The following is a 72,089-nucleotide window of genomic DNA, read 5'->3' on the forward strand; positions in this document are numbered from 1 at the left end:
AATGAAAGGGAACACTGTTTTCCAGATATGGCAGGGCAATTATTTAAATGAACTGACAAGGGTTGGATGGCATGGATAAGACCTATGAGAGTTCAAGGCATAACGAATCCAGGCATGACAAAGTAGGTGGCAGACAGAATTCTGGCAAAACTAAGTAGGTAGCTTGATGTCCAACTTACTGGAGAAGAGCCACTGAGCAGAGACACTTTTCACTAAGCAACATGCTCTAGTGGAGATCAAACATCCTTTGACTTACAGCTAGTACGAATTAAACCATTCATCAAATGAAAACTAATTTTCTCTGATTTTGAGTATAGATTTGTGTCCCTTCCTGATTAATCTACTCTTTATCCCCTTAAGTAAGTCCCAATACCTCACGCTGATATCGGTCACATCTTTCCATTTGACATGGTTTTCCCTCAAGCTTCATACCGCCCTGAGATCATACAACTTTTTGTCCCCTCTCCACTGCTTCCTTGACAGCCATCTTGTCCTTTATCACACCACGCATCCCCAGTCCTTTACTCTCCAAAGGGAAAAGACCATGAATCCTGCTTTGTTTTGAGGCATGTATTTCTGTGATGCCCCATCCACCAAACACAATCCATCATTGACCAAATAACACAACATGTTAACATATTTTTATTCTTGAGAAAGAATAATCCATTGGAAAAGATACCAGGATTCATAGAAGACCTGAGGTATCTCTGAAAAAACACATTCCCAAAGAGAGAATTATGTCTGCCCCTCAAAATTTGAGAATTTCACTTTAACAGATCTTCACCAAATCATAGACATAGATATGGAAGTCATTATCAAACTTGATGAAATACACAGAAGGTTTGTTGGGAACTTGGCAAATAATTTTACCTATCTCTTGGGTTCCATCTTTTTTGTTGTACTGCACTCTTTTGCCCTCCAAGGAATCCCTGCCTAATTCCAAAGTCACCTCTACTGGAGGACATTCAGGCGTGATGTGGAGGTTGCCTTCAATGGAATCATCATGATGGTGGTAAAGGTACAGGACCGGATCATTCTCGTTGACAATGTAGAAACAGGTCGTTATGGTCTGCACCTCATCTGGGACCACGCCACTCCACTCTTCCTTAGAGCCTGGCATGATGTGGAGGTTGCCTTCCAGGTAGTCATCCAGGAGGTGGTAAATGTACAAGACCGGATCTTTCTTGTAGGTAATATAAAACCAGGTCTTCATGATTGGCACCTCTTCTAGGACCATCCCGTTCCAGTCATTCTTAGAGCCATTTGTGCCCATGAATGTATGTTTCACTGCTCTGCCAACTATGGTGTTTGAGAGATGAGTGTCTGTCACCTGAGGAAATGGCACATTATTAGGCAGGATCTTCAGGTTTAAAATCCTTTCATCACTATGAAGCTCCAAGCCATAGACACAATCAATCCCATCATATTTCAACAAATAGAGAGAGGGATACGTTGGCAGTTGATCTAGAATGATGGCTTTCCAATGGGTGACTGGTTCATTGGCTTCCTTCCAGCCATGAGAAATTCTGCGGCCAACAATACTCTCCAGGGCCTCAAAAGGCTTACTAAGTTTTTGCTTCTGGAGCGATGGCCCATTCTTCTTCTGGAGATGTGGCATGCAACTCATACTAAGAGGCATCTTCATCATGGCGGGAGACTTTCTGAGATAGGCCACAGCACTTCTGTTCCACTGTCTCTTGGCTCTTTTTCTGTGCTTGGGCTTCATAGCTGCCAATCTCTGCATAGGAAGAACTCTTCAGTTTAAATCAGACACAAAGTGGTTTCCTCCACCATAAGTGCCTGCAAGGATAAGAAGGTGAGGATGTGAGGTCAAGGCTCTTTTTAGGAATAACTTTGGAGCAGGTGAAAAAGGCAGGGCTGAATAGATTTTCATACCTAAATGGAATATGTTCTTAAGAAATGATTAGGAAAATTATCAAACTCTTGTCTACAGCTCAGTATATGTGTATCATAGACATATTCCTGCTGCAAAATGCAATTGAACTCTACTGAGAAACCTACTTCCTGACTTACTATATCAATGAGAGAGGAAGCTATGCCTATACCTAAAGTGAGAAAGAAATATCTGAACAGATGGCAAAGAATTCAAAGAACAGCCACTCCTCTCCTTACCACTCAAGCTACTGGTTAGTTGGCTGATCTATAACCACCTGCCCAAGGTCATGGCACTCCAGTCCACTGGCTCTCTCTATTGTGTCTCCTGAGCCAGATCCAGGTTGATTACATAAAGATATTCTGTATCTTCATTAGAGAAGTGAGTACTGTGAGTCAAACTGCCAAAAGAAAGAAACATTAATCTGTGCAACAGCACCTATTAGAAATAATTATCTTTTAAAACACATATGGACAAAGAGGATATTTGCCATTTAAATGGACTGAGGAATTGGACATTTTTAGCAAAGGTAGAGTGGGGAGAATACCTGACATTAACCGTCCCCCAGCTATCAAATATAGGAGCTGTTAACGACATAAATTTTGGACCCAGAGCAGTTTTGAAAGAAACCTTTCTTTGACTACAGAGGTCCTAGTTGCTTCCTAAACATATTTACCAAAAGAAAATATCTTGGCTCTCTAGATTCCAACTTCTGGAAATTCGGTTGAACAGTTGTGGAGCCCAAGAGCTGAACTGACCTCCTCAGCCACCGTGAAGATAGTAAGCCCACCTTCACAGAAGACTAGTGCTTCATGTGGAACAGAGTTGCCACCCCCAACCAAAGCTTTGTGACATCATCAAGGCTCTACTTATGTCATAAAACTCCTCCTAGCCAGGTTTCTTCCCTACAAACCCCCAGAAATATCCAGCATACAGGTCCTAAAATGCTGCTCATACAGCCCCATGAAGATCCAAAATAAAAACCCCAATCTTCTTCCCAATTACTTGAGTCATATTTTCCAAGTAACTCAACCCCTTTATGTGTTTTTTTTTTTCTGTAAAATAATTTTTGGTCTGAGTCAACAACTCACATGAATGTTTTTTTTCCTAGCTCCAATGTCCTCATTGGTTATTTTCTATTGATTTTTCCATTACTTCATAATAATAATTATCAAACTTTCCACTTCTCTTCCTCCTCCCACATTATTCTTGCTCTGCAAATAAACCTCTCCACTCAAACACCAGTCCAAATAGAGGGCAGGGTACTTTGAGCTGTGGGAAGTCCAAGCCCACCCTTCATCAATCCAGATTTAGCAAGGTATGCATCCACAAAAAATATGATCACAAAAAGCCAGTGTATGATATGCGGACAATTGCAAGTGCCATTATCTTTGGCTTCTCCGTCTGCCCCAATTGTCAGCCACATTCAGAGCTTCCAGTTTGATCCCATGTTCTTTCATTCCCAGGTCACTGAATTAGTTGAAATCCCGTTAGTTCAGGCACAGTGTCTCATAGTGTGGACCAAGCCCTTATATTCCTGACATCCTTGCTCTTTTTCTCCATCCATCTGCTCTTCCACTGGAGCTTGGAAGCTCCATCTAGTTTTCTGATTTTGACCCTGACTTGATCTCCATCATTTGCCAAACAAAAGTTCCATGGTGGTTTTCAAGATAGTCAGTCATCAGTCTGACTATGGGACAAGGCACACATAGTTCCTAGGGACATGTCACAGTGCGGTAAACTTCTCCTCCCTGCTTAAGTACCTAGAGAGGGTCACCCTATGGCCTTCTGAGAACCACTCGAGAGATATCGATCTTGACATCCCCAGAATGGCCCCATAAATTGAGATATCATCAGTGTATGTGCATTAACTTGTGTGTGTGTGTGTGTGTGTGTATGTATTTAAATCACAATAACAAATGGATTGTAATATTGAAGATTCTTCTCATCTTGAGAAGAGTATTTGCTACAGGAACACTCTCACAGTAATAGTGAGAGTGTAAACTATCTAAGAAAGGAGAAATAATTGGAGGAATCCCCCAGGAGCTAGGCTCAGTGTCCCAGGAATTAAGCCCAAGGAAAGTCAATGAACTCAGTGATGGAAGATAAAACCCAGCCTAAATAAAACCCTAAATCATTTAGGTGGAACATGAGATACTCTTACAACAGTTACAAGAGGTCTAAAATGCCTGGACTGGAACATAAGGGGAACACAATGACATGGAGCTGAGAGTGCATGGCAAAACTGATTGGATCTTGCAATAATTATGTATGCATACCAAGGAAACCACCAGTGGGACAAAACCCTAAGAAATCTGTATGACAACATATCATGTTGAACATAATGAGATTTATAAACAAAGGAAAGATCTTAAATATGTCACTGTCACACAGGTGATGATGAACCAGTTCCATCGTAGAGTGACTCCCTGCTGTGTTTAAGATAACCTGTCAATTCTGTCTAGTCAGTTACAAGGAAATTTGCATTAATTGCACAGATTAACTATCAGCATCATTTACTGCACAATCAAAGGCAAGGCAAAGAAATCATAGACATGTTGTTGAATGCTGATGATGTTATTGGGAGTTTTGATGGGTTTTTTTCTTAAAGGGAAATCATCGGTGACTCTCATGCATGAAGCAGATCCTTTCTCTGTGATGTTTCCTGAATAGCCACTGAGATACCAACCCATTGAGTTGTGGTCTCTCTCTCTTTTAAAAAGCAACTTCTACCTTCAGCTTGATCTCTTGCTTGAGCTTCCCTTCCGGCTACTAGGCTCCTTTTCTGATCCTGCAGAGGGCTTTTGTAAGGGATTGTGATCTCTAAGTTTTTCCCCTTTCAAGAACTAATCATTCTATTAATCACAATTCTAAACTGCTGTGGGAGTTTGTTTGTGACTTATGCCTTCACATGTGATACAAGCGACCTGTGTGTTTAGGGTCTTCTCTCTGTTCATGTGGGGAAGGCATGGCAGCAGGAGTAGATGGCTGCTCATTCTCTGTGAGGAAATCAGTAAACAGTGGGCACCAAGTACAAGGATGTCCTGAAATATTAAGTCTTGTCCTTTCAAGGCCCCAAAGCCTCCAACTAGGTTCAGGGTCACAACAATCTCCAAAACCCACCGAGCATGAAGTATTCAAAACCAGAAGCCTGTGTGTGCCATATCACATATTCATCGTGAGTACACCAATCTGTTTTTTTTAATGCTACATTATTTTTTCCCATCGGAACGATCTATATTACCAATTAACCAAATTTGCTGCATCTTTGGTGTCCTAGAATTGCTTTAAATTGTTGCTGGGACAGTCTTACAAACCTTCCTGTGCTGTTATGAGACCTTAAGGGGACAGCACTTATTTCAGAAATCAAAGCAGTTGGGTTCAATCCTATGGCTAGCTGTTAGCTAGACACTGGGAGGATGGATTTGACTAAGAAAGGGAGACAGCATACATGGAGGCAGGTAACCTTTCCTTTGCAAAATGACCCATTTTGAGGCCTTACTTCAAGCTCTGATCTTCTCCTAATCTTGGTTTTTTTATTAGTTTAGGAGAAGAATTAAAACTCCATTTACAGTATCTGCGAACCCGAATGAGTTAAGTATGTGTGACCAACGTGATATCTGCCTGTCTGTCAACAGGGCCAGAGTTCAGGGGCATCTGATGCATAGCACAGGAATGTCAGCCATCAATCTCTGGTCCACCTAACTCTACAGCATTAGAGTTGTCATGGTTGCTCATCTGATCTTCCTCATATGATCTCCATCCACAGAGATGTCAGAAAAATCCTCCCCTGAGAGTGCAAGTTCTTTACAAATGAAAGATTATACAACAGAAGACACATGGGAGATTTATATGGGCAAGCTGTTGAAAGGATAAAGTGACAGAAGAAGTTTATTGATTAATTAAAGAAAGAATCCGCTTCAGCTGATAGGTTAGAACATAGGTAGGTGAAGTAAACAAAATAGAATGCCGGGAGGAAGAGGTAGTGAGCTCAGAGAAGCCATGCTCCCCTCTCCGTGGCAGATGCCATAGCTCTGCTCTCTGAGGCAGTTGTCGATGCAGCCAGCCACCATGTCAGACATGCTGAATTTTTCCTGGTATGTGCACCTCGTTATACTACACTGATTATTAGAAATGGATTAGAATGCTGAATCTAATGGGCCAGCACTGTTTAAAAGAATACAGTTTTTGTGTATTTATTTCAGGCATAACCTTCATGCGGCCGTGGTGCTGGGGACACAGCCTCGCTGCTCAAATAACTACAGAATGTCTTGCAGCCTTGTGGACAACTGAGTCCCCTGAAAGCCTGAGAAAGCTTGGGAAAGAGTAAAGCATGTTTTCTTGGTAGCAGCGATTTCTCGGTCTGCTCTGCTTGCTAGAAGAAAGCAAGGGCTCTCATCTAAAAGAGGCTTGCTGACTCAGCTTCAGCTGCAAAACCCTGCAGCCCTTAAGAGGTCCTGCCACAAAACATTTAAATGATGTTGATAAAAGCCAACTGAATGCTTGTATGTTTTCAGCAGTAGCAGGAAAAATTAAAACTGTGTTGTTTTAAAATGCCGGCTTTCTGGGCCATCCTGCCTGGGCAAACTCTGACTGTTTGAGGAAGGAGGGCCAGCTACAGAAAGAGGGCTTGAGGGTTGTCTGTTGCAGGCTCTTTGACGGCAAGGACCTTGAAACACTGTAGACTTGTGGCACTGAATGCGGCTCTGTTCGGTACCTCAGCCACAAGGTTGGAATGGCAGAAAGCTAAGGAATGGGCTACATCTGCCCAGCAAAGCCACGGCTTTAGTCCTACTGAGATTGCTTGGTAAATGAAAGACTCATGTGGTCAGAAAAACAGAGAGAGAAATAGAGTAAAGAGAGATTCAAAGACAAAGAAAAATTTTAAATGATTTACAGTGTGTTAAAAATATGTGCAGGCTAAAATTTGAAGTTCTTAAAGTTAAAAAAAGGAAGAGAGTTGTTGGGGGTGGCTAGTAGACACCTGTAAACCCAACACATGGGAGGCAGAGGGAGATTGACCTCTGTACCTTCAAGGTGAGGTACCACACGCCTTTAATCCCAGTGCCTTGAAGGCAGAGACAAACAGATCTTTGTGAGTTCAATGTGTAGTAGCATACACCTTTAATCCCAATGCCTGAAAGGCAGAGAGAGGCAGATCTCTGAGACTTCAAGGACAGACAGGTATACAGAGTTATTCCAGGTCAAAGATACAGAGAACCTGTCTCAAAAGGCAAAAAATAAAAAGGAAAAATAAACAAAATAGAGGTTAAATTGAAGCGCACAAAGATGGAAAATTCACAGCGAATTTTGATATTGTATGCTATTATGCTCTTTTTGAATCATTTGAATTTTGAGGCAGTAGCAATAGCTGCTAAAAGATGTTTCTTTATAAAAGCTGCTGAAATAATCCAACATAGATATTTTGAAAATGCCTTGACTTTGAAATTTGGATCTAAGGACATGATGCTTTGGAAAGGAGTTTCTATTTTGTTTTCACAGAGGGTGATAGTCTGTGGATGCCTCTATCCTAATATGGTAGGATGGACCACGCCCTACTTAAAGGTTGCTGTGAACACCTTTAAAAAATTGCTTCGCTCAACTGCCAACTGAGACAAATCAATAATGATGCCACCATTCAGCAGGAAGCATTTTGGAGAGAAAAACCTGCACCCACATTCCCAAATATGGCTTATAAACGTTCTTTTACATTTAAAGTGGGATGTGATATAGATATGAATATTTGCATTAGTATAGATTTTGCTTTACGGATAGAGATTTTAGGTCAATTTTGTTATATGTGTATGCATTTTTGATCTTGATTAAGGTATTGTGATTGTGTAGTTCATTTAAAAATATAATGTATATAGGTTATTAATGGATAATCATTAATAATAGTCAAGTTTGTAGTCATGTTAGTTAGATTTTCTAGCTACATAGATATATATATTTCAGTTAGATAGGCATTATTCATGTCTCTCTAGACTACAAAATAGGCTATTTAATGTTTTAACACCTTAGGGTTTTTCATGACAGTGAGACACTCTACTCTTGGCAGCACATATCTACTTCAGGAAGAAGATGGGCATCAAAGAGGATCCTTATGGAGTTTGATAGCCATTTGGGGAAGAAACTGCTCTTGCCTGGATTGTTGCATAAACTGTACACAGAAAACACTCAGAGAGAGGACTACTGAACTTGCCTAAATGTGAGATGATCTTTTCATGTTCCTGATTCAGGAAATGGTCAGCAAAACATTCTTCAAGACAAGCTGATAGTGACTGCCTTTGAAATTTCCTGCTTCTTGGAAATGTCTGCTGGAAACTATGGGCCTGTAGGCTGAGGATGGAAACACCAACGGTACAGAGGAACTTTGGGTGACTGTCCAGGCAGCGAGATGTCTCTGTCATTTCTAGAGTTTGAAAACGGCTTACTTTTTGTTTGCTTAGGTAATACTGTATTTTTCTGGAGTCTCTGATGGAGTTGAAGAATAGATAGATAGTTATAGTTTTCCATTGTTATGATAAAAGATAAAATAGATATACATATTGTAACTGTAATTCTTGCTTGATAACTGTTTTGTTATATGTAATTTTGCTATGTTAAAGTTAAAGATTCCGTTCTTGTTTAAACAGAAATAGGAGTAATGATGGAGTATAGGTCATTGGTTAATTAAATAAAGAAACTGTTTGGCCTGCAAGGTTAGAACATAGGTGGGTGGAATAAACATAAGAGAATGCTGGGAGGAATAGGAATTGAGCTTAGAGATGCCATGCACCTCTCCCATGGGCAGAAATGGTAACTCTGCACTCTGAGGCAGATGGCGATACAGCCAGCCACCAGGTCAGACATGCTAAATCTTTCCTTCTAAGCGCACCTTGTGCTGCAACATACATTATTAGACATGGGTTAAGAGGCTGAAAATAATGGGGCAGGCAGTGTTTAAATGAATAGTTTTGTGTTGTTATTTCGGAGCATAACCTTACAAGTCGGCCCCATGGGGATGCAGCCCTGCTGCTCAAATTTCTACAATCAAGGGGGAAATGGAAGAAGGGAAGAAAGAAGAGAGAGAGACAAGGAAGAATGGATGAATTCAATCATTCATTGGAAAAATGAGTGAACCAATGAATGAGAAGACCTAGTAGGAAAAAATGTGCTGCATTCCCTCAGAGAGTCAGGTCAAATTAAGGATTGACAAGGTTTTCCACTAAGGAGGAGGCTTATTTCATTTTACCTTCTTTGTGCTCCAGGCCCACCCACAAGAGTGATGATGAGGACAGGGAGAAGAAGAGGAGAGGGTGTACCAGAATTCCCTGGTACAATTTCTCACCCAAATTGTAGCCAAATCACCTGACCTGGGACAGCTGATCTACATGCTGGACCCTAACTCCCAGTTTGACAACTCTAACATTTTAACCAAGTTTGTGAAGATGAAGGAAACAAAAATAGCCCAGTTAGAGGACGGCAGGTTCCTTACAGGATGGAAGTCAGACATCAGTACCATACTGGTATTTGGCGGTTTGATGGGTGTGTGGGGTCTTTGCAAGACTCCACCTAGCATCATGGATTCCCTACTTTACTGATATTATGGAGTTCGGTGCATTCATCATATGTGTGCATGTCACACACTAGTGGGCATCATATGTACATGTTTATCCTGTGTGTGGGTGAGTGTGTTCATGAGTTTTATAGCCCAAGTACTACAGAACATGATCAATGAAAGGGAACACTGTTTTCCAGATATGGCAGGGCAATTATTTAAATGAACTGACAAGGGTTGGATGGCATAGATAAGACCTATGAGAGTTCAAGGCATACCGAATCCAGGCATGACAAATTAGGTGGCAGACAGAATTCTGGCAAAACTAAGTAGGTAGCTTGATGTCCAACTTACTGGAGAAGAGCAACTGAGCGGAGACACTTTTCACTAAGCAACATGCTCTAGTGGAGATCAAACATCCTTTGACTTACATCCAGTACGAATTAAACCATTCATCAAATGAAACCAAATTTTCTCTGATATTGAGTAGACATTTGTGTCCCTTCCTGATTAATCTACTCTTTATCCTCTTAAGTCCCAATACCTCACGCTGATATCGGTCACATCATTCCATTTGACATGGTTTTCCCTCAAGCTTCATACCGCCTCGAGATCATACAACTTTTGTGCCCTCTCCACTGCTTCCTTGACAGCCATCTTGTCCTTTACCACACCACGCATGCCCAGTCCTTTACTCTCCAAGGGGAAAAGACCATAAATCCTGCTTTGTTTTGAGGCATGTATTTCTGTGATGCCCCATCCATCAAACACAATCCATCATTGACCAAATAACACAACATGTTAACAAATTTTTATTCTTTGAGAAAGAATAATCCATTGGAAAAGATACCAGGATTCATAGAAAACCTGAGGTATCTCTGAAAAAACACATTCCCAAAGAGAGAATTAAGTCTGCCCCTCAAAATTTGAGAATTTCACTTTAACAGATCTTCACCAAATCATAGACATAGATATGGAAGTCAATATCAAACTTGATGAAATACACAGAAGGTTTGTTGGGAACTTGGCAAATAATTTTACCTATCTCTTGGGTTCCATCTTTTTTGTTGTACTGCACTCTTTTCCCCTCCAAGGAATCCCTGCCTAATTCCAAAGTCACCTCTACTGGAGGACATTCAGGCGTGATGTGGAGGTTGCCTTCAATGGAATCATCATGATGGTGGTAAAGGTACAGGACCGGATCATTCTCGTTGACAATGTAGAAACAGGTCGTTATGGTCTGCACCTCATCTGGGACCACGCCACTCCACTCTTCCTTAGAGCCTGGCATGATGTGGAGGTTGCCTTCAAGGTAGTCATCCAGGAGGTGGTAAATGTACAAGACCGGATCTTTCTTGTAGGTAATATAAAACCAGGTCTTCATGATTGGCACCTCTTCTAGGACCATCCCGTTCCAGTCATTCTTAGAGCCATTTGTGCCCATGAATGTATGTTTCACTGCTCTGCCAACTATGGTGTTTGAGAGATGAGTGTCTGTCACCTGAGGAAATGGCACATTATTAGGCAGGATCTTCAGGTTTAAAATCCTTTCATCACTATGAAGCTCCAAGCCATAGACACAATCAATCCCATCATATTTCAACAAATAGAGAGAGGGATATGTTGGCAGTTGATCAAGAATGATGGCTTTCCAATGGGTGACTGGTTCATTGGCTTCCTTCCAGCCATGAGAAATTCTGCGGCCAACAATATTCTCCAGGGCCTCAAAAGGCTTACTAAGTTTTTGCTTCTGGAGAGGTGGCATGCAACTCATACTAAGAGGCATCTTCATCATGGCGGGAGACTTTCTGAGATAGGCCACAGCACTCCTGTTCCACTGTCTCTTGGCTCTGTTTCTGTGCTTGGGCTTCATAGCTGCCAATCTCTGCATAGGAAGAACTCTTCAGTTTAAATCAGACACAAAGTGGTTTCCTCCACCATAAGTGCTTGCAAGTATAAGAAGGTGAGGATGTGAGGTCAAGGCTCTTTTTAAGAATAACTTTGGAGCAGGTGAAAAAGGCAGGGCTGAATAGATTTGGATACCTAAATGGAATATGTTCTTAAGAAATTAATAGGAAAATTATCAAACTCTTGTCTACAGCTCAGTATATGTGTATCAGAGACATATTCCTGCTGCAAAATGCAATTGACCTCTACTGAGAATCCTACTTCCTGACTTACTATATCAATGAGAGAGGAAGCTATGCCTATACCTAAAGTGAGAAAGAAATATCTGAACAGATGGCAAAGAATTCAAAGAACACCCACTCCTCTCCTTACCACTCAAGCTACTGGTTAGTTGGCTGATCTATAAACACCTGCCCAAGGTCATGGCACTCCAGTCCACTGGCTCTCTCTATTGTGTCTCCTGATCCAGATCCAGGTTGATTACATAAAGATATTCTGTATCTTCATTAGAGAAGTGAGTACTGTGAATCAAACTGCCAAAAGAAAGAAACATTAATCTGTGCAACAGCACCTCTTAGAATAATTATCTTTTAAAACACATATGGACAAAGAGGATATTTGCCATTTAAGTGGACTGAGGAATTGGACATTTTTAGCAAAGATAGAGTGGGGAGAATACCTGACATTAACCGTCCCCCAGCTATCAAATATAGGAGCTGTTAACGACATAAATTTTGGACCCAGAGCAGATTTGAAAGAAACCTTTCTTTGACTACAGAGGTCCTAGTTGCTTCCTAAACATATTTACCAAAAGAAAATATCTTGGCTCTCTAGATTCCAACTTCTGGTAATTCGGTTGACCAGTTGTGGAGCCCAAGAGCTGAACTGACCTCCTCAGCCACCGTGAAGATAGTAAGCCCACCTTCACAGAAGACTAGTGCTTCAAGTGGAACAGAGTTGCCACCACCAACCAAAGCTTTCTGACATCATCAAGGCTCTACTTATGTCATAAAACTCCTCCTAGCCAGGTTTCTTCCCTACTAACCCCCAGAAATATCCAGCATACAGGTCCTAAAATGCTGCTCATACAGCCCCATGAAGACCCAAAATAAAAACCCGAAACTTCTTCCCCATTACTTGAGTCATATTTTCCAAGTAACTCAACACCTTTATGTGTTTTTTTTTTCTGTAAAATAATTATTTGTCTGAGACAACAACTCATATGAATGTTTTTTTTCCTAGCTCCAATGTCCTCATTGGTTATTTTCTATTGATTTTTCCATTACTTCATAATAATAATTATCAAACTTTCCACTTCTCTTCCTCCTCCCACAGTCTTCTTGCTCCGCAAATAAACCTCTACTCAAACACCAGTCCAAATAGAGGGCAGGGTACTTTGAGCTGTGGGAAGTCCAAGCCCACCCTTCATCCATCCAGATTTAGCAAGGTATGCATCCACAGATAATATGATCACAAAAAGCCAGTGTATGATATGCAGACAATTGCAAGTGCCATTATCTTTGGCTTCTCCGTCTGCCCCAATTGTCAGCCACATTCAGAGCTTCCAGTTTGATCCCATGTTCTTTCATTCACAGGTCACTGGATTAGTTGAAATCCCCTTAGTTCAGGCACAGTGTCTCATAGTGTGGACCAAGCCCTTATATTCCTGACATCCTTGCTCTTTTCTCCATCCATCTGCTCTTCCACTGGAGCTTGGAAGCTCCATCTAGTTTTCTGATTTTGACCCTGACTTGATCTCCATCATTTGCCAAACTAAAGTTCCATGGTGGTTTTCAAGATAGTCAGTCATCAGTCTGACTATGGGACAAGGCACACATAGTTCCTAGGGACATGTCACAGTGCGGTCAACTTCTCCTCCCTGCTTAAGTACCTAGAGAGGGTCACCCTATGGCCTTCTGAGAACCACTCAAGAGATATCGATCTTGACATCCCCAGAATGGCCCCATAAATTGAGATATCATCAGTGTATTTGCATTAACTTGTGTGTGTTTGTGTGTGTGTATTTGAATCACAATAACAAATGGATTGTAATATTGAAGTTTCTTCTCATCTTGAGAAGAATATTTGCTACAGAAACACTCTCACAGTAATAGTGAGAGTGTAAACTATCTAAGAAAGGAGAAATAACTGGAGGAATCCCCCAGGAGTTAGGCTGTGTCCCCAGCACCATAGCCGCATGAAGGTTATGCCTGAAATAAATACACAAAAACTGCATTCTTTTAAACACTGCTGGCCCATTAGATTCAGCATTTTAACCCATTTCTAATAATCAGTGTAGTATAACGAGTTGCACTTACCAGGAAAAATTCAGCATGTCTGACATGGTGGCTGGCTGCATCGACATCTGCCTCAGAGAGCAGAGCTATGGCATCTGCCGGGGAGAGGGGAGCATGCTTGATAACTGTTTTGTTATATGTAATTTTGCTATGTTAAAGTTAAAGATTCCGTTCTTGTTTAAACAGAAATAGGAGTAATGATGGAGTATAGGTCATTGGTTAATTAAATAAAGAAACTGTTTGGCCTGAAAGGTTAGAACATAGGTGGGTGGAATAAACATAAGAGAATGCTGGGAGGAATAGGAATTGAGCTTAGAGCTGCCATGCACCTCTCCCATGGGCAGAAATGGTAGCTCTGCACTCTGAGGCAGATGGCGATACAGCCAGCCACCAGGTCAGACATGCTAAATCTTTCCTTCTAAGCGCACCTCGTGCTGCAACATACATTATTAGACATGGGTTAAGAGGCTGAAAATAATGGGGCAGGTAGTGCTGAAATGAATAGTTTTGTGTTGTTATTTCGAGCATAACCTTACAAGGCGGCCCCATGGGGATGCAGCCCTGCTGCTCAAATTTCTACAATCAAGGGGGAAATGGAAGAAGGGAAGAAAGAAGAGAGAGAGACAAGGAAGAATGGATGAATTCAATCATTCCTTGGAAAAATGGGTGAACCAATGAATGAGGAGACCTAGTAGGAAAAAATTTGCTGCATTCCCTCAGAGAGTCAGGTCAAATTAAGGATTGACAAGGTTTTCCACTAAGGAGGAGGCTTATTCCATTTTACCTTCTTTGTGCTCCAGGCCCACCCACAAGAGTGATGATGAGGACAGGGAGAAGAAGAGGAGAGGGTGTACCAGAATTCCCTGGTACAATTTCTCAACCAAATTGTAGCCAAATCACCTGACCTGGGACAGCTGATCTACATGCTGGACCCTAACTCCCAGTTTGACAACTCTAACATTTTAACCAAGTTTGTGAAGATGAAGGAACCAAAAATAGCCCAGTTACAGGATGGCAGGTTCCTTACAGGATGGGAATCAGACATCAGTACCATACTGGTGTTTGGCGGTTTGATGGGTGTGTGGGGTCTTTGCCAGACTCCACCTACCATCATGGATTCTCTACTTTACTGATATTATGGAGTTCGGTGCATTCATCATATGTGTGCATGTCACACACTAGTGGGCATCATATGTACATGTTTATCCTGTGTGTGGGTGAGTGTGTTCATGAGTTTTATAGCCCACGTACTACAGAACATGATCAATGAAAGGGAAAACTGTTTTCCAGATATGGCAGGGAAATTATTTAAATGAACTGACAAGGGTTGGATGGCATGGATAAGACCTATGAGAGTTCAAGGCATACCGAATCCAGGCATGACAAAGTAGGTGGCAGACAGAATTCTGGCAAAACTAAGTAGGTAGCTTGATGTCCAACTTACTGGAGAAGAGCAACTGAGCGGAGACACTTTTCACTAAGCAACATGCTCTAGTGGAGATCCAACATCCTTTGACTTACAGCCAGTACGAATTAAACCATTCATCAAATGAAACCTAATTTTCTCTGATTTTGAGTATACATTTGTGTCCCTTCCTGATTAATCTACTCTTTATCCTCTTAAGTCCCAATACCTCACGCTGATATTGGTCACATCTTTCCATTTGACATGGTTTTCCCTCAAGCTTCATACCGCCCCGAGATCATACAACTTTTTGTCCCCTCTCCACTGCTTCCTTGACAGCCATCTTGTCCTTTACCACACCACGCATCCCCAGTCCTTTACTCTCCAAGGGGAAAAGACCATAAATCCTGCTTTGTTTGGAGGCATGTATTTCTGTGATGCCCCATCCACCAAACACAATCCATCATTGACCAAATAACACAACATGTTAACAAATTTTTATTCTTTGAGAAAGAATAATCCATTGGAAAAGATACCAGGATTCATAGAAGACCTGAGGTATCTCTGAAAAAAACACATTCCCAAAGAGAGCATTAAGTCTGCCCCTCAAAATTTGAGAATTTCACTTTAACAGATCTTCAACAAATCATAGTCATAGATATGGAAGTCATTATCAAACTTGATGAAATACACAGAAGGTTTGTTGGGAACTTGGCAAATAATTTTACCTATCTCTTGGGTTCCATCTTTTTTGTTGTACTGCACTCTTTTGCCCTCCAAGGAATCCCTGCCTAATTCCAAAGTCACCTCTACTGGAGGACATTCAGGCGTGATGTGGAGGTTGCCTTCAATGGAATCATCATGATGGTGGTAAAGGTACAGGACTGGATCATTCTCGTTGACAATGTAGAAACAGGTCATTATGGTCTGCACCTCATCTGTGACCACGCCACTCCATTCTTCCTTAGAGCCTGGCATGATGTGGAGGTTGCCTTCCAGGTAGTCATCCAGGAGATGGTAAATGTACAAGACCAGATCTTTCTTGTAGGTAATATAAAACCAGGTCTTCATGATTGGCACCTCTTCGAGGACCATCCCGTTCCAGTCATTCTTAGAGCCATTTGTGCCCATGAATGTATGTTTCACTGCTCTGCCAACTATGGTGTTTGAGAGATGAGTGTCTGCCACCTGAGGAAATGGCACATTATTAGGCAGGATCATCAGGTTTAATATCCTTTCATCACTATGAAGCTCCAAGCCATAGACACAATCAATCCCGTCATATTTCAACAAATAGAGAGAGGGATATATTGGCAGTTGATCTAGAATGATGGCTTTCCAATGGGTGACTGTTTCATTGGCTTCCTTCCAGCCATGAGAAATTCTGCGGCCAACAATATTCTCCAGAGCCTCAAAAGGCTTACTACGTTTTTGCTTCTGGAGCGATGGCCCATTCTTCTTCTGGAGAGGTGGCATGCAACTCATACTAAGAGGCATCTTCATCATGGCGGGAGACTTTCTGAGATAGGCCACAGCACTCCTGTTCCACTGTCTCTTGGCTCTGTTTCTGTGCTTGGGCTTCATAGCTGCCAATCTCTGCATAGGAAGAACTCTTCAGTTTAAATCAGACACAAAGTGGTTTCCTCCACCATAAGTGCCTGCAAGGATAAGAAGGTGAGGATGTGAGGTCAAGGCTCTTTTTAGGAATAACTTTGGAGCAGGTGAAAAAGGCAGGGCTGAATAGATTTGCATACCTAAATGGAATATGTTCTTAAGAAATTAATAGGAAAATTATCAAACTCTTGTCTACAGCTCAGTATATGTGTATCAGAGACATATTCCTGATGCAAAATGCAATTGACCTCTACTGAGAAACCTACTTCCTGACTTACTATATCAATGAGAGAGGAAGCTATGCCTATACCTAAAGTGAGAAAGAAATATCTGAACAGATGGCAAAGAATTCAAAGAACAGCCACTCCTCTCCTTACCACTCAAGCTACTGGTTAGTTGGCTCATCTATAACCACCTGCCCAAGGTCATGGCACTCCAGTCCACTGGCTCTCTCTATTGTGTCTCCTGATCCAGATCCAGGTTGATTACATAAAGATATTCTGTATCTTCATTAGAGAAGTGAGTACTGTGAGTCAAACTGCCAAAAGAAAGAAACATTAATCTGTGCAACAGCACCTATTAGAAATAATTATCTCTTAAAACACATATGGACAAAGAGGATCTTTGCCATTTAAGTGGACTGAGGAATTGGACATTTTTAGCAAAGATAGAGTGGGGAGAATACCCGACATTAACCGTCCCCCAGCTATCAAATATAGGAGCTGTTAACGACATAAATTTTGGACCCAGAGCAGATTTGAAAGAAACCTTTCTTTGACTACAGAGGTCCTAGTTGCTTCCTAAACATATTTACCAAAAGAAAATATCTTGGCTTTCTAGATTCCAACTTCTGGAAATTCGGTTAAACAGTTGTGGAGCCCATGAACTGAACTGACCTCCTCAGCCACTGTGAACATAGTAAGCCCACCTTCACAGAAGACTAGTGCTTCATGTGGAACAGAGTTGCCACCCCCAACCAAAGCTTTGTGACATCATCAAGGCTCTACTTATGTCAAAAAACTCCTCCTAGCCAGGTTTCTTCCCTACAAACCCCCAGAAATATCCAGCATACAGGTCCTAAAATGCTGTTCATACAGCCCCATGAAGACCCAAAATAAAAACCCCAATCTTCTTTTCAATTACTTGAGTAATATTTTCCAAGCAACTCAACCGCTTTATATGTTTTTTTTTTCTGTAAAATAATTTTTGGTCTGCGTCAACAACTCACATGAATGTTTTTTTTTTTTTAGCTCCAATGTCCTCATTGGTTATTTTCTATTGATTTTTCCATTACTTCATAATAATAATTATCAAACGTTCCACTTCTCTTCCTCCTCCCACATTCTTCTTGCTCTGCAAATAAACCTCTCCACTCAAACACCAGTCCAAATAGAGGGCAGGGTACTTTGAGCTGTGGGAAGTCCAAGCCCACCCTTCATCCATCCAGATTTAACAAGGTATGCATCCACAAAAAATATGATCACAAAAAGCAAGTGTATGATATGCAGACAATTGCAAGTGCCATTATTTTTGGCTTCTCCATCTGCCCCAATTGTCAGCCACATTCAGAGCTTCCAGTTTGAGCCCATGTTCTTTCATTCCCAGGTCACTGGATTAGTTGAAATCCCCTTAGTTCAGGCACAGTGTCTCATAGTGTGGACCAAGCCCTTATATTCCTGACATCCTTGCTCTTTTTCTCCATCCATCTGCTCTTCCACTGGAGCTTGGAAGCTCCATCTAGTTTTCTGATTTTGACCCTGACTTGATCTCCATCATTTGCCAAACAAAAGTTCCATGGTGGTTTTCAAGATAGTCAGTCATCAGTCTGACTATGGGACAAGGCACACATAGTTCCTAGGGACATGTCACAGTGCGGTCAACTTCTCCTCCCTGCTTAAGTACCTACAGAGGGTCACCCTATGGCCTTCTGAGAACCACTCGAGAGATATCGATCTTGACATCCCCAGAATGGCCCCATAAATTGAGATATCATCAGTGTATGTGCATTAACTTGTGTGTGTTTGTGTGTGTGTATTTAAATCACAATAACAAATGGATTGTAATATTGAAGTTTCTTCTCATCTTGAGAAGAATATTTGCTACAGAAACACTCTCACAGTAATAGTGAGAGTGTAAACTATCTAAGAAAGGAGAAATAACTGGAGGAATCCCCCAGGAGTTAGGCTCAGTGTCCCAGGAATTACGCCCAAGGAAAGTCAATGAACTCAGTGATGGAAGATAAAACCCAGCCTAAATAAAACCCTAAATCTTTTAGGTGGAACATGAGATACTCTTACAACAGTTACAAGAGGTCTAAAATGCCTGGACTGGAACATAAGGGGAACACAATGACGTGGAGCTGAGAGTGCATGGCAAAACTGATTGGATCTGGAAAAAATTATGTAAGCATACCAAGGAAACCACCAGTGGGACAAAACCCTAAGAAATCTGTATGACAACATATCATGTTGAACATAATGAGATTTATAGACAAAGGAAAGATCTTAATTATGTCACTTTCACACAGGTGATGATAAACCAGTTCCATCGTAGAGTGACTCCCTGCTGTGTTTAAGATAACCTGTCAATTCTGTCTAGTCAGTTACAAGGAAATTTGCATTAATTGCACAGATTAACTATCAGCATCATTTACTGCACAATCAAAGGCAAGGCAAAGAAATCATAGACATGTTGTTGAATGCTGATGATGTTATTGGGAGTTTTGATGCGTTTTTTTCTTAAAGGGAAATCATCGGTGACTCTCATGCATGAAGCAGATCCTTTCTCTGTGATGTTTCCTGAATAGCCACTGAGATACCAGCCCATTGAGTTGTGGTCTCTCTCTCTTTTAAAAAGCAACTTCTACCTTCAGCTTGATCTCTTGCTTGAGCTTCCTTTCCGGCTACTAGGCTCCTTTTCTGATCCTGCAGACGGCTTTTGTTAGGGATTATGATCTCTAAGTATTCCCCCTTTCAAGAACTAATCATTCTATTAATCACAATTCTAAACTGCTGTGGGAGATTGTTTGTGACTTATGCCTTCACATGTGATACAAGCGACCTGTGTGTATAGGGTCTTCTCTCTGTTCATGTGGGGAAGGCATGGCAGCAGGAGTAGATGGCTGCTCATTCTCTGTAAGGAAATCAGTAAACAGTGGGCACCAAGTACAAGGATGTCCTGAAATATTAAGTCTTGTCCATTCAAGGCCCCAAAGCCTCCAGCTAGGTTCAGGGTCACAATAATCTCCAAAACACACCGAGCAGAAGAATTCAGAACCAGAAGCCTGTGTGTGCCATATCACATAAATTTATCGTGAGTACACCAATCTGTTTTTTTTAATTCTAAATTATTTTGTCCCATCAGAACGACCTATATTACAATAAACCAAATTTGCTGCATCTTTGGTGTCCTAGAATTGCTTTAAATTGTTGCTGGGACAGTCTTACAAACCTTCCTGTGCTGTTATGAGACCTTAATGGGACAGCACTTATTTCAGAAATCAAAGGCAGTTGGGTTCAATCCTATGGTTAGCTGTTAGCTAGACACTGGAAGGATGGATTTGACTAAGAAAGGGAGACAGCATACATGGAGGCAGGTAACCTTTCCTTTGCAAAATGACCCATTTTGAGGCCTTACTTCAGGCTCTTCTCTTCTCCTAATCTTGGTTTTTTTATTAGTTTAGGAGAAGAATTAAAACTCCATTTACAGTATCTGTGAACCTGAATGAGTTAAGTATGTGTGACCAACCTGATGTCTGCCTGTTGGTCAGGAGGGCCAGAGTTCAGGGGCATCTGATGCATAGCACAGGAATGTCAGCCATCAATCTCTGGTCCACCTAACTCTACAGCATTAGAGTTGTCATGGTTGCTCATCTGATCTTCCTCATATGATCTCCATCCACAGAAATGTCAGAAAAATCCTCCCCTGAGAGTGCAAGTTCTTTACAAATGAAAGATTATACAACAGAAGACACATGGGAGATTTATATGGGCAAGCTGTTGAAAGGATAAAGTGACAGAAGAAGTTTATTGATTAATTAAAGAAAGAATCTGCTTCAGCTGATAGGTTAGAACATAGGTAGGTGGAGTAAACAAAATAGAATGCCGGGAGGAAGAGGTAGTGAGCACAGAGAAGCCATGCTCCCCTCTCCTATGCAGATGCCATAGCTCTGCTCTCTGAGGCAGATGTCGATGCAGCCAGCCACCATGTCAGACATGCTGAATTTTTCCTGGTAAGTGCACCTCGTTATACTACACTGATTATTAGAAATGGGTTAAAATGCTGAATCTAATGGGCCAGCAGTGTTTAAAAGAATACAGTTTTTGTGTATTTATTTCAGGCATAACCTTCATGCGGCCATGGTGCTGGGGACACAGCCTCGCTGCTCAAATAACTACAGAATGGCTTGCAGCCTTGTGGACAACTGAATCCACTGAAAGCCTGAGAAAGCTTGGGAAAGAGTAAAGCATGTTTTCTTGGTAGCAGCGATTTCTCGGTCTGCTCTGCTTGCTAGAAGAAAGCAAGGGCTCTCATCTAAAAGAGGCTTGCTGACTCAGCTTCAGCTGCAAAACCCTGCAGCCCTTAAGAGGTCCTGCCACAAAACAGTTAAATGTTGTTGATAAAAGCCAACTGAATGCTTGTATGTTTTCAGCAGTAGCAGGAAAAAAAAACTGTGTTGTTTTAAAATGCCGGCTTTCTGGGCCATCCTGCCTGGGCAAACTCTGACTGTTTGAGGAAGGAGGGCCAGCTACAGAAAGAGGGCTTGAGTGTTGTCTGTTGCAGCCTCTTTGATGGCAAGGACCTTGAAACACTGTAGACTTGTGGCACTGAATGCGGCTCTGTTCGGTACCTCAGCAACAAGGTTGGAATGGCAGAAAGCTAAGGAATGGGCTACATCTGGCCAGCAAAGCCACGGCTTTAGTCCTACTGAGATTGCTTGGTAAATGAAAGACTCATGTGGTCAGAAAAACAGAGAGAGAAATAGAGTAAAGAGAGATTCAAGACAAAGAAAATTTTTAAATGATTTACAGTGTGTTAAAAATATGTGCAGGCTAAAATTTGAAGTTCTTAAAGTTAAAAAAAGGAAGAGAGTTGTTGGGTGTGGTAGTACACACCTGTAAACCCAACACATGGGAGGCAGAGGGAGATTGACCTCTGTACCTTCAAGGTGAGGTAGCACATGCCTTTAATCCCAGTGCCTTGAAGGCAGAGACAAACAGATCTTTGTGAGTTCAATGTGTAGTAGCATACACCTTTAATCCCAATGCCTGAAAGGCAGAGAGAGGCAGATCTCTGAGACTTCAAGGACAGACAGGTATACAGAGTTATTCCAGGTCAAAGATACAGAGAACCTGTCTCAAAAGGCAAAAAATAAAAAGGAAAAATAAACAAAATAGAGGTTAAATTGAAGCGCACTAAGATGGAAAACTCACAGCGAATTTTGATATTGTATGCTATTATGCTCTTTTTGAATCATTTGAATTTTGAGGCAGTAGCAATAGCTGCTAAAAGATGTTTCTTTATAAAAGCTGCTGAAATAATCCAACATAGATATTTTGAAAATGCCTTGACTTTGAAATTTGGATCTAAGGACATGATGCTTTGGAAAGGAGTTTCTATTTTGTTTTCACAGAGGGTGATAGTCTGTGGATGCCTCTATCCTAATATGGTAGGATGGACCACGCGCTACTTAAAGGTTGCTGTGACCACCTTTAAAAATTGCATCGCTCAACTGCCAACTGAGATAAATAAATAATGATGCCACCATTCAGCAGGAAGCATTTTGGAGAGAAAAAACTGCACCCACGTTCCCAAATATGGCTTATAAACGTTCTTTTACATTTAAAGTGGGATGTGATATAGATATGAATATTTGCATTAGTATAGATTTTGCTTTACTGATAGAGATTTTAGGTCAATTTTGTTATATGTATATGCATTTTTCATCTTCATTAAGGTATTGTGATTGTGTAGTTCATTTAAAAATATAATGTATATAGGTTATTAATGGATAATCATTAATAATAGTCAAGTTTGTAGTCATGTTAGTTAGATTTTCTAGCTACATAGATATATATATTTCAGTTAGATAGGCATTATTAATATCTCTCAAGACTACAAAATAGGCTATTTAATGTTTTAGTACCTTAGGGTTTTTCATGACAGTGAGACACTCTAATCTTGGCAGCACATATCTACTTCAGGAAGAAGATGGGCATCAAAGAGGATCCTTATGGAGTTTGATATCCATTTGGTGAAGAAACTGCTCTTGCCTGGATTGTTGCATAAACTGTACACAGAAAACACTCAGAGAGAGGACTACTGAACTTGCCTAAAGGTGAGGTGATCTTTTCGTGTTCCTGATTCAGGAAAGGGTCAGCAAAACATTCTTCAAGACAAGCAGATAGTGACTGCCTTTGAAATTTCCTGCTTCATGGAAATGTCTGCTGGAAACTATGGGCCTGTAGGCTGAGGATGGAAACACCAACGGTACAGAGGAACTTTGGGTGACTGTCCAGGCAGCGAGATGTCTCTGTCATTTCTAGAGTTTGAAAATGGCTTACTTTTTGTTTGCTTAGGTAATACTGTATTATTCTGGAGTCTCTGATGGAGTTGAAGAAGAGATAGATAGTTATAGTTTTCCATTGTTATCATAAAAGATAAAATAGATATAAATATTTAACTGTAATTCTTGCTTGATAACTGTTTTGTTATATGTAATTTTGCTATGTTAAAGTTAAAGATTCCATTCTTGTTTAAACAGAAATAGGAGTAATGATGGAGTATAGGTCATTGGTTAATTAAATAAAGAAACTGTTTGGCCTGAAAGGTTAGAACATAGGTGGGTGAAATAAACATAAGAGAATGCTGGGAGGAATAGGAATTGAGCTTAGAGATGCCATGCACCTCTCCCATGGGCAGAAATGGTAGCTCTGCACTCTGAGGCAGATGGCGATACAGCCAGCCACCAGGTCAGACATGCTAAATCTTTCCTTCTAAGCGCACCTCGTGCTGCAACATACATTATTAGACATGGGTTAAGAGGCTGAAAATAATGGGGCAGGCAGTGTTTAAATGAATAGTTTTGTGTTGTTATTTCGAGCATAACCTTACAGGCGGCCCCATGGGGATGCAGCCCTGCTGCACAAATTTCTACAATCAATGGGGAAATGGAAGAAGGGAAGAAAGAAGAGAGAGAGACAAGGAAGAATGGATGAATTCAATCATTCATTGGAAAAATGAGTGAACCAATGAATGAGGAGACCTAGTAGAAAAAAAATGTGCTGCATTCCCTCAGAGAGTCAGGTCAAATTAAGGATTGACAAGGTTTTCCACTAAGGAGGAGGCTTATTCCATTTTACCTTCTTTGTGCTCCAGGCCCACCCACAAGAGTGATGATGAGGACAGGGTGAAGAAGAGGAGAGGGTGTACCAGAATTCCCTGGTACAATTTCTCACCCAAATTGTAGCCAAATCACCTGACCTGGGACAGCTTATCTACATGCTGGACCCTAACTCCCAGTTTGACAACTCTTACATTTTAACCTAGTTTGTGAAGATGAAGGAACCAAAAATAGCCCAGTTACAGGATGGCAGGGTCCTTTCAGGATGGGAGTCAGACATCAGTACCATACTGGTATTTGGCGGTTTGATGGGTGTGTGGGGTCTTTGCCAGACTCCACCTAGCATCATGGATTCCCTACTTTACTGATATTATGGAGTTCGGTGCATTCATCATATATGTGCATGTCACACATTAGTGGGCATCATATGTACATGCTTATCCTGTGTGGGTGAGTGTGTTCATGAGTTTTATAGCCCAAGTACTACAGAACATGATCAATGAAAGGGAACACTGTTTTCCAGATATGGCAGGGCAATTATTTAAATGAACTGACAAGGGTTGGATGGCATGGATAAGACCTATGAGAGTTCAAGGCATACCGAATCCAGGCATGACAAAGTAGGTGGCAGACAGAATTTTGGCAAAACTAAGTAGGTAGCTTGATGTCCAAATTACTGGAGAAGAGCAACTGAGCGGTGACACTTTTCACTAAGCAACATGCTCTAGTGGAGATCAAACATCCTTTGACTTACAGCCAGTACGAATTAAACCATTCATCAAATGAAACCTAATTTTCTCTGATTTTGAGTATACATTTGTGTCCCTTCCTGATTAATCTACTCTTTATCCTCTTAAGTCCCAATACCTCACGCTGATATCTGTCACATCTTTCCATTTGACATGGTTTTCTCTCAAGCTTAATACCGCCCCGAGATCATACAACTTTTTGTTTCCTCTCCACTGCTTCCTTGACAGCCATCTTGTCCTTTACCACACCACGCATCCCCAGTCCTTTACTCTCCAAGGGGAAAAGACCATAAATCCTGCTTTGTTTTGAGGCATGTATTTCTGTGATGCCCCATCCACCAAACACAATCCATCATTGACCAAATAACACAACATGTTAACAAATTTTTATTCTTTGAGAAAGAATAATCCATTGGAAAAGATACCAGGATTCATAGAAGACCTGAGGTATCTCTGAAAAAACACATTCCCAAAGAGAGAATTAAGTCTGCCCCTCAAAATTTGAGAATTTCACTTTAACAGATCTTCACCAAATCATAGACATAGATATGGAAGTCATTATCAAACTTGATGAAATACACAGAAGGTTTGTTGGGAACTTGGCAAATAATTTTACCTATCTCTTGGGTTCCATCTTTTTTGTTGTACTGCACTCTTTTGCCCTCCAAGGAATCCCTGCCTAATTCCAAAGTCACGTCTACTGTAGTAAAGGGGTTAAATCAGCTCCCTTTAGAGGGCGGGGTTTGCCTCAGGCGAATCCATACCAATAAAGGGTGCGTGGAGAGGCGGCTCGTCCCTTTTGTTCCTCGCTACCTGTGCTATGCTGGAACTTTGGTTCAGTAAGTTTAACAATAAACTGGTAAATATTCTTTGATATCTGCATTGCCTTTATTTTGTGCCAGTACATCTGGCGCCTCCCCCGTGGGGCTTTGCCGAGAACTGGCCCCGAACGGAGTCTCTTGCACCCCGGGGTCGCTGCGGCGGTCTCTCTGGGCGCGCGCGGAAGAAGTAGAGGTTCTGAGCAGTCTCTCTGGGCGCGCGCTGAAACAGCTGAGATTCTGAGCAACTCGATTTTCCCTGCTGCTTGTTAGAGTATCAAGCAGTGAGTTTGATATCCACAGAGCCTTTTTAACAGCGCCTAAGCCTCTGTTCCGAGCCGCCCCGGCCAGATTTCCCGTGCGCAACTGCCCACCGGCGCGCGCGCTGCCTGTGTCTGCTCCCCCTCCCACCACCCCCACCGCCGCCAGCGCTCAGGTCACGTGACAGCGGCCTGAGAGCCCCGGCAAAAAATACTTATCAGCTTGGTGTCTGTTTCAATTTTGTTTTTGAGTCCTTTTATTTCAAATTTAGGACACGTGGATTCAACTGGGCTCTTTCGCCACCACTGGCAGGAACCAGTTATTACAGGTAAGAGAACTTTTTCTTTTCTAAATAATGTCTGACAATGTGACCGCAGCCTATTTCAATAGTTCTTTTGAATGCACCATTTGGGAGATCTTACAAGAGGTGTCTACCACACCACATATATGGATATTCCTGGGATTCTTAATTTTCCTTAGCACTATTTGGTTTGATAATAGGAAAATGATCAAATCTCTTAAGGCAGAGGTTGAACGTTTAAAAACTATTGAGAGTGACAACAATCTTCTCAAGAATCAGTTTGAAGTTCTCCAGGAAGAAAACAAATCTTTGTTTAACATGACTCGGTTAACTGAGCAAAATCTAAAAAAAGTACAGGTTGATGTTAAGGAGAAATTCATTACTATGGAAGAAGGAACAGCTGAATTGGATCGTAAGTTTCAGCAGTCCCTTTCTGATGTTAAGGAGAAATTCATTACTATGGAAGAAGGAACAGCTGAATTAGATCGTAAGTTTCAGCAGTCCCTTTCTGTAGGAACTGAAACGTTAACTGAGAGATTCAAAACTGCTGAATGTGACAATCGAATTTTGTCTAAAGCTTATGACAGATTGGCGGAAAGATTGTCAATACAAGAAGGCACGGTTTATGCCATAAAAATTATGTCCAAAGATGACAAGTTATCTCTACTGGACAAATTTCATACTCTAGAATCCTCAATGAAGGCGTTAGAACATAATTCTGGGATGGAGATTCAGACATTACAAAAAGCAATGGTGAATAGAATTGAAAAGATTGAGGAATTTCTAAATTCTGATGAAGAAGAGCAAAGGGTAGAGAGGCAAATTTTAACTACATCTGTGGATAAATCCCTCCGGGAAAATTTTCACAAAGCTCTACCTACAGCTCTACATGCCTTTCCTGTAATAACAACAGAAAAGGTGGTTGGTTCCAGAAACCCTAGGGTCATCAAGGAAGATACATGGGAGCCTGTCCGTATGAATGATCTCAAAGAAATTAAACAGGCCATCATGTCTTTTGGGATGCACTCCCCTTTTGTTAAAGAGATGCTAAAATCTTGGGCCACAACAAGCAAAGCAACCCCCTTGGACTGGCTCCAGCTGAGCTCCGCGGTCCTTGAGAGTGGACCGCACTTAAAATGGAAATGCTTATTCAGGCAAGAGGCTAGACTTTTAGAACAGCAGGAAAAGGCGAAGGGAATTGACGTTTCCCTAGATAAAATTCTAGGTGAAGGGCTCTTTTCAGACCCTCAGGAACAAGCTAATTTGGATGAAACCATACTCTCCATGTGTACTACAGCAGCCTTAAGGGCTTGGGACAGAGTACAAGACCCAGGACAGAGAATGGAATCATTTGTCACAGTTAAACAGGGTCAGAGAGAACCCTTCAGTGACTTTTTACAAAGATTAACTAAGGCTGTACAAATGGGGATACCTGACCCAGAAGCAAGACGTATAATAATTGAGTCTTTGGCTTACGAAAATGCTAATGTGGAATGCAAAAGGATCTTGAGGCCTTTAATGTTCAGATCAGCGTCCTTGGAAGAATGGGTCTTGCATACACTAGATGTTGACACATTTGACTATGGCACTGAAGCATGGGTAGAAGAAGCAATTTCCAATGGTAAAAGGAGACACCAGAATACCAAATGTTTTAATTGTGGCAAAATGGGTCATATGAAAAGGAATTGTAAACAACGGGTTTTCAGAAATAATAATAATGCGTCTTCTAGAAATAACAGGAATAGAAGGAATCAGCCTTCAGGTTTATGTAGAAGATGTGGGAAGGGCAGACATTGGACGAATGAATGCAGGTCTACAAGAGATAGACAAGGCAACCTGATACAGACGGTAAACGTGAGAGGGGGTGCCTCTCAGGCCCCCATGGCAAACATGGTTCAGACATTCCCAGTTTCTGCAGAGAACATGCCTCGTCAGGACAATTAGAAAGCCACATGCCTACTGTTACAAGCAATAGTAATCAGAAAGATGAGTTACGTGTGTTTTGGCAAACTTCTATAAATGATCAAAGACCTAAGCTGAGAGTGTGTGTAAATGGCATTTTTATTACTGGCCTACTGGACACAGGTGCTGATGTAAGTATCATTACCCCAGAATCTTGGCATCCATATTGGCCTCTTCAGAATGTAAATGTTCAGCTCCTGGGAATTGGAACCCTATCTCGAGTAAGACAGAGCACGAGATGGGTTGAATGTATAGGGCCTGAGGGACAAATAGGAAAATTAAGGCCTTATGTAGCCAATATTGCAATGAATTTATGGGGTCGTGACCTATTACAACAATGGAATACTCAAATTAACATTCCTGCTACTTCTAGAGCCCATATTTCTGAAAGGAATATTAAAAGTTATTACAAAAGGACAAAACCGGCCATTAGGGCTGTGCAGGAACAAGCAATTGATGTCCCTTCAGAAATACCAACAGCCTTGCCTCTAAAATGGTTGACTGAGAAACCAATATGGACAAAGCAATGGCCTTTAGCTGAGGAAAAGCTACAGGCTTTAGAACAGCTGGTACAAGAGCAACTAGATGCTGGACATATAGAAGAATCTACCAGCCCTTGGAATTCTCCTGTATTTGTGGTTAAGAAAAAATCAGGTAAATGGAGAATGGTGACAGATCTCAGGGCCATCAACAAGGTTATTCAACCTATGGGCCCTCTGCAATCTGGAATTCCGTTGCCCTCTTTATTACCAAAAGGATGGCCTCTCATAGTTATTGATTTGAAGGATTGTTTTTTCACTATACCTTTGCAAAAAGAAGATAGAGAAAAATTTGCCTTCACAGTGCCTACTTATAACAATTCTCAACCTTCGAGGAGGTACCACTGGACCGTCCTCCCCCAGGGTATGTTAAATAGCCCCTCCCTGTGCCAATATTTTGTGAACCAACCATTGCAAATAATACGCAAGAAATTTCCCAAATCTATTGTATACCATTACATGGACGACATATTGTTATCTGATTCAAACATAGATACCTTGAACAGGCTGTTTGAAGAAATACAGATACTGTTACCTAAATGGGGATTGCAAATTGCTCCTGAAAAGATTCAGAAGGGAGATTCTGTTAATTATTTAGGTTATAGAATAGGTTTGCAAAAAATTAAGACACAGAAGGCACAAATTTGGAGAGATCGCTTACGGACTCTTAATGACTTTCAAAGACTGTTAGGAGACATTTCCAGTTTACGACCAACTATTGGGATAACACCTGATCTAATAATTCATTTGAACAAGACCTTGGATGGTGATAAAGATTTAAACAGTCCCAGAGAATTAACAGCTGAAGCAGAAAAGGAACTGACAATGATTGAGGAGAAATTACAACAGGCACATGTGGACAGAGTGAATCCAGAGCTCGATTGTATTCTCGTCATATTACCATCGAAAATTTCTCCTACAGGAATTTTAATGCAGAGAGATGATATTATCTTGGAATGGATCTTTTTACCACATAAACCAAGTAAGAAACTGAAAACTTATGTGGAAAAAGTCTCTGAGTTAATTATAAAAGGCAAGCTGAGACTTCGTCAACTAGCAGGCATAGACCCAGCAGAAATTATAGTGCCTTTCACTGCTGATGAACTAAAGAAATTATGGGAAGATAATGAACCATGGCAAAGAGCTTGTGCTAATTTTTTGGGAGACATTAATAACAACTATCCAAAAAGCAAGCGTCTCAACTTCATAAAGAGAACTTCTTGGATCCTTCCTCGAATAGTCCGTGATGCTCCAATAACTGGAGCCCGTACATTCTATACTGATGCCAATAAATCAGGGAAGGCAGGTTACAAATCAGAAGACTTGGGTAAGGTGGAACAAAGTCCTTATGATTCTGGTCAGAAGGCAGAATTATATGCCATTCTTATGGTACTAAGAGATTTTAAAGAACCTATTAATATAGTTACTGATTCACAATATGCAGAAAGAGTTATTTTACATATTGAAACTGCTGAATTTATACCTGATGATACAGAACTAACCTCATTGTTTATCCAGGTTCAAGATTTGATCAGGAACAGGCTTTGCCCTATGTACATAACACACATCCGATCCCATACGGGTCTGCCAGGTCCTCTAGCACAAGGTAATGCAGAAATTGATCAATTATTGATTGGTAGTGTGCTTCAAGCCTCTGAATTTCATAAAAAACATCATGTTAATAGCAAAGGTTTGAAGAAAGAGTTTTCTATTACATGGCAACAAGCTAAGGAGATTGTGAAGAAATGCCCTACCTGCTCTTTCTATAACCAAACGACACTGCCAGCAGGAGTTAATCCAAAGGGCACTCATAGAAATGAAATCTGGCAGATGGATGTGTTCCACTTTGCAGAATTTGGCAAATTGAAATATGTTCATCACACCATCGACACTTATTCAGGCTTTCAGTGGGCAACTGCTTTAAGTTCAGAAAAAGCTGATTCAGTAATCACTCATTTATTAGAAGTCATGGCTATCATGGATATACCTACACAAATAAAGACAGATAATGGTCCTGCTTATGTCTCTAGGAAGATGAAACGGTTTTTTGATCATTACAATATCAAGCATGTTACAGGTATACCATACAATCCTACAGGTCAAGCAGTCATAGAAAGATCAAATCGAACTATAAAGGATATGTTGAACAAACAGAAAGGGGTGGAAAACACCCCTAGAAATAGGTTACATAATGCTTTGTTAACCTTGAATTTTCTCAACGCTAACGAGAAGGGAACGACGGCTGCAGAAAGACATTGGATAATGGAAAAGTCTGCTGAACTAAATCAACCAGTTTATTTCAAGGATGTACTAACCTCCCAATTGAAGCCAGGAGATGTGCTGCGTTGGGGAAGGGGTTTTGCTCTTATCTCCACAGGTGAGGAAAAATTATGGATACCGTCAAAATTAATAAAGGTTCGGTTTGAGGAAGAGAAGTCACTTGGAAAAGATAAATAACAATTCATTCACAAGGATGACCGACATACAGATGGTAAGGATTACTAATAGGATGGGGGCAGGGTTCTTTTCTTATCTCCACAGGAAAATATTCATCTCCAAAGAATTTGAGGGACCCTGAATATTTAATTATTGATGGATGGAAAATAGATACGACCCATTAAACATCAACAATAAAATTCTATACGTATCGTAAGTATTGGTTTTATATATATTTATGTATATTTATATGTTTTATTGAACACTTCTTTATAAATGTGTAGAGCTGGTTTTGGAGTTGGACTATGGCTCAGTCCTTCTTCAATTCCAAGCCTGTTGATAAGAGGTATTTCAAAGTTTCTGTCTCAGGTCAGGAGCCATGAAATGGGACAGAATAAGAATAATTTTATACTTGATAAACTTTCTTTGCCTTCCCTCACATCTGTGTCTTTCTTTATATGTCAGTATAAGTCCTTGTTGTTAATGTTTAAATTTCCCATAACAAGCAACATATTTTCCTACAGTAATTGTTGAAGTTTCCAGGATGAAGATGGGGCCCCACAACATCAACTCAATCTGGTTTTTATGACGTCATGAATTTTTTTTTTTTAAGCACTAATTTTGGATCTGTTTTTTGGTACCAATTGCAAGAGACAATTTCATATGATGCACATTTTTGACAACGCTCTGGCCGGACCTTCTCGAAACACACAGAGACTAGTTATAGTCTTCTTAAGTCAAAGGTTAATTTGGGAATTTTACCATCGTTTGCTTTCACAGGGGCCCCTAAGAAGAACGTCGCCCCCATGTCAGCTAGAAGCAATCTAAGAGGACGACGTCCCCTCTCCCAACAGAGTTTGCCCACAGGGTTAGGGACATCTTTTAGTGGTTGGTTTAGGGGTGAGGGGATGGGGAGATATTGTATGGAATTAGGGATATATATATATAAAATAAAAAAATAAAAAAAAAGAGGGGGATTAACTGGGTTGATGGGATGATTGGTATTTGTGACTTACTGTTTTTAGAAAATTATGTTGGTACTGTTTCTTGTATATTGATATATTGAATATTGAATGTGAGTGTTCCTACCTCTATTTTGGTATGCTTATATTGTATGGATACATCTATCATATCACAATGTACATTTCTACCTCTGGTCCTATTTATGTAATAACATTGTTTACATTTGATAAGTAATGACATTGTTTACAAGTGAAGATCATTGTCTTCATACATTGCACAATTGTTTATTCCCTTAGTTTTCAAATTAGATAGGTATTGAGAATTACATGTTTGTCATATTATTTTTAGGTTAATTAGGTTTTTTAGATACATAGAGATTATTTTCAGTATAGATAGTATAATCTTCAGCCTCTTTGAAGAGCTGTAGAAAATGGCCTTTAATCTAACCTAGAATTATGTGCCATTGAGACACAATTTACTCCTGGCAACACCACTCTACTCCCGAGAGAACGTTGAGCACCAAAGACACTCCACTGGGAGCTTGTCTTCCTGGCAGAACTGGCCTTTGGGTTAAGAAAAACCCATACCTCAACTACTGACTAAGATATAAACAGGATTGTCTTATCTTGCCAAGACAGGGTAGGATAATCCTAAGAAAGTTCCTTGCATGTGAATGGTATGTCAGTTATGTTAGGCCTTAGCCAAAGTTGGTTGACTCAACATTACAAACGAGATTTTGGGTGATTGCCCAGGCAGTCAATTGTCTCTGTCATTTGTTGCACATTTTGGATATCTCTTTTTTGTTAAGTAATATTTACTCCCTTCTCAGATCTTTGATGGAGTTGAAGATTATTTAATTGTAGTTACTCTTTAGCAAAACTTTTGCTCTCAATATTGTTTGTTATATTTATCATTTGTTATTATTGTTATAGTTATATTTGGTTTAGTTGTGTCTTATTTAGACAAAAGGGGGAGATGAAGGGGTTAAATCAGCTCCCTTTAGAGGGCGGGGTTTGCCTCAGGCGAATCCATGCCAATAAAGGGTGCGCGGAGAGGCAGCTCGTCCCTTTTGTTCCTTGCTACCTGTGCTACGCTGGAACTTTGGTTCAGTAAGTTTAACAATAAACTGGTAAATATTCTTTCATATCTCCATTGCCTTTATTTTGTGCCGGTACATTGCCTTCCAGGTAGTCATCCAGGAGGTGGTAAATGTACAAGACCGGATCTTTCTTGTAGGTAATATAAAACCAGGTCTTCATGATTGGCACCTCTTCTAGGACCATCCCGTTCCAGTCATTCTTAGAGCCATTTGTGCCCATGAATGTATGTTTCACTGCTCTGCCAACTATGGTGTTTGAGAGATGAGTGTCTGTCACCTGAGGAAATGGCACATTATTAGGCAGGATCTTCAGGTTTAAAATCCTTGCATCACTATGAAGCTCCAAGCCATAGACACAATCAATCCCATCATATTTCAACAAATAGAGAGAGGGATATGTTGGCAGTTGATCTACAATGATGGCTTTCCAATGGGTGACTGGTTCATTGGCTTCCTTCCAGCCATGAGAAATTCTGCGGCCAACAATATTCTCTAGGGCCTCAAAAGGCTTACTAAGTTTTTGCTTCTGGAGCGATGGCCCATTCTTCTTCTGGACAGGTGGCATGCAACTCATACTAAGAGGCATCTTCATCATGGCGGGAGACTTTCTGAGATAGGCCACAGCACTCTTGTTCCACTGTCTCTTGGCTCTGTTTCTGTGCTTGGGCTTCATAGCTGCCAATCTCTGCATAGGAAGAACTCTTCAGTTTAAATCAGACACAAAGTGGTTTCCTCCACCATAAGTGCCTGCAAGGATAAGAAGGTGAGCATGTGAGGTCAAGGCTCTTTTTAGGAATAACTTTGGAGCAGGTAAAAAAGGCAGGGCTGAATAGATTTGGATACCTAAATGGAATATGTTCTTAAGAAATTAATAGGAAAATTATCAAACTCTTGTCTACAGCTCAGTATATGTGTATCAGAGACATATTCCTGCTGCAAAATGCAATTGACCTTTACTGAGAAACCTACTTCCTGACTTACTATATCAATGAGAGAGGAAGCTATGCCTATACCTAAAGTGAGAAAGAAATATCTGAATAGATGGCAAAGAATTCAAAGAACAGCCACTCCTCTCCTTACCACTCAAGCTACTGGTTAGTTGGCTGATCTATAACCACCTGCCCAAGGTCATGGCACTCCAGTCCACTGGCTCTCTCTATTGTGTCTCCTGAGCCAGATCCAGGTTGATTACATAAAGATATTCTGTATCTTCATTAGAGAAGTGAGTACTGTGAGTCAAACTGCCAAAAGAAAGAAACATTAATCTGTGCAACAGCACCTATTAGAAATAATTATCTTTTAAAACACATATGGACAAAGAGGATCTTTGCCATTTAAGTGGACTGAGGAATTGGACATTTTTAGCAAACATAGAGTGGGGAGAATACCTGACATTAACCGTCCCCCAGCTCTCAAATATAGGAGCTGTTAACGACATAAATTTTGGACCCAGAGCAGATTTGAAAGAAACCTTTCTTTGACTACAGAGGTCCTAGTTGCTTCCTAAACATATTTACCAAAAGAAAATATCTTGGCTCTATAGATTCCAACTTCTGGAAATTCGGTTGAACAGTTGTGGAGCCCAAGGGCTGAACTGACCTCCTCAGCCACCGTGAACATAGTAAGCCCACCTACACAGAAGACTAGTGCTTCATGTGGAACAGAGTTGCCACCCCCAACCAAAGCTTTGTGACATCATCAAGGCTCTACTTATGTCATAAAACTCCTCCTAGCCAGGTTTCTTCCCTACTAACCCCCAGAAATATCCAGCATACAGGTCCTAAAATGCTGCTCATACAGCCCCATGAAGACCCAAAATAAAAACCCCAATCTTCTTCCCAATTACTTGAGTCATATTTTACAAGTAACTCAACCCCTTTATGTGTTTTTTTTTTCTTCTGTAAAATAATTTTTGGTCTGAGTCAACAACTCACATGAATGTTTTTTTTTCCTAGCTCCATGTCCTCATTGGTTATTTTCTATTGATTTTTCCATTACTTCATAATAATAATTATCAAACTTTCCACTTCTCTTCCTCCTCCCATATTTTTCTTGCTCCACAAGTAAACCTCTCCACTCAAACACCAGTCCAAATAGAGGGCAGGGTACTTTGAGCTGTGGGAAGTCCAAGCCCACCCTTCATCCATCCAGATTTAGCAAGATATGCATCCACAAAATTTATGATCACAAAAAGCCAGTGTATGATATGCAGACAATTGCAAGTGCCATTATCTTTGGCTTCTCCGTCTGCCCCAATTGTCAGCCACATTCAGAGCTTCCAGATTGATCCCATGTTCTTTCATGCCCAGGTCGCTGGATTAGTTGTAATCCCCTAAGTACAGGCACAGTGTCTCATAGTGTGGACCAAGCCCTTATATTCCTGACATCCTTGCTCTTTTTCTCCATCCATCTGCTCTTCCACTGGAGCTTGGAAGCTCCATCTAGGTTTCTGATTTTGACCCTGACTTGATCTCCATCATTTGCCAAACAAAAGTTCCATGGGAATCCCCCATGAGTTAGGCTCAGTGTCCCATTAATTACGCTCAAGGAAAGTCAATGAACTCAGTGATGTAAGATAAAACCCAGCCTAAATAAAACCCTAAATCATTTAGGTGGAACATGAGATACTCTTACAACAGTTACAAGAGGTCTAAAATGCCTGGACTGGAACATAAGGGGAACACAATGACGTGGAGCTGAGAGTGCATGGCAAAACTGATTGGATCTGGCAAAAATTATGTAAGCATACCAAGGAAACCACCAGTGGGACAAAACCCTAAGAAATCTGTATGACAACATATCATGTTGAACATAATGAGATTTATAGACAAAGGAAAGATCTCAATTATGTCACTGTCACACAGGTGATGATGAACCAGTTCCATCGTAGAGTGACTCCCTGCTGTGTTTAAGATAACCTGTCAATTCTGTCTAGTCAGTTACAAGGAAATTTGCATTAATTGCACAGATTATCTATCAGCATCATTTACTGCACAATCAATGGCAAGGCAAAGAAATCATAGACATGTTGTTGAATGCTGATGATGTTATTGGGAGTTTTGATGGGTTTTTTTCTTAAAGGGAAATCATCGGTGACTCTCATGCATGAAGCAGATCCTTTCTCTGTGATGTTTCCTGAATAGCCACTGAGATACCAGCCCATTGAGTTGTGGTCTCTCTCTCTTTTAAAAAGCAACTTCTACCTTCCGCTTGATCTCTTGCTTGAGCTTCCCTTCCGGCTACTAGGCTCCTTTTCTGATCCTGCAGAGGGCTTTTGTTAGGGATTGTGATCTCTAAGTTTTTCCCCTTTCAAGAACTAATCATTCTATTAATCACAATTCTAAACTGTTGTGGGAGTTTGTTTGTGACTTATGCCTTCACATGTGATACAAGCGACCTGTGTGTATAGGGTCTTCTCTCTGTTCATGTGGGGAAGGCATGGCAGCAGGAGTAGATGGCTGCTCATTCTCTGTAAGGAAATCAGTAAACAGTGGGGACCAAGTACAAGGATGTCCTGAAATATTAAGTCTTGTCCTTTCAAGGCCCCAAAGCCTCCAGCTAGGTTCAGGGTCATGACAATCTCCAAAACCCACCGAGCATGAAGTATTCAGAACCAGAAGCCTGTGTGTGCCATATCACATAAATTCATCATGAGTACAACAATCTGTTTTTTTTTTAATTCTAAATTATTTTGTCCCATCAGAACGATCTATATTACCAGTTAACCAAATTTGCTGCATCTTTGGTGTCCTCGAATTGCTTTAAATTGTTGCTGGGACAGTCTTACAAACCTTCCTGTGCTGTTATGAGACCTTAAGGGGACAGCACTTATTTCAGAAATCAAAGGCAGTGGGGTTCAATCCTATGGTTAGCTGTTAGCTAGACACTGGAAGGATGGATTTGACTAAGAAAGGGAGACAGCATACATGGAGGCAGGTAACCATTCCTTTGCAAAATGACCCATTTTGAGGCCTTACTTCAGGCTCTTCTCTTCTCCTAATCTTGGTTTTTTTATTAGTTTAGGAGAAGAATTAAAACTCCATTTACAGTATCTGTGAACCCGAATGAGTTAAGTATGTGTGACCAACTTGATGTCTGCCTGTCTGTCAACAGGGCCAGAGTTCAGGGGCAACTGATGCATAGCACAGGAATGTCAGCCATCAGTCTCTGGTCCACCTAACTCTACAGCATTTGAGTTGTCATGGTTGCTCATCTGATCTTCCTCATATGATCTCCATCCACAGAGATGTCAGAAAAATCCTCCCCTGAGAGTGCAAGTTCTTTACAAATGAAAGATTATACAACAGAAGACACATGGGAGATTTATATGGGCAAGCTGTTGAAAGGATAAAGTGACAGAAGAAGTTTATTGATTAATTAAAGAAAGAATCCGCTTCAGCTGATAGGTTAGAACATAGGTAGGTGGAGTAAACAAAATAGAATGCCGGGAGGAAGAGGTAGTGAGCTCAGAGAAGCCATGCTCCCCTCTCCCCGGCAGATGCCATAGCTCTGCTCTCTGAGGCAGATGTCGATGCAGCCAGCCACCATGTCAGACATGCTGAATTTTTCCTGGTAAGTGCACCTCGTTATACTACACTGATTATTAGAAATGGGTTAAAATGCTGAATCTAATGGGCCAGCAGTGTTTAAAAGAATACAGTTTTTGTGTATTTATTTCAGGCATAACCTTCATGTGGCCGTGGTGCTGGGGACACAGCCTCGCTGCTCAAATAACTACAGAATGGCTTGCAGCCTTGTGGACAACTGAATCCACTGAAAGCCTGAGAAAGCTTGGGAAAGAGTAAAGCATGTTTTCTTGGTAGCAGCGATTTCTCGGTCTGCTCTGCTTGCTAGAAGAAAGCAAGGGCTCTCATCTAAAAGAGGCTTGCTGACTCAGCTTCAGCTGCAAAACCCTGCAGCCCTTAAGAGGTCCTGCCACAAAACATTGAAATGGTGTTGATAAAAGCCAACTGAATGCTTGCATGTTTTCAGCAGTAGCAGGAAAAAAAAACTGTGTTGTTTTAAAATGCCGGCTTTCTGGGCCATCCTGCCTGGGCAAACTCTGACTGTTTGAGGAAGGAGGGCCAGCTACAGAAAGAGGGCTTGAGTGTTGTCTGTTGCAGCCTCTTTGATGACAAGGACCTTGAAACACTGTAGACTTGTGGCACTGAATGCGGCTCTGTTCGGTACCTCAGCCACAAGGTTGGAATGGCAGAAAGCTAAGGAATGGGCTACATCTGGCCAGCAAAGCCACGGCTTTAGTCCTACTGAGATTGCTTGGTAAATGAAAGACTCATGTGGTCAGAAAAACAGAGAGAGAAATAGAGTAAAGAGAGATTCAAAGACAAAGGAAATTTTTAAATGATTTACAGTGTGTTAAAAATATGTGCAGGCTAAAATTTGAAGTTCTTAAAGTTAAAAAAAGGAAGAGAGTTGTTGGGTGTGGTAGTACACACCTGTAAACCCAACACATGGGAGGCAGATGGAGGTTGACCTCTGTACCTTCAAGGTGAGGTAGCACACGCCTTTAATCCCAGTGCCTTGAAGGCAGAGACAAACAGATCTTTGTGAGTTCAATGTGTAGTAGCATACACCTTTAATCCCAATGCCTGAAAGGCAGAGAGAGGCAGATCTCTGAGACTTCAAGGACAGACAGGTATACAGAGTTATTCCAGGTCAAAGATACAGAGAACCTGTCTCAAAAGGCAAAAAATAAAAAGGAAAAATAAACAAAATAGAGGTTAAATTGAAGCGCACAAAGATGGAAAATTCACAGCGAATTTTGATATTGTATGCTATTATGCTCTTTTTGAATCATTTGAATTTTGATTAAGTAGCAATAGCTGCTAAAAGATGTTTCTTCATAAAATCTGCTGAAATAATCCAACATAGATATTTTGAAAATGCCTTGACTTTGAAATTTGGATCTAAGGACATGATGCTTTGGAAAGGAGTTTCTATTTTGTTTTCACAGAGGGTGATAGTCTGTGGATGCCTCTATCCTAATATGGTAGGATGGACCACGCCCTACTTAAAGGTTGCTGTGAACACCTTTAAAAATTTGCTTCGCTCAACTGCCAACTGAGATAAATCAATAATGATGCCACCATTCAGCAGGAAGCATTTTGGAGAGTAGAAACTGCACCCACGTTCCCAAATATGGCTTATAAAGGTTCTTTTACATTTAAAGTGGGATGTGATATAGATATGAATATTTGCATTAGTATAGATTTTGCTTTACTGATAGAGATTTTAGGTCATTTTGTTATATGTATATGCATTTTTGATCTTCATTAAGGTACTGTGATTGTGTAGTTCATTTAAAAATATAATGTATATAGGTTATTAATGGATAATCATTAATAATAGTCAAGTTTGTAGTCATGTTAGTTAGATTTTCTAGCTACATAGATATATATATTTCAGTTAGATAGGCATTATTCATATCTCTCTAGACTACAAAATAGGCTATTTAATGTTTTAGTACCTTAGGGTTTTTCATGACAGTGAGACACTCTACTCTTGGCAGCACATATCTACTTCAGGAAGAAGATGGGCATCACAGAGGATCCTTATGGAGTTTGATAGCCATTTTGGGAAGAAACTGCTCTTGCCTGGATTGTTGCATAAACTGTACACAGAAAACACTCAGAGAGAGGACTACTGAACTTGCCTAAAGGTGAGGTGATCTTTTCGTGTTCCTGATTCAGGAAAGGGTCAGCAAAACATTCTTCAAGACAAGCAGATAGTGACTGCCTTTGAAATTTCCTGCTTCATGGAAATGTCTGCTGGAAACTATGGGCCTGTAGGCTGAGGATGGAAACACCAACGGTACAGAGGAACTTTGGGTGACTGTCCAGGCAGTGAGATGTCTCTGTCATTTCTAGAGTTTGAAAACGGCTTACTTTTTGTTTGCTTAGGTAATACTGTATTATCCTGGAGTCTCTGATGGAGTTGAAGATTAGATAGATAGTTATAGTTTTCCATTGTTATGATAAAAGATAAAATAGATATAAATATTGTAACTGTAATTCTTGCTTGATAACTGTTTTGTTATATGTAATTTTGCTATGTTAGAGTTAAAGATTCCGTTCTTGTTTAAACAGAAATAGGAGTAATGATGGAGTATAGGTCATTGGTTAATTAAATAAAGAAACTGTTTGGCCTGCAAGGTTAGAACATAGTTGGGTGGAATAAACATAAGAGAATGCTGGGAGGAATAGGAATTGAGCTTAGAGATGCCATCCACCTCTCCCATGGGCAGAAATGGTAGCTCTGAACTCTGAGGCAGATGGCGATACAGCCAGCCACCAGGTCAGACATGCTAAATCTTTCCTTCTAAGCGCACCTCGTGCTGCAACATACATTATTAGACATGGGTTAAGAGGCTGAAAATAATGGGGCAGGCAGTGTTGAAATGAATAGTTTTGTGTTGTTATTTCGGAGCATAACCTTACAAGGCGGCCCCATGGGGATGCAGCCCTGCTGCTCAAATTTCTACAATCAAGGGGGAAATGGAAGAAGGGAAGAAAGAAGAGAGAGAGACAAGGAAGAATGGATGAATTCAATCATTCATTGGAAAAATGAGTGAACCAATGAATGAGGAGACCTAGTAGGAAAAAATGTGCTGCATTCCCTCAGAGAGTCAGGTCAAATTAAGGATTGACAAGGTTTTCCACTAAGGAGGAGGCTTATTCCATTTTACCTTCTTTGTGCTCCAGGCCCACCCACAAGATTGATGATGAGGACAGGGAGAAGAAGAGGAGAGGATGTACCAGAAATCCCTGGTACAATTTTTCACCCAAATTGTAGCCAAATCACCTGACCTGGGACAGCTGATCTACATGCTGGAACCTAACTCCCAGTTTGACAATTCTAACATTTTAACCAAGTTTGTGAAGATGAAGGAACCAAAAATAGCCCAGTTCCAGGATGGCAGGTTCCTTACAGGATGGGAGTCAGACATCAGTACCATACTGGTATTTGGCGGTTTGATGGGTGTGAGGGTTCTTTGCCAGACTCCACCTAGCATCATGGATTCCCTACTTTACTGATATTATGGAGTTCGGTGCATTCATCATATGTGTGCATGTCACACACTAGTGGGCATCATATGTACATGTTTCTCCTGTGTGTGGGTGAGTGTGTTCATGAGTTTTATAGCCCAAGTACTACAGAACATGATCAATGAATGGGAACGCTGTTTTCCAGATATGGCAGGGCAATTATTTAAATGAACTGACAAGGATTGGATGACATGGATAAGACCTATGAGAGTTGAAGGCATACCGAATCCAGGCATGACAAAGTAGGTGGCAGACAGAATTCTGGCAAAACTAAGTAGGTAGCTTGATGTCCAACTTACTGGAGAAGAGCAACTGAGCGGAGACACTTTTCACTAAGCAACATGCTCTAGTGGAGATCAAACATCCTTTGACTTACAGCCAGTACGAATTAAACCATTCATCAAATGAAACCTAATTTTCTCTGATTTTGAGTATACATTTGTGTCCCTTCCTGATTAATCTACTCTTTTTCCTCTTCAGTCCCAATACCTCACGCTGATATCAGTCACATCTTTCCATTTGACATGGTTTTCCCTCAAGCTTAATACCGCCCCGAGATCATACAACTTTTTGTCCCCTCTCCACTGCTTCCTTGACAGCCATCTAGTCCTTTACCACACCACGCATCCCCAGTCCTTTACTCTCCAAGGGGAAAAGACCATAAATCCTGCTTTGTTTTGAGGCATGTATTTCTGTGATGCCCCATCCACCAAACACAATCCATCATTGACCAAATAACACAACATGTTAACAAATTTTTATTCTTTGAGAAAGAATAATCCATTGGAAAAGATACCAGGATTCATAGAAGACCTGAGGTATCTCTAAAAAAACACGTTCCCAAAGAGAGAATTAATTAAGTCTGCCCCTCAAAATTTGAGAATTTCACTTTAACAGATCTTCACCAAATCATAGACATAGATATGGAAGTCATTATCAAACTTGATGAAATACACAGAAGGTTTGTTGGGAACTTGGCAAATAATTTTACCTATCTCTTGGGTTCCATCTTTTTTGTTGTACTGCACTCTTTTGCCCTCCAAGGAATCCCTGCCTAATTCCAAAGTCACCTCTACTGGAGGACATTCAGGCGTGATGTGGAGGTTGCCTTCAATGGAATCATCATGATGGTGGTAAAGGTACAGGACCGGATCATTCTCGTTGACAATGTAGAAACAGGTCGTTATGGTCTTCACCTCATCTGGGACCACGCCACTCCACGCTTCCTTAGAGCCTGGCATGATGTGGAGGTTGCCTTCCAGGTAGTCATCCAGGAGGTGGTAAATGTACAAGACCGGATCTTTCTTGTAGGTAATATAAAACCAGGTCTTCATGATTGGCACCTCTTCTAGGACCATCCCGTTCCAGTCATTCTTAGAGCCATTTGTGCCCATGAATGTATGTTTCACTGCTCTGCCAACTATGGTGTTTGAGAGATGAGTGTCTGTCACCTGAGGAAATGGCACATTATTAGGCAGGATCTTCAGGTTTAAAATCCTTTCATCATTATGAAGCTCCAAGCCATAGACACAATCAATCCCATCATATTTCAACAAATAGAGAGAGGGATATGTTGGCAGTTGATCTAGAATGATGGCTTTCCAATGGGTGACTGGTTCATTGGCTTCCTTCCAGCCATGAGAAATTCTGCGGCCAACAATATTCTCCAGGGCCTCAAAAGGCTTACTAAGTTTTTGCTTCTGGAGCGATGGCCCATTCTTCTTCTGGAGATGTGGCATGCCACTCATACTAAGAGGCATCTTCATCATGGCGGGAGACTTTCTGAGATAGGCCACAGCACTCCTGTTCCATTGTCTCTTGGCTCTGTTTCTGTGCTTGGGCTTCATAGCTGCCAATCTCTGCATAGGAAGAACTCTTCAGTTTAAATCAGACACAAAGTGGTTTCCTCCACCATAAGTGCCTGCAAGGATAAGAAGGTGAGGATGTGAGGTCAAGGCTCTTTTAAGGAATAACTTTGGAGCAGGTGAAAAAGGCAGGGCTGAATAGATTTGCATACCTAAATGTAATATGTTCTTAAGAAATTAATAGTAAAATTATCAGACACTTGTCTACAGCTCAGTATATGTGTATCAGAGACATATTCCTGCTGCAAAAGGCAATTGACCTCTACTGAGAAACCTACTTCCTGACTTACTATATCAATGAGAGAGGAAGCTATGCCTATACCTAAAGTGAGAAAGAAATATCTGAACAGATGGCAAAGAATTCAAAGAACAGCCACTCCACTCCTTACCACTCAAGCTACTGGTTAGTTGGCTGATCTATAACCACCTGCCCAAGGTCATGGCACTCCAGTCCACTGGCTCTCTCTATTGTGTCTCCTGATCCAGATCCAGGTTGATTACATAAAGATATTCTGTATCTTCATTAGATAAGGGAGTACTGTGAGTCAAACTGCCAAAAGAAAGAAACATTAATCTGTGCAACAGCACCTATTAGAAATAATTATGTTTTAAAACACATATGGACAAAGAGGATCTTTGCCATTTCAGTGGACTGAGGAATTGGACATTTTTAGCAAAGATAGAGTGGGGAGAAGACCTGACATTAACCGTCCCCCAGCTATCAAATATAGGAGCTGTTAACGACATAAATTTTGGACCCAGAGCAGATTTGAAAGAAACCTTTCTTTGACTATAGAGGTCCTAGTTGCTTCCTAAACATATTTACCAAAAGAAAATATCTTGGCTCTCTAGATTCCAATTTCTGGAAATTCGGTTGAACAGTTGTGGAGCCCAAGAGCTGAACTGACCTCCTCAGCCACCGTGAACATAGTAAGCCCACCTTCACAGAAGACCAGTGCTTCATGTGGAACAGAGTTGCCACCCCCAACCAAAGCTTTGTGACATCATCAAGGCTCTACTTATGTCATAAAACTCCTCCTAGCCAGGTTTCTTCCCTACTAACCCCCAGAAATATCCAGCATACAGGTCCTAAAATGCTGCTCATACAGCCCCATGAAGACCCAAAATAAAAACCCCAATCTTCTTCCCAATTACTTGAGTCATATTTTCCAAGTAACTCAACCCCTTTATATGTTTTTTTTTTCTGTAAAATAATTTTTGGTCTGAGTCAACAACTCACATGAATGTTTTTTTTCCTAGCTCCAATGTCCTCATTGGTTATTTTCTATTGATTTTTCCATTACTTCATAATAATAATTATCAAACTTTCCACTTCTCTTCTTCCTCCCACATTCTTCTTGCTCCGCAAATAAACCTCTCCACTCAAACACCAGTCCAAATAGAGGGCAGGGTACTTTGAGCTGTGGGAAGTCCAAGCCCACCCTTCATCCATCCACATTTAGCAAGGTATGCATCCACAAGAAATATGATCACAAAAAGCCAGTGTATGATATGCAGACAATTGCAAGTGCCATTATCTTTGGCTTCTCCGTCTGCCCCAATTGTCAGCCACATTCAGAGCTTCCAGATTGATCCCATGTTCTTTCATTCCCAGGTCACTGGTTTAGTTGAAATCCCCTTAGTTCAGGCACAGTGTCTCATAGTGTGGACCAAGCCCTTATATTCCTGACATCCTTGCTCTTTTCCTCCATCCATCTGCTCTTCCACTGGAGCTTGGAAGCTCCATCTAGTTTTCTGATTTTGACCCTGACTTGATCTCCATCATTTGCAAAACAAAAGTTCCATGGGGGTTTTCAAGATAGTCAGTCATCAGTCTGACTATGGGACAAGTCACACATAGTTCCTAGGGACATGTCACAGTGCGGTCAACTTCTCCTCCCTGCTTAAGTACCTAGAGAGGGTCACCCTATGGCCTTCTGAGAACCACTCGAGAGATATCGATCTTGACATCCCCAGAATGGCCCCATAAATTGAGATATCATCAGTGTATGTGCATTAACTTGTGTGTGTTTGTGTGTGTGTATTTAAATCACAATAACAAATGGATTGTAATATTGAAGTTTCTTCTCATCTTGAGAAGAATATTTGCTACAGAAACACTCTCACAGTAATAGTGAGAGTGTAAACTATCTACGAAAGGAGAAATAACTGGAGGAATCCCCCAGGAGTTAGGCTCAGTGTCCCAGGAATTACGCCCAAGGAAAGTCAATGAACTCAGATATAGAAGATAAAACCCAGCCTAAATAAAACCCTAAATCATTTAGGTGGAACATGAGATACTCTTACAACAGTTACAAGAGGTCTAAAATGCCTGGACTGGAACATAAGGGGAACACAATGACGTGGAGCTGAGAGTGCATGGCAAAACTGATTGGATCTGGCAAAAATTATGTAAGCATACCAAGGAAACCACCAGTGAGACAAAACCCTAAGAAATCTGTATGACAACATATCATGTTGAACATAATGAGATTTATAGACAAAGGAAAGATCTTAATTATGTCACTGTCACACAGGTGATGATGAAGCAGTTCCATCGTAGAATGACTCCCTGCTGTGTTTAAGATAACCTGTCAATTCTGTCTAGTCAGTTACAAGGTAATTTGCATTAATTGCACAGATTAACTATCAGCATCATTTACTGCACAATCAAAGGCAAGGCAAAGAAATCATAGACATGTCGTTGAATGCTGATGATGTTATTTGGAGTTTTGATGGGTTTTTTTCTTAAAGGGAAATCATCGGTGACTCTCATGCATGAAGCAGATCCTTTCTCTGTTATGTTTCCTGAATAGCCACTGAGATACCAGCCCATTGAGTTGTGGTCTCTCTCTCTTTTAAAAAGCAACTTCTACCTTCAGCTTGATCTCTTGCTTGAGCTTCCCTTCCAGCTACTAGGCTCCTTTTCTGATCCTGCAGAGGGCTTTTGTCAGGGATTGTGATCTCTAAGTTTTTCCCCTTTCAAGAACTAATCATTCTATTAATCACAATTCTAAACTGCTGTGGGAGTTTGTTTGTGACTTATGCCTTCACATGTGATACAAGCGACCTGTGTGTATAGGGTCTTCTCTCTGTTCATGTGGGGAAGGCATGGCAGCAGGAGTAGATGGCTGCTCATTCTCTGTAAGGAAATCAGTAAACAGTGGGCACCAAGTACAGGGATGTCCTGAAATATTAAGTCTTGTCCTTTCAAGGCCCCAAAGCCTCCAGCTAGGTTCAGGGTCACGACAATCTCCAAAACCCACCGAGCATGAAGTATTCAGAACCAGAAGCCTGTGTGTGCCATATCACATAAATTCATCGTGAGTACAACAATCTGTTTTTTTTTTTTTAATTCTAAATTATTTTGTCCCATCAGAACGATCTATATTACCAATTAACCAAATTTGCTGCATCTTTGGTGTCCTAGAATTGCTTTAAATTGTTTCCGGGACAGTCTTACAAACCTTCCTGTGCTGTTATGAGACCTTAAGGGGACAGCACTTATTTCAGAAATCAAAGGCAGTTGGGTTCAATCCTATGGTTAGCTGTTAGCTAGACACTGGAAGGATGGATTTGACTAAGAAAGGGAGACAGCATACATGGAGGCAGGTAACCTTTCCTTTGCAAAATGACCCATTTTGAGGCCTTACTTCAGGCTCTTCTCTTCTCCTAATCTTGGTTTTTTTATTAGTTTAGGAGAAGAATTAAAACTGCATTTACAGTATCTGTGAACCTGAATGAGTTAAGTTTGTGTGACCAACTTGATGTCTGCCTGTCTGTCAACAGGGCCAGAGTTCAGGGGCATCTGATGCATAGCACAGGAATGTCAGCCATCAATCTCTGGTCCACCTAACTCTACAGCATTAGAGTTGTCATGGTTGCTCATCTGATCTTCCTCATATGATCTCCATCCACAGAGATGTCAGAAAAAACCTACCCTGAGAGTGCAAGTTCTTTACAAATGAAAGATTATACAACAGAAGACACATGGGAGATTTATATGGGCAAGCTGTTGAAAGGATAAAGTGACAGAAGAAGTTTATTGATTAATTAAAGAAAGAATCCGCTTCAGCTGATAGGTTAGAACATAGGTAGGTGGAGTAAACAAAATAGAATGCCGGGAGGAAGAGGTAGTGAGCTCAGAGAAGCCATGCTCCCCTCTCCGTGGCAGATGCCATAGCTCTGCTCTCTGAGGCAGATGTCGATGCAGCCAGCCACCATGTCAGACATGCTGAATTTTTCCTGGTAAGTGCACCTCGTTATACTACACTGATTATTAGAAATGGGTTAAAATGCTGAATCTAATGTGCCAGCAGTGTTTAAAAGAATACAGTTTTGGTGTATTTATTTCAGGCATAACCTTCATGCGGCTATGGTGCTGGGGACACAGCCTCGCTGCTCTAATAACAACAGAATGGCTTGCAGCCTTGTGGACAACTGAATCCTCTGAAAGCCTGAGAAAGCTTGGGAAAGAGTAAAGCATGTTTTCTTGGTAGCAGTGATTTCTCGGTCTGCTCTGCTTGCTAGAAGAAAGCAAGGGCTCTCATCTAAAAGAGGCTTGCTGACTCAGCTTCAGCTGCAAAACCCTGCAGCCCTTAAGAGGTCCTGCCACAAAACATTGAAATGGTGTTGATAAAAGCCAACTGAATGCTTGCATGTTTTCAGCAGTAGCAGGAAAAAAAAACTGTGTTGTTTTAAAATGCCGGCTTTCTGGGCCATCCTGCCTGGGCAAACTCTGACTGTTTGAGGAAGGAGGGCCAGCTACAGAAAGAGGGCTTGAGTGTTGTCTGTTGCAGCCTCTTTGATGACAAGGACCTTGAAACACTGTAGACTTGTGGCACTGAATGCGGCTCTGTTCGGTACCTCAGCCACAAGGTTGGAATGGCAGAAAGCTAAGGAATGGGCTACATCTGGCCAGCAAAGCCACGGCTTTAGTCCTACTGAGATTGCTTGGTAAATGAAAGACTCATGTGGTCAGAAAAACAGAGAGAGAAATAGAGTAAAGAGAGATTCAAAGACAAAGGAAATTTTTAAATGATTTACAGTGTGTTAAAAATATGTGCAGGCTAAAATTTGAAGTTCTTAAAGTTAAAAAAAGGAAGAGAGTTGTTGGGTGTGGTAGTACACACCTGTAAACCCAACACATGGGAGGCAGATGGAGGTTGACCTCTGTACCTTCAAGGTGAGGTAGCACACGCCTTTAATCCCAGTGCCTTGAAGGCAGAGACAAACAGATCTTTGTGAGTTCAATGTGTAGTAGCATACACCTTTAATCCCAATGCCTGAAAGGCAGAGAGAGGCAGATCTCTGAGACTTCAAGGACAGACAGGTATACAGAGTTATTCCAGGTCAAAGATACAGAGAACCTGTCTCAAAAGGCAAAAAATAAAAAGGAAAAATAAACAAAATAGAGGTTAAATTGAAGCGCACAAAGATGGAAAATTCACAGCGAATTTTGATATTGTATGCTATTATGCTCTTTTTGAATCATTTGAATTTTGATTAAGTAGCAATAGCTGCTAAAAGATGTTTCTTCATAAAATCTGCTGAAATAATCCAACATAGATATTTTGAAAATGCCTTGACTTTGAAATTTGGATCTAAGGACATGATGCTTTGGAAAGGAGTTTCTATTTTGTTTTCACAGAGGGTGATAGTCTGTGGATGCCTCTATCCTAATATGGTAGGATGGACCACGCCCTACTTAAAGGTTGCTGTGAACACCTTTAAAAATTTGCTTCGCTCAACTGCCAACTGAGATAAATCAATAATGATGCCACCATTCAGCAGGAAGCATTTTGGAGAGTAGAAACTGCACCCACGTTCCCAAATATGGCTTATAAAGGTTCTTTTACATTTAAAGTGGGATGTGATATAGATATGAATATTTGCATTAGTATAGATTTTGCTTTACTGATAGAGATTTTAGGTCATTTTGTTATATGTATATGCATTTTTGATCTTCATTAAGGTACTGTGATTGTGTAGTTCATTTAAAAATATAATGTATATAGGTTATTAATGGATAATCATTAATAATAGTCAAGTTTGTAGTCATGTTAGTTAGATTTTCTAGCTACATAGATATATATATTTCAGTTAGATAGGCATTATTCATATCTCTCTAGACTACAAAATAGGCTATTTAATGTTTTAGTACCTTAGGGTTTTTCATGACAGTGAGACACTCTACTCTTGGCAGCACATATCTACTTCAGGAAGAAGATGGGCATCACAGAGGATCCTTATGGAGTTTGATAGCCATTTTGGGAAGAAACTGCTCTTGCCTGGATTGTTGCATAAACTGTACACAGAAAACACTCAGAGAGAGGACTACTGAACTTGCCTAAAGGTGAGGTGATCTTTTCGTGTTCCTGATTCAGGAAAGGGTCAGCAAAACATTCTTCAAGACAAGCAGATAGTGACTGCCTTTGAAATTTCCTGCTTCATGGAAATGTCTGCTGGAAACTATGGGCCTGTAGGCTGAGGATGGAAACACCAACGGTACAGAGGAACTTTGGGTGACTGTCCAGGCAGTGAGATGTCTCTGTCATTTCTAGAGTTTGAAAACGGCTTACTTTTTGTTTGCTTAGGTAATACTGTATTATCCTGGAGTCTCTGATGGAGTTGAAGATTAGATAGATAGTTATAGTTTTCCATTGTTATGATAAAAGATAAAATAGATATAAATATTGTAACTGTAATTCTTGCTTGATAACTGTTTTGTTATATGTAATTTTGCTATGTTAGAGTTAAAGATTCCGTTCTTGTTTAAACAGAAATAGGAGTAATGATGGAGTATAGGTCATTGGTTAATTAAATAAAGAAACTGTTTGGCCTGCAAGGTTAGAACATAGTTGGGTGGAATAAACATAAGAGAATGCTGGGAGGAATAGGAATTGAGCTTAGAGATGCCATCCACCTCTCCCATGGGCAGAAATGGTAGCTCTGAACTCTGAGGCAGATGGCGATACAGCCAGCCACCAGGTCAGACATGCTAAATCTTTCCTTCTAAGCGCACCTCGTGCTGCAACATACATTATTAGACATGGGTTAAGAGGCTGAAAATAATGGGGCAGGCAGTGTTGAAATGAATAGTTTTGTGTTGTTATTTCGGAGCATAACCTTACAAGGCGGCCCCATGGGGATGCAGCCCTGCTGCTCAAATTTCTACAATCAAGGGGGAAATGGAAGAAGGGAAGAAAGAAGAGAGAGAGACAAGGAAGAATGGATGAATTCAATCATTCATTGGAAAAATGAGTGAACCAATGAATGAGGAGACCTAGTAGGAAAAAATGTGCTGCATTCCCTCAGAGAGTCAGGTCAAATTAAGGATTGACAAGGTTTTCCACTAAGGAGGAGGCTTATTCCATTTTACCTTCTTTGTGCTCCAGGCCCACCCACAAGATTGATGATGAGGACAGGGAGAAGAAGAGGAGAGGATGTACCAGAAATCCCTGGTACAATTTTTCACCCAAATTGTAGCCAAATCACCTGACCTGGGACAGCTGATCTACATGCTGGAACCTAACTCCCAGTTTGACAATTCTAACATTTTAACCAAGTTTGTGAAGATGAAGGAACCAAAAATAGCCCAGTTCCAGGATGGCAGGTTCCTTACAGGATGGGAGTCAGACATCAGTACCATACTGGTATTTGGCGGTTTGATGGGTGTGAGGGTTCTTTGCCAGACTCCACCTAGCATCATGGATTCCCTACTTTACTGATATTATGGAGTTCGGTGCATTCATCATATGTGTGCATGTCACACACTAGTGGGCATCATATGTACATGTTTCTCCTGTGTGTGGGTGAGTGTGTTCATGAGTTTTATAGCCCAAGTACTACAGAACATGATCAATGAATGGGAACGCTGTTTTCCAGATATGGCAGGGCAATTATTTAAATGAACTGACAAGGATTGGATGACATGGATAAGACCTATGAGAGTTGAAGGCATACCGAATCCAGGCATGACAAATTAGGTGGCAGACAGAATTCTGGCAAAACTAAGTAGGTAGCTTGATGTCCAACTTACTGGAGAAGAGCAACTGAGCGGAGACACTTTTCACTAAGCAACATGCTCTAGTGGAGATCAAACATCCTTTGACTTACAGCCAGTACGAATTAAACCATTCATCAAATGAAACCTAATTTTCTCTGATTTTGAGTATACATTTGTGTCCCTTCCTGATTAATCTACTCTTTTTCCTCTTCAGTCCCAATACCTCACGCTGATATCAGTCACATCTTTCCATTTGACATGGTTTTCCCTCAAGCTTAATACCGCCCCGAGATCATACAACTTTTTGTCCCCTCTCCACTGCTTCCTTGACAGCCATCTAGTCCTTTACCACACCACGCATCCCCAGTCCTTTACTCTCCAAGGGGAAAAGACCATAAATCCTGCTTTGTTTTGAGGCATGTATTTCTGTGATGCCCCATCCACCAAACACAATCCATCATTGACCAAATAACACAACATGTTAACAAATTTTTATTCTTTGAGAAAGAATAATCCATTGGAAAAGATACCAGGATTCATAGAAGACCTGAGGTATCTCTAAAAAAACACATTCCCAAAGAGAGAATTAATTAAGTCTGCCCCTCAAAATTTGAGAATTTCACTTTAACAGATCTTCACCAAATCATAGACATAGATATGGAAGTCATTATCAAACTTGATGAAATACACAGAAGGTTTGTTGGGAACTTGGCAAATAATTTTACCTATCTCTTGGGTTCCATCTTTTTTGTTGTACTGCACTCTTTTGCCCTCCAAGGAATCCCTGCCTAATTCCAAAGTCACCTCTACTGGAGGACATTCAGGCGTGATGTGGAGGTTGCCTTCAATGGAATCATCATGATGGTGGTAAAGGTACAGGACCGGATCATTCTCGTTGACAATGTAGAAACAGGTCGTTATGGTCTTCACCTCATCTGGGACCACGCCACTCCACGCTTCCTTAGAGCCTGGCATGATGTGGAGGTTGCCTTCCAGGTAGTCATCCAGGAGGTGGTAAATGTACAAGACCGGATCTTTCTTGTAGGTAATATAAAACCAGGTCTTCATGATTGGCACCTCTTCTAGGACCATCCCGTTCCAGTCATTCTTAGAGCCATTTGTGCCCATGAATGTATGTTTCACTGCTCTGCCAACTATGGTGTTTGAGAGATGAGTGTCTGTCACCTGAGGAAATGGCACATTATTAGGCAGGATCTTCAGGTTTAAAATCCTTTCATCATTATGAAGCTCCAAGCCATAGACACAATCAATCCCATCATATTTCAACAAATAGAGAGAGGGATATGTTGGCAGTTGATCTAGAATGATGGCTTTCCAATGGGTGACTGGTTCATTGGCTTCCTTCCAGCCATGAGAAATTCTGCGGCCAACAATATTCTCCAGGGCCTCAAAAGGCTTACTAAGTTTTTGCTTCTGGAGCGATGGCCCATTCTTCTTCTGGAGATGTGGCATGCCACTCATACTAAGAGGCATCTTCATCATGGCGGGAGACTTTCTGAGATAGGCCACAGCACTCCTGTTCCATTGTCTCTTGGCTCTGTTTCTGTGCTTGGGCTTCATAGCTGCCAATCTCTGCATAGGAAGAACTCTTCAGTTTAAATCAGACACAAAGTGGTTTCCTCCACCATAAGTGCCTGCAAGGATAAGAAGGTGAGGATGTGAGGTCAAGGCTCTTTTAAGGAATAACTTTGGAGCAGGTGAAAAAGGCAGGGCTGAATAGATTTGCATACCTAAATGTAATATGTTCTTAAGAAATTAATAGTAAAATTATCAGACACTTGTCTACAGCTCAGTATATGTGTATCAGAGACATATTCCTGCTGCAAAAGGCAATTGACCTCTACTGAGAAACCTACTTCCTGACTTACTATATCAATGAGAGAGGAAGCTATGCCTATACCTAAAGTGAGAAAGAAATATCTGAACAGATGGCAAAGAATTCAAAGAACAGCCACTCCACTCCTTACCACTCAAGCTACTGGTTAGTTGGCTGATCTATAACCACCTGCCCAAGGTCATGGCACTCCAGTCCACTGGCTCTCTCTATTGTGTCTCCTGATCCAGATCCAGGTTGATTACATAAAGATATTCTGTATCTTCATTAGATAAGGGAGTACTGTGAGTCAAACTGCCAAAAGAAAGAAACATTAATCTGTGCAACAGCACCTATTAGAAATAATTATGTTTTAAAACACATATGGACAAAGAGGATCTTTGCCATTTAAGTGGACTGAGGAATTGGACATTTTTAGCAAAGATAGAGTGGGGAGAAGACCTGACATTAACCGTCCCCCAGCTATCAAATATAGGAGCTGTTAACGACATAAATTTTGGACCCAGAGCAGATTTGAAAGAAACCTTTCTTTGACTATAGAGGTCCTAGTTGCTTCCTAAACATATTTACCAAAAGAAAATATCTTGGCTCTCTAGATTCCAATTTCTGGAAATTCGGTTGAACAGTTGTGGAGCCCAAGAGCTGAACTGACCTCCTCAGCCACCGTGAACATAGTAAGCCCACCTTCACAGAAGACCAGTGCTTCATGTGGAACAGAGTTGCCACCCCCAACCAAAGCTTTGTGACATCATCAAGGCTCTACTTATGTCATAAAACTCCTCCTAGCCAGGTTTCTTCCCTACTAACCCCCAGAAATATCCAGCATACAGGTCCTAAAATGCTGCTCATACAGCCCCATGAAGACCCAAAATAAAAACCCCAATCTTCTTCCCAATTACTTGAGTCATATTTTCCAAGTAACTCAACCCCTTTATATGTTTTTTTTTTCTGTAAAATAATTTTTGGTCTGAGTCAACAACTCACATGAATGTTTTTTTTCCTAGCTCCAATGTCCTCATTGGTTATTTTCTATTGATTTTTCCATTACTTCATAATAATAATTATCAAACTTTCCACTTCTCTTCTTCCTCCCACATTCTTCTTGCTCCGCAAATAAACCTCTCCACTCAAACACCAGTCCAAATAGAGGGCAGGGTACTTTGAGCTGTGGGAAGTCCAAGCCCACCCTTCATCCATCCACATTTAGCAAGGTATGCATCCACAAGAAATATGATCACAAAAAGCCAGTGTATGATATGCAGACAATTGCAAGTGCCATTATCTTTGGCTTCTCCGTCTGCCCCAATTGTCAGCCACATTCAGAGCTTCCAGATTGATCCCATGTTCTTTCATTCCCAGGTCACTGGTTTAGTTGAAATCCCCTTAGTTCAGGCACAGTGTCTCATAGTGTGGACCAAGCCCTTATATTCCTGACATCCTTGCTCTTTTCCTCCATCCATCTGCTCTTCCACTGGAGCTTGGAAGCTCCATCTAGTTTTCTGATTTTGACCCTGACTTGATCTCCATCATTTGCAAAACAAAAGTTCCATGGGGGTTTTCAAGATAGTCAGTCATCAGTCTGACTATGGGACAAGTCACACATAGTTCCTAGGGACATGTCACAGTGCGGTCAACTTCTCCTCCCTGCTTAAGTACCTAGAGAGGGTCACCCTATGGCCTTCTGAGAACCACTCGAGAGATATCGATCTTGACATCCCCAGAATGGCCCCATAAATTGAGATATCATCAGTGTATGTGCATTAACTTGTGTGTGTTTGTGTGTGTGTATTTAAATCACAATAACAAATGGATTGTAATATTGAAGTTTCTTCTCATCTTGAGAAGAATATTTGCTACAGAAACACTCTCACAGTAATAGTGAGAGTGTAAACTATCTACGAAAGGAGAAATAACTGGAGGAATCCCCCAGGAGTTAGGCTCAGTGTCCCAGGAATTACGCCCAAGGAAAGTCAATGAACTCAGATATAGAAGATAAAACCCAGCCTAAATAAAACCCTAAATCATTTAGGTGGAACATGAGATACTCTTACAACAGTTACAAGAGGTCTAAAATGCCTGGACTGGAACATAAGGGGAACACAATGACGTGGAGCTGAGAGTGCATGGCAAAACTGATTGGATCTGGCAAAAATTATGTAAGCATACCAAGGAAACCACCAGTGAGACAAAACCCTAAGAAATCTGTATGACAACATATCATGTTGAACATAATGAGATTTATAGACAAAGGAAAGATCTTAATTATGTCACTGTCACACAGGTGATGATGAAGCAGTTCCATCGTAGAATGACTCCCTGCTGTGTTTAAGATAACCTGTCAATTCTGTCTAGTCAGTTACAAGGTAATTTGCATTAATTGCACAGATTAACTATCAGCATCATTTACTGCACAATCAAAGGCAAGGCAAAGAAATCATAGACATGTCGTTGAATGCTGATGATGTTATTTGGAGTTTTGATGGGTTTTTTTCTTAAAGGGAAATCATCGGTGACTCTCATGCATGAAGCAGATCCTTTCTCTGTTATGTTTCCTGAATAGCCACTGAGATACCAGCCCATTGAGTTGTGGTCTCTCTCTCTTTTAAAAAGCAACTTCTACCTTCAGCTTGATCTCTTGCTTGAGCTTCCCTTCCAGCTACTAGGCTCCTTTTCTGATCCTGCAGAGGGCTTTTGTCAGGGATTGTGATCTCTAAGTTTTTCCCCTTTCAAGAACTAATCATTCTATTAATCACAATTCTAAACTGCTGTGGGAGTTTGTTTGTGACTTATGCCTTCACATGTGATACAAGCGACCTGTGTGTATAGGGTCTTCTCTCTGTTCATGTGGGGAAGGCATGGCAGCAGGAGTAGATGGCTGCTCATTCTCTGTAAGGAAATCAGTAAACAGTGGGCACCAAGTACAGGGATGTCCTGAAATATTAAGTCTTGTCCTTTCAAGGCCCCAAAGCCTCCAGCTAGGTTCAGGGTCACGACAATCTCCAAAACCCACCGAGCATGAAGTATTCAGAACCAGAAGCCTGTGGGTGCCATATCACATAAATTCATCGTGAGTACAACAATCTGTTTTTTTTTTTTAATTCTAAATTATTTTGTCCCATCAGAACGATCTATATTACCAATTAACCAAATTTGCTGCATCTTTGGTGTCCTAGAATTGCTTTAAATTGTTTCCGGGACAGTCTTACAAACCTTCCTGTGCTGTTATGAGACCTTAAGGGGACAGCACTTATTTCAGAAATCAAAGGCAGTTGGGTTCAATCCTATGGTTAGCTGTTAGCTAGACACTGGAAGGATGGATTTGACTAAGAAAGGGAGACAGCATACATGGAGGCAGGTAACCTTTCCTTTGCAAAATGACCCATTTTGAGGCCTTACTTCAGGCTCTTCTCTTCTCCTAATCTTGGTTTTTTTATTAGTTTAGGAGAAGAATTAAAACTGCATTTACAGTATCTGTGAACCTGAATGAGTTAAGTTTGTGTGACCAACTTGATGTCTGCCTGTCTGTCAACAGGGCCAGAGTTCAGGGGCATCTGATGCATAGCACAGGAATGTCAGCCATCAATCTCTGGTCCACCTAACTCTACAGCATTAGAGTTGTCATGGTTGCTCATCTGATCTTCCTCATATGATCTCCATCCACAGAGATGTCAGAAAAAACCTACCCTGAGAGTGCAAGTTCTTTACAAATGAAAGATTATACAACAGAAGACACATGGGAGATTTATATGGGCAAGCTGTTGAAAGGATAAAGTGACAGAAGAAGTTTATTGATTAATTAAAGAAAGAATCCGCTTCAGCTGATAGGTTAGAACATAGGTAGGTGGAGTAAACAAAATAGAATGCCGGGAGGAAGAGGTAGTGAGCTCAGAGAAGCCATGCTCCCCTCTCCGTGGCAGATGCCATAGCTCTGCTCTCTGAGGCAGATGTCGATGCAGCCAGCCACCATGTCAGACATGCTGAATTTTTCCTGGTAAGTGCACCTCGTTATACTACACTGATTATTAGAAATGGGTTAAAATGCTGAATCTAATGTGCCAGCAGTGTTTAAAAGAATACAGTTTTGGTGTATTTATTTCAGGCATAACCTTCATGCGGCTATGGTGCTGGGGACACAGCCTCGCTGCTCTAATAACAACAGAATGGCTTGCAGCCTTGTGGACAACTGAATCCTCTGAAAGCCTGAGAAAGCTTGGGAAAGAGTAAAGCATGTTTTCTTGGTAGCAGTGATTTCTCGGTCTGCTCTGCTTGCTAGAAGAAAGCAAGGGCTCTCATCTAAAAGAGGCTTGCTGACTCAGCTTCAGCTGCAAAACCCTGCAGCCCTTAAGAGGTCCTGCAACAAAACATTTAAATGGTGTTGATAAAAGCCAACTGAATGCTTGCATGTTTTCAGCAGTAGCAGGAAAAAAAAAACTGTGTTGTTTTAAAATGCCGGCTTTCTGGGCCATCCTGCCTGGGCAAACTCTGACTGTTTGAGGAAGGAGGGCCAGCTACATAAAGAGGGCTTGAGTGTTGTCTGTTGCAGCCTCTTTGATGGCAAGGACCTTGAAACACTGTAGACTTGTGGCACTGAATGCGGCTCTGTTCGGTACCTCAGCCACAAGGTTGGAATGGCAGAAAGCTAAGGAATGGGCTACATCTGGCCAGCAAAGCCACGGCTTTAGTCCTACTGAGATTGCTTGGTAAATGAAAGACTCATGTGGTCAGAAAAACAGAGAGAGAAATAGAGTAAAGAGAGATTCAAAGACAAAGAAAATTTTTAAATGATTTACAGTGTGTTAAAAATATGTGCAGGCTAAAATTTGAAGTTCTTAAAGTTAAAAAAAGGAAGAGAGTTGTTGGGTGTGGTAGTACACACCTGTAAACCCAACACATGGGAGGCAGAGGGAGATTGACCTCTGTACCTTCAAGGTGAGGTAGCACACGCCTTTAATCCCAGTGCCTTGAAGGCAGAGACAAACAGATCTTTGTGAGTTCAATGTGTAGTAGCATACACCTTTAATCTCAATGCCTGAAAGGCAGAGAGAGGCAGATCTCTGAGACTTCAAGGACAGACAGGTATACAGAGTTATTCCAGGTCAAAGATACAGAGAACCTGTCTCAAAAGGCAAAAAAATAAAAAGGAAAATATCAAAATAGAGGTTAAATTGAAGCGCACAAAGATGGGAAATTCACAGCGAATTTTGATATTGTATGCTATTATGCTCTTTTTGAATCATTTGAATTTTGAGGCAGTAGCAATAGCTGCTAAAAGATGTTTCTTTATAAAAGCTGCTGAAATAATCCAACATAGATATTTTGAAAATGCCTTGACTTTGAAATTTGGATCTAAGGACATGATGCTTTGGAAAGGAGTTTCTATTTTCTTTTCACAGAGGGTGATAGTCTGTGGATGCCTCTATCCTAATATGGTAGGATGGACCACGCCCTACTTAAAGGTTGCTGTGAACACCTTTAAAAATTTGCTTCGCTCAACTGCCAACTGAGATAAATCAATAATGATGCCACCATTCCGCAGGAAGCATTTTGTAGAGAAAAAACTGCACCCACGTTCCCAAATATGGCTTATAAATGTTCTTTTACATTTAAAGTGGGATGTGATATAGATATGAATATGCATTAGTATAGATTTTCTTTACTGATAGAGATTTTAGGTCAATTTTGTTATATGTATATGCATTTTTGATCTTCATTAAGGTATTGTGATTGTGTAGTTCATTTAAAAATATAATGTATATAGGTTATTAATGGATAATCATTAATAATAGTCAAGTTTGTAGTCATGTTAGTTAGATTTTCTAGCTCCATAGATATATATATTTCAGTTAGATAGGCATTATTCATATCTCTGTAGACTACAAAATAGGCTATTTAATGTTTTAGTACCTTAGGGTTTTTCATGACAGTGAGACACTCTACTCTTGGCAGCACATATCTACTTCAGGAAGAAGATGGGCATCAAAGAGGATCCTTATGGAGTTTGATAGCCATTTGGGGAAGAAACTGCTCTTGCCTGGATTGTTGCATAAACTGTACACAGAAAACACTCAGAGAGAGGACTACTGAACTTGCCTAAAGGTGAGGTGATCTTTTCGTGTTCCTGATTCATGAAAGGGTCAGCAAAACATTCTTCAAGACAAGCAGATAGTGACTGCCTTTGAAATTTCCTGCTTCATGGAAATGTCTGCTGGAAACTATGGGCCTGTAGGCTGAGGATGGAAACACCAACGGTACAGAGGAACGTTGGGTGACTGTCCAGGCAGCGAGATGTCTCTGTCATTTCTAGAGTTTGAAAATGGCTTACTTTTTGTTTGCTTAGGTAATACTGTATTATTCTGGAGTCTCTGATGGAGTTGAAGAATAGATAGATAGTTATAGTTTTCCATTGTTATGATAAAAGAAAAAATAGATATAAATATTGTAACTGTAATTCTTGCTTGATAACTGTTTTGTTATATGTAATTTTGCTATGTTAAAGTTAAAGATTCCGTTCTTGTTTAAACAGAAATAGGAGTAATGATGGAGTATAGGTCATTGGTTAATTAAATAAAGAAACTGTTTGGCCTGCAAGGTTAGAACATAGTTGGGTGGAATAAACATAAGAGAATGCTGGGAGGAATAGGAATTGAGCTTAGAGATGCCATGCACCTCTCCCATGGGCAGAAATGGTAGCTCTGAACTCTGAGGCAGATGGCGATACAGCCAACCACCAGGTCAGACATGCTAAATCTTTCCTTCTAAGCGCACCTCGTGCTGCAACATACATTATTAGACATGGGTTAAGAGGCTGAAAATAATGGGGCAGGCAGTGTTGAAATGAATAGTTTTGTGTTGTTATTTCGGAGCATAACCTTACAAGGCGGCCCCATGGGGATGCAGCCCTGCTGCTCAAATTTCTACAATCAGCGGGGAAATGGAAGAAGGGAAGAAAGAAGAGAGAGAGACAAGGAAGAATGGATGAATTCAATCATTCCTTGGAAAAATGAGTGAACCAATGAATGAGGAGACCTAGTAGGAAAAAATGTGCTGCATTCCCTCAGAGAGTCAGGTCAAATTAAGGATTGACAAGGTTTTCCACTAAGGAGGAGGCTTATTCCATTTTACCTTCTTTGTGCTCCAGGCCCACCCACAAGAGTGATGATGAGGCCAGGGAGAAGAAGAGGAGAGGGTGTACCAGAATTCCCTGGTACAATTTCTCACCCAAATTGTAGCGAAATCACCTGACCTGGGACAGCTGATCTACATGCTGGACCCTAACTCCCAGTTTGACAACTCTAACATTTTAACCAAGTTTGTGAAGATGAAGGAACCAAAAATAGCCCAGTTACAGGATGGCAGGTTCCTTACAGGATGGGAGTCAGACATCAGTACCATACTGGTGTTTGGCGGTTTGATGGGTGTGTGGGGTCTTTGCCAGACTCCACCTAGCATCATGGATTCCCTACTTTACTGATATTATGGAGTTCGGTGCATTCATCATATGTGTGCATGTCACACACTAGTGGGCATCATATGTACATGTTTATCCTGTGTGTGGGTGAGTGTGTTCATGAGTTTTATAGCCCAAGTACTACAGAACATGATCAATGAAAGGGAACACTGTTTTCCAGATATGGCAGGGCAATTATTTAAATGAACTGACAAGGGTTGGATGGCATGGATAAGACCTATGAGAGTTCAAGGCATACCGAATCCAGGCATGACAAAGTAGGTGGCAGACAGAATTCTGGCAAAACTAAGTAGGTAGCTTGATGTCCAACTTACTGGAGAAGAGCAACTGAGCGGAGACACTTTTCACTAAGCAACATGCTCTAGTGGAGATCCAACATCCTTTGACTTACAGCCAGTACGAATTAAACCATTCATCAAATGAAACCTAATTTTCTCTGATTTTGAGTATACATTTGTGTCCCTTCCTGATTAATCTACTCTTTATCCTCTTAAGTCCCAATACCTCACGCTGATATTGGTCATATCTTTCCATTTGACATGGTTTTCCCTCAAGCTTCGTACCGCCCCGAGATCATACAACTTTTTGTCCCCTCTCCACTGCTTCCTTAACAGCCATCTTGTCCTTTACCACACCACGCATCCCCAGTCCTTTACTCTCCAAGGGGAAAAACCATAAATCCTGCTTTGTTTTGAGGCATGTATTTCTGTGATGCCCCATCCAACAAACACAATCCATCATTGACCAAATAACACAACATGTTAACAAATTTTTATTCTTTGAGAAAGAATAATCCATTGGAAAAGATACCAGGATTCATAGAAGACCTGAGGTATCTCTGAAAAAAAACACATTCCCAAAGAGAGAATTAAGTCTGCCCCTCAAAATTTGAGAATTTCACTTTAACAGATCTTCACCAAATCATAGACATAGATATGGAAGTCATTATCAAACTTGATGAAATACACAGAAGGTTTGTTGGGAACTTGGCAAATAATTTTACCTATCTCTTGGGTTCCATCTTTTTTGTTGTACTGCACTCTTTTGCCCTCCAAGGAATCCCTGCCTAATTCCAAAGTCACCTCTACTGGAGGACATTCAGGCGTGATGTGGAGGTTGCCTTCAATGGAATCATCATGATGGTGGGAAAGGTACAGGACCGGATCATTCTCGTTGACAATGTAGAAACAGGTCGTTATGGTCTGCACCTCATCTGGGACCACGCCACTCCACTCTTCCTTAGAGCCTGGCATGATGTGGAGGTTGCCTTCCAGGTAGTCATCCAGGAGATGGTAAATGTACAAGACCGGATCTTTCTTGTAGGTAATATAAAACCAGGTCTTCGTGATTGGCACCTCTTCTAGGACCATCCCGTTCCAGTCATTCTTAGAGCCATTTGTGCCCATGAATGTATGTTTCACTGCTCTGCCAACTATGGTGTTTGAGAGATGAGTGTCTGTCACCTGAGGAAATGGCACATTATTAGGCAGGATCTTCAGGTTTAAAATCGTTTCATCACTATGAAGCTCCAAGCCATAGACACAATCAATCCCATCATATTTCAACAAATAGAGAGAGGGATATGTTGGCAGTTGATCTAGAATGATGGCTTTCCAATGGGTGACTGGTTCATTGGCTTCCTTCCAGCCATGAGAAATTCTGCGGCCAACAATATTCTCCAGGGCCTCAAAAGGCTTACTAAGTTTTTGCTTCTGGAGCGATGGCCCATTCTTCTTCTGGAGATGTGGCATGCCACTCATACTAAGAGGCATCTTCATCATGGCGGGAGACTTTCTGAGATAGGCCACAGCACTCCTGTTCCACTGTCTCTTGGCTCTGTTTCTGTGCTTGGGCTTCATAGCTGCCAATCTCTGCATAGGAAGAACTCTTCAGTTTAAATCAGACACAAAGTGGTTTCCTCCACCATAAGTGCCTGCAAGGATAAGAAGGTGAGGATGTGAGGTCAAGGCTCTTTTTAGGAATAACTTTGGAGCAGGTGAAGAAGGCAGGGCTGAATAGATTTGGATACCAAAATGTAATATGTTCTTAAGAAATTAATAGGAAAATTATCAAACTCTTGTCTACAGCTCAGTATATGTTTATAAGAGACATATTCCAGCTGCAAAATGCAATTGACCTCTACTGAGAAACCTACTTCCTGACTTACTATATCAATGAGAGAGGAAGCTATGCCTATACCTAAAGTGAGAAAGAAATATCTGAACAGATGGCAAAGAATTCAAAGAACAGCCACTCCTCTCCTTACCACTCAAGCTACTGGTTAGTTGGCTGATCTATAACCACCTGCCCAAGGTCATGGCACTCCAGTCCACTGGCTCTCTCTATTGTGTCTCCTGATCCAGATCCAGGTTGATTACATAAAGATATTCTGTATCTTCATTAGAGAAGTGAGTACTGTGAGTCAAACTGCCAAAAGAAAGAAACATTAATCTGTGCAACAGCACCTATTAGAAATAATTATCTTTTAAAACACATATGTACAAAGAGGATCTTTGCCATTTAAGTGGTCTGAGAAATTGGACATTTTTAGCAAAGATAGAGTGGGGAGAATACCTGACATTACCCGTCCCCCAGCTATCAAATATAGGAGCTGTTAACGACATAAATTTTGGACCCAGAGCAGATTTGAAAGAAACCTTTCTTTGACTACAGAGGTCTTAGTTGCTTCCTAAACATATTTACCAAAAGAAAATATCTTGGATCTCTAGATTCCAACTTCTGTAAATTCGGTTGAACAGTTGTGGAGCCCAAGAGCTGAACTGACCTCCTCAGCCACCGTGAAGATAGTAAGCCCACCTTCACAGAAGACTAGTGATTCATGTGGAACAGAGTTGCCACCCCCCAACCAAAGCTTTGTGACATCATCAAGGCTCTACTTATGTCATAAATCTCCTCCTAGCCAGGTTTCTTCCCTACTAACCCCCAGAAATATCCAGCATACAGGTCCTAAAATGCTGCTCATACAGCCCAATGAAGACCCAAAATAAAAACCCCAATCTTCTTCCCAATTACTTGAGTCATATTTTCCAAGTAACTCAACCCTTTTATGTGGTTTTTTTTTTCTGTAAAATAATTTTTGGTCTGAATCAACAACTCACATGAATGTTTTTTTTTTCCTAGCTCCAATGTCCTCATTGGTTATTTTCTATTGATTTTTTCCATTACTTCATAATAATAATTATCAAACTTTCCACTTCTCTTCCTCCTCCCACAATCTTCTTGCTCCGCAAATAAACCTCTCCACTCAAACAGCAGTCCAAATAGAGGGCAGGGTACTTTGAGCTGTGGGAAGTCCAAGCCCACCCTTCATCCATCCAGATTTAGCAAGGTATGCATCCACAAACATATGATCACAAAAAGACAGTGTATGATATGCAGACAATTGCAAGTGCCATTATCTTTGGCTTCTCCGTCTGCCCCAATTGTCAGCCACATTCAGAGCTTCCAGTTTGAGCCCATGTTCTTTCATTCCCAGGTCACTGGATTAGTTGAAATCCCCTTAGTTCAGGCACAGTGTCTCATAGTGTGGACCAAGCCCTTATATTCCTGACATCCTTGCTCTTTTTCTCCATCCATCGGCTCTTCCACTGGAGCTTGGAAGCTCCATCTAGGTTTCTGATTTTGACCCTGACTTGATCTCCATCATTTGCAAAACAAAAGTTCCATGGGGGTTTTCAAGATAGTCAGTCATCAGTCTGACTATGGGACAAGGCACACATAGTTCCTAGGGACATGTCACAGTGCGGTCAACTTCTCCTCCCTGCTTAAGTACCTAGAGAGGGTCACCCTATGGCCTTCTGAGAACCACATGAGAGATATCGATCTTGACATCCCCAGAATGGCCCCATAAATTGAGATATCATCAGTGTATGTGCATTAACTTGTGTGTGTTTGTGTGTGTGTATTTAAATCACAATAACAAATGGATTGTAATATTGAAGTTTCTTCTCATCTTGAGAAGAATATTTGCTACAGAAACACTCTCACAGTAATAGTGAGAGTGTAAACTACCTAAGAAAGGAGAAATAACTGGAGGAATCCTCCAGGGGTTAGGCTCAGTGTCCCAGGAATTACGCCCAAGGAAAGTCAATGAACTCAGTGATAGAAGATACAAGCCAGCCTAAATAAAACCCTAAATCATTTAGGTGGAACATGAGATACTCTTACAACAGTTACAAGATGTCTAAAATGCCTGGACTGGAAAATAAGGGGAACACAATGACGTGGAGCTGAGAGTGCATGGCAAAACTGATTGGATCTGGCAAAAATTATGTAAGCATACCAAGGAAACCACCAGTGGGACAAAACCCTAAGAAATCTGTATGACAACATATCATGTTGAACATAATGAGATTTATAGACAAAGGAAAGATCTTAATTATGTCACTGTCACACAGGTGATGATGAACCAGTTCCATCGTAGAGTGACTCCCTGCTGTGTTTAAGATAACCTGTCAATTCTGTCTAGTCGGTTACAAGGAAATTTGCATTAATTGCACAGATTAACTATCAGCATCATTTACTGCACAATCAAAGGCAAGGCAAAGAAATCATAGACATGTTGTTGAATGCTGATGATGTTATTGCGAGTTTGATGGGTTTTTTTCTTAAAGGGAAATCATCGGTGACTCTCATGCATGAAGCAGATCCTTTCTCTGTGATGTTTCCTGAATAGCCACTGAGATAGCAGCCCATTGAGTTGTGGTCTCTTTCTCTTTTAAAAAGCAACTTCTACCTTCAGCTTGATCTCTTGCTTGAGCTTCCCTTCCGGCTACTAGGCTCCTTTTCTGATCCCGCAGAGGGCTTTTGTCAGGGATTGTGATCTCTTAGTTTTTCCCCATTCAAGAACTAATCATTCTATTAATCACAATTCTAAACTGCTGTGGGAGTTTGTTTGTGACTTATGCCTTCACATGTGATACAAGCGACCTGTGTGTATAGGGTCTTCTCTCTGTTCATGTGGGGAAGGCATGGCAGCAGGAGTAGATGGCTGCTCATTCTCTGTAAGGAAATCAGTAAACAGTGGGGACCAAGTACAAGGATGTCCTGAAATAATAAGTCTTGTCCTTTCAAGGCCCCAAAGCCTCCAGCTAGGTTCAGGGTCACGAAAATCTCCAAAACCCACCGAGCATGAAGTATTCAGAACCAGAAGCCTGTGTGTGCCATATCACATATTCATCGTGAGTACACCCATCTGTTTTTTATTAATTGTAAATTATTTTGTCCCATCAGAACGATCTATATTACCAATTAACCAAATTTGCTGCATCTTTGGTGTCCTAGAATTGCTTTAAATTGTTGCTGGGACAGTCTTACAAACCTTCTTGTGCTGTTATGAGACCTTAAGGGGACAGCACTTATTTCAGAAATCAAAGGCAGTTGGGTTCAATCCTATGGTTAGCTGTTAGCTAGACACTGGAAGGATGGATTTGACTAAGAAAGGGAGACAGCATACATGGAGGCAGGTAACCTTTCCTTTGCAAAATGACCCATTTTGAGGCCTTACTTCAGGCTCTTCTCTTCTCCTAATCTTGGTTTTTTTATTAGTTTAGGAGAAGACTTAAAACTCCATTTACAGTATCTGTGAACCTGAATGAGTTAAGTTTGTGTGACCAACTTGATGTCTGCCTGTCTGTCAACAGGGCCAGAGTTCAGGGGCATCTGATGCATAGCACAGGAATGTCAGCCATCAATCTCTGGTCCACCTAACTCTACAGCATTAGAGTTGTCATGGTTGCTCATCTGATCTTCCTCATATGATCTCCATCCACAGAGATGTCAGAAAAATCCTCCCCTGAGAGTGCAAGTTCTTTACAAATGAAAGATTATACAACAGAAGACACATGGGAGATTTATATGGGCAAGCTGTTGAAAGGATAAAGTGACAGAAGAAGTTTATTGATTAATTAAAGAAAGAATCCGCTTCAGCTGATAGGTTAGAACATAGGTAGGTGGAGTAAACAAAATAGAATGCCGGGAGGAAGAGGTAGTGAGCTCAGAGAAGCCATGCTCCCCTCTCCCCGGCAGATGCCATAGCTCTGCTCTCTGAGGCAGATGTCGATGCAGCCAGCCACCATGTCAGACATGCTGAATTTTTCCTGGTAAGTGCACCTTGTTATACTACACTGATTATTAGAAATGGGTTAAAATGCTGAATCTAATGTGCCAGCAGTGTTTAAAAGAATACAGTTTTTGTGTATTTATTTCAGGCATAACCTTCATGTGGCCGTGGTGCTGGGGACACAGCCTCGCTGCTCAAATAACTACAGAATGGCTTGCAGCCTTGTGGACAACTGAATCCACTGAAAGCCTGAGAAAGCTTGGGAAAGAGTAAAGCATGTGTTCTTGGTAGCAGCGATTTCTCGGTCTCATCTGCTTGCTAGAAGAAAGCAAGGGCTCTCATCTAAAAGAGGCTTGCTGACTCAGCTTCAGCTGCAAAACCCTGCAGCCCTTAAGAGGTCCTGCCACAAAACATTTAAATGGTGTTGATAAAAGCCAACTGAATGCTTGTATGTTTTCAGCAGTAGCAGGAAAAAAAACTGTGTTGTTTTAAAATGCCGGCTTTCTGGGCCATCCTGCCTGGGCAAACTCTGACTGTTTGAGGAAGGATAAAGAGGGGTTGAGTGTTGTCTGTTGCAGCCTCTTTGATGGCAAGGACCTTGAAACACTGTAGACTTGTGGCACTGAATGCGGCTCTGTTCGGTACCTCAGCCACAAGGTTGGAATGGCAGAAAGCTAAGGAATGGGCTACATCTGGCCAGCAAAGCCACGGCTTTAGTCCTACTGAGATTGCTTGGTAAATGAAAGACTCATGTGGTCAGAAAAACAGAGAGAGACATAGAGTAAACAGAGGTTCAAAGACAAAGAAAATTTTTAAATGATTTACAGTGTGTTAAAAATATGTGCAGGCTAAAATTTGAAGTTCTTAAAGTTAAAAAAAGGAAGAGAGTTGTTGGGTGTGGTAGTACACACCTGTAAACCCAACACATGGGAGGCAGAGGGAGATTGACCTCTGTACCTTCAAGGTGAGGTAGCACACGCCTTTAATCCCAGTGCCTTCAAGGCAGAGACAAACAGATCTTTGTGAGTTCAATGTGTAGTAGCATACACCTTTAATCCCAATGCCTGAAAGGCAGAGAGAGGCAGATCTCTGAGACTTCAAGGACAGACAGGTATACAGAGTTATTCCAGGTCAAAGATACAGAGAACCAGTCTCAAAAGGCAAAAAATAAAAAGGAAAAATAAACAAAATAGAGGTTAAATTGAAGCACACAAAGATGGAAAATTCACAGCGAATTTTGATATTGTATGCTATTATGCTCTTTTTGAATCATTTGAATTTTGAGGCAGTAGCAGTAGCTGCTAAAAGATGTCTCTTTATAAAAGCTACTGAAATAATCCAACATAGATATTTTGAAAATGCCTTGACTTTGAAATTTGGATCTAAGGACATGATGCTTTGGAAAGGAGTTTCTATTTTGTTTTCACAGAGAGTGATAGTCTGTGGATGCCTCTATCCTAATATGGTAGGATGGACCACGCCCTACTTAAAGGTTGCTGTGAACACCTGTAAAAAAATTGCTTCGCTCAACTGCCAACTGAGATAAATCAATAATGATGCCACCATTCAGCAGGAAGAATTTTGGAGAGAAAAAACTGCACCCATGTTCCAAAATATGGCTTATAAACGTTCTTTTACATTTAAAGTGGGATGTGATATAGATATGAATATTTGCATTTGTATAGATTTTGATTTACTGATAGAGATTTTAGGTCAATTTTGTTATATGTATATGCATTTTTGACCTTCATTAAGGTATTGTGATTGTGTAGTTCATTTAAAAATATAATGTATATAGGTTATTAATGAATAATCATTAATAATAGTCAAGTTTGTCGTCATGATAGTTAGATTTTCTAGCTACATAGATATATATATATTTCAGTTAGATAGGCATTATTCATATCTCTCTAGACTACAAAATAGGCTATTTAATGTTTTAGTACCTTAGGGTTTTTCATGACAGTGAGACACTCTACTTTTGGCAGCACATATCTACTTCAGGAAGAAGATGGGCATCACAGAGGATCCTTATGGAGTTTGATGGCCATTTGGGGAAGAAACTGCTCTTGCCTGGATTGTTGCATAAACTGTACACAGAAAACACTCAGAGAGAGGACTACTGAACTTGCCTAAAGGTGAGATGATCTTTCCGTGTTCCTGATTCAGGAAAGGGTCAGCAAAACATTCTTCAAGACAAGCAGATAGTGACTGCCTTTGAAATTTCCTGCTTCATGGAAATGTCTGCTGGAAACTATGGGCCTGTAGGCTGAGGATGGAAACACCAACGGTACAGAGGAACTTTGGGTGACTGTCCAGGCAGCGAGATGTCTCTGTCATTTCTAGAGTTTGAAAATGGCTTACTTTTTGTTTGCTTAGGTAATACTGTATTATTCTGGAGTCTCTGATGGAGTTGAAGAATAGATAGATAGTTAGAATTTTCCATTGTTATGATAAAAGATAAAATAGATATAAATATTGTAACTGTAATTCTTGCTTGATAACTGTTTTGTTATATGTAATTTTGCTATGTTAAAGTTAAAGATTCCGTTCTTGTTTAAACAGAAATAGGAGTAATGATGGAGTATAGGTCATTGGTTAATTAAATAAAGAAACTGTTTGGCCTGCAAGGTTAGAAAATAGGTGGGTGGAATAAACATAAGAGAATGCTGGGAGGAATAGGAATTGAGCTTAGAGATGCCATGCACCTCTCCCATGGGCAGAAATGGTAGCTCTGCACTCTGAGGCAGATGGCGATACAGCCAGCCACCAGGTCAGACATGCTAAATCTTTCCTTCTAAGCGCACCTTGTGCTGCAACATACATTATTTGATATTGTTTAAGAGGCTGAAAATAATGGGGCAGGCAGTGTTGAAATGAATAGTTTTGTGTTGTTATTTCGGAGCATAACCTTACAAGGCGGCCCCATGGGGATGCAGCCCTGCTGCTCAAATTTCTACAATCAAGGGGGAAATGGAAGAAGGGAAGAAAGAAGAGAGAGAGACAAGGAAGAATGGATGAATTCAATCATTCATTGGAAAAATGAGTGAAACAATGAATGAGGAGACCTAGTAGAAAGAAATGTGCTGCCTTCCCTCAGAGAGTCAGGTCAAATTAAGGATTGACAAGGTTTTCCACTAAGGAGGAGGCTTATTCCATTTTACCTTCTTTGTGCTCCAGGCTCACCCACAAGAGTGATGATGAGGACAGGGAGAAGAAGAGGAGAGGGTGTACCAGAATTCCCTGGTACAATTTCTCACCCAAATTGTAGCCAAATCACCTGACCTGGGGCAGCTGATCTACATGCTGGACCCTAACTCCCAGTTTGACAACTCTAACATTTTAACCAAGTTTGTGAAGATGAAGGAACCAACAATAGCCCAGTTACAGGATGGCAGGTTCCTTACAGGATGGGAGTCAGACATCAGTACCATAATGGTGTTTGTCGGTTTGATGGGTGTGTGTGGTCTTTGCCAGACTCCACCTAGCATCATGGATTTTCTACTTTACTGATATTATGGAGTTCGGTGCATTCATCATATGTGTGCATGTCACACACTAGTGGGCATCATATGTCCATGTTTATCCTGTGTTTGGGTGAGTGTGTTCATGAGTTTTATAGCCCAAGTACTACAGAACATGATCAATGAAAAGGAACACAGTTTTCCAGATATGGCAGGGCAATTATTTAAATGAAATGACAAGGGTTGGATGGCATGGATAAGACCTATGAGAGTTCAAGGCATACCGAATCCAGGTATGACAAAGTAGGTGGCAGACAGAATTCTGGCAAAACTAAGTAGGTAGCTTGATGTCCAACTTTCTGGAGAAGAGCAACTGAGCGGAGACACTTTTCACTAAGCAACATGCTCTAGTGGAGATCAAACATCCTTTGACTTACAGCCAGTACGAATTAAACCATTCATCAAATGAAACCTAATTTTCTCTGATTTTGAGTATACATTTGTGTCCCTTCCTGATTAATCTACTCTTTATCCTCTTAAGTCCCAATACCTCATGCTGATATCGGTCACATCTTTCCATTTGACATGGTTTTCCCTCAAGCTTCGTACCGCCCCGAGATCATACAACTTTTTGTCCCCTCTCCACTGCTTCCTTGACAGCCATCTAGTCCTTTACCACACCACGCTTCCCCAGTCCTTTACTCTCCAAGGGGAAAAGACCATAAATCCTGCTTTTTTTTGAGGCATGTATTTCTGTGATGCCCCATCCACCAAACACAATCCATCATTGACCAAATCACACGATATGTTAACAAATTTTTATTCTTTGAGAAAGAATAATCCATTGGAAAAGATACCAGGATTCATAGAAGACCTGCGGTATCTCTGAAAAAACACATTCCCAAAGAGAGAATTAAGTCTGCCCCTCAAAATATGAGAATTTCACTTTAACAGATCTTCACCAAATCATAGACATAGATATGGAAGTCATTATCAAACTTGATGAAATACACAGAAGGTTTGTTGGGAACTTGGCAAATAATTTTACCTATCTCTTGGGTTCCATCTTTTTGTTTTACTGCACTCTTTTGCCCTCCAAGGAATCCCTGCCTAATTCCAAAGTCACCTCTACTGGAGGACATTCAGGCGTGATGTGGAGGTTGCCTTCAATGGAATCATCATGATGGTGGTAAAGGTACAGGACCGGATCATTCTCTTTGACCATGTAGAAACAGGTCGTTATGACCTGCACCTCACCTGGGACCACGCCACTCCACTCTTCCTTAGAGCCTGGCATGATGTGGAGGTTGCCTTCCAGGTAGTCATCCAGAAGGTGGTAAATGTACGAGACCGGATCTTTCTTGTAGGTAATATAAAACCAGGTCTTCATGATTGGCACCTCTTCTAGGACCATCCTGTTCCAGTCATTCTTAGAGGCATTTGTGCCCATGAATGTATGTTTCACTGCTCTGCCAACTATGGTGTTTGAGAGATGAGTGTCTGTCACCTGAGGAAATGGCACATTATTAGGCAGGATCTTCAGGTTTAAAATCCTTTCATCACTATGAAGCTCCAAGCCATAGACACAATCAATCCCATCATATTTCTACAAATAGAGAGAGGGATATGTTGGCAGTTGATCTAGAATGATGGCTTTCCAATGGGTGACTGGTTCATTGGCTTCCTTCCAGCCATGAGAAATTCTGCGGCCAACAATATTCTCCAGGGCCTCAAAAGGCTTACTAAGTTTTTGCTTCTGGAGCGATGGCCCATTCTTCTTCTGGAGATGTGGCATGCCACTCATACTAAGAGGCATCTTCCTCAAGGCGGGAAACTTTCTGAGATAGGCCACAGCACTCCTGTTCCACTGTCTCTTGGCTCTGTTTCTGTGCTTGGGCTTCATAGCTGCCAATCTCTGCATAGGAAGAACTCTTCAGTTTAAATCAGACACAAAGTGGTTTCCTCCACCATAAGTGCCTGCAAGGATAAGAAGGTGAGGATGTGAGGTCAAGGCTCTTTTTAGGAATAACTTTGGAGCAGGTGAAAAAGGCAGGGCTGAATAGATTTGGATACCTAAATGGAATATGTTCTTAAGAAATTAATAGGAAAATTATCAAACTCTTGTCTACAGCTCAGTATATGTGTATCAGAGA

This window comes from Microtus pennsylvanicus, chromosome Y (genome assembly GCF_037038515.1).
Source record: "Microtus pennsylvanicus isolate mMicPen1 chromosome Y, mMicPen1.hap1, whole genome shotgun sequence".
NCBI classification, from domain to species: domain Eukaryota; kingdom Metazoa; phylum Chordata; class Mammalia; order Rodentia; family Cricetidae; genus Microtus; species Microtus pennsylvanicus.